The sequence below is a fragment of the Mirounga leonina genome, unplaced genomic scaffold (genome assembly GCF_011800145.1).
Source record: "Mirounga leonina isolate KUSES-001 unplaced genomic scaffold, KU_Mleo_1.0 Mir_197, whole genome shotgun sequence".
Taxonomy (NCBI): Eukaryota; Metazoa; Chordata; class Mammalia; order Carnivora; family Phocidae; genus Mirounga; species Mirounga leonina.
Window position 1 is genome coordinate 6,648,324 of NW_023270494.1, and position 67,737 is coordinate 6,716,060.

General features: G+C 58.3%; 4 protein-coding genes and 1 long non-coding RNA gene across 7 annotated transcripts in view; 1 reads left to right on the forward strand and 4 right to left on the reverse strand.

The window, feature by feature from the left end:
• Positions 1-2,086: 2,086 nt before the first annotated feature.
• Positions 2,087-5,855, reverse strand: LOC118024451. Its single transcript, XR_004683104.1, has 4 exons — positions 5,332-5,855; positions 2,866-3,015; positions 2,632-2,714; positions 2,087-2,125 (listed from the first exon to the last, which is right to left on the reverse strand). It is a non-coding gene; the product is annotated as an uncharacterized LOC118024451 (long non-coding RNA).
• A 14,148-nt stretch (positions 5,856-20,003) lies between these two features.
• GPR142 (G protein-coupled receptor 142) lies at positions 20,004-23,217 on the reverse strand. Its single transcript, XM_035026117.1, has 3 exons — positions 23,091-23,217; positions 21,846-22,004; positions 20,004-21,236 (listed from the first exon to the last, which is right to left on the reverse strand). The coding sequence occupies exons 1-3, from the start codon at positions 23,182-23,184 to the stop codon at positions 20,365-20,367; spliced, it is 1,125 nt and encodes a 374-aa protein (XP_034882008.1). The 5' UTR covers positions 23,185-23,217; the 3' UTR covers positions 20,004-20,364.
• Positions 23,218-27,749: 4,532 nt separating this feature from the next.
• On the forward strand, positions 27,750-32,460 carry BTBD17 (BTB domain containing 17). The gene is made up of 3 exons (XM_035026115.1): positions 27,750-27,834; positions 29,507-29,783; positions 31,333-32,460. The coding sequence occupies exons 1-3, from the start codon at positions 27,750-27,752 to the stop codon at positions 32,405-32,407; spliced, it is 1,437 nt and encodes a 478-aa protein (XP_034882006.1). The 3' UTR covers positions 32,408-32,460.
• A 735-nt stretch (positions 32,461-33,195) lies between these two features.
• On the reverse strand, positions 33,196-59,496 carry KIF19 (kinesin family member 19). Its single transcript, XM_035026114.1, has 20 exons — positions 59,360-59,496; positions 57,434-57,514; positions 46,562-46,672; positions 45,840-45,927; positions 45,374-45,510; positions 44,226-44,351; positions 43,705-43,899; positions 42,265-42,411; positions 40,633-40,755; positions 38,751-38,916; positions 37,935-38,109; positions 37,620-37,818; positions 36,752-37,022; positions 36,537-36,658; positions 36,040-36,173; positions 35,676-35,781; positions 35,387-35,483; positions 34,451-34,848; positions 34,096-34,255; positions 33,196-33,859 (listed from the first exon to the last, which is right to left on the reverse strand). The coding sequence occupies exons 1-20, from the start codon at positions 59,396-59,398 to the stop codon at positions 33,729-33,731; spliced, it is 3,006 nt and encodes a 1,001-aa protein (XP_034882005.1). The 5' UTR covers positions 59,399-59,496; the 3' UTR covers positions 33,196-33,728.
• Positions 59,497-62,703: 3,207 nt separating this feature from the next.
• Positions 62,704-67,737, reverse strand: part of DNAI2 (dynein axonemal intermediate chain 2) — a 36,224-nt gene continuing 31,190 nt past the window's right edge. For all 3 annotated transcript variants that reach the window (XM_035026119.1, XM_035026118.1, XM_035026120.1), the window contains 2 exons: positions 66,815-67,042; positions 62,704-65,721 (listed from right to left, as the gene is read on the reverse strand). In XM_035026119.1, the coding sequence (XP_034882010.1) occupies positions 65,635-65,721; positions 66,815-67,042 (315 nt within the window). In that variant the 3' untranslated portion in view covers positions 62,704-65,634. The remainder of the gene's footprint in view (positions 65,722-66,814; positions 67,043-67,737) is intronic.

Genomic DNA, 67,737 nt, shown 5'->3' on the forward strand with positions numbered 1-67,737 from the left:
ACCCCATTTAAAAAAAAAAAAAAAAAAAAAGAAATGTATTTGGTCTTTGTCCTCTGTTTCAGGCACAGAGCTCCTAAAACCCTGTCCTCTCCTAAGTAAGAGGAGGGGCTTTTGTTATTTTATTGATTGATTGATTGATTGATTTTTAAGATTTTACTTATTTGAGAGAGAGACCAAGAGAGTGAAAGAGCACATGAGTGGGGTGAGGGGCAGAGGGCGAAGCAGACTCCCTGCTGAGCAAGGAGCCGGATGTGGGGCTCGATCTCTGGACTCCGGGATCATGACCTGAGCCAAAGGCAGATGCCCAACCTACTGAGCCACCCAGGCGCCCAGCTTTTGGTTTTATGACAAGCCCTTTGGCTCACACCTGAGTTTATGCTGAAGAAGAGACTTAGTGTGGGCTCCCTACATAGCCTCTGGATGGGGCTGGAAATAAGGAAGAGCAAGTCATTAGAACCTAAGAGCTTTCGGCCCCTTCCACCAATCGGAGGCAGTGCTGGAGATTAAGCTATATAAAAGAACAACAAGATTTGACAAGCTTCTGGACTAGTGCCTCCAAGTGCTGGGAGGATGGTGCACCCCAGGTCCATGGGGACAAAAGACTTGAACAGACACTTCAGCAAAGAGGACACACAGATAGCAGATAAGCACGTGAAAAGATACTCCGCATCACTAGCCATCAGGCAAATGCAAATATAAAGCATAACGAGATACCTCTATATACCTATCATAATGGCTAAAATTTTATTTTATTTTTTTAAAGATTTTATTTATTTATTTGAGAGAGAGAGTGAGATAGAGAGAGAGGGCACAAGAAGGGGGAGCGGGAGAGGGAGAAACAGACTCCCTGCTGAGCAGGGACCCCGATGCGGGACTCGATCCCAGGACTCCAGGATCATGACCTGAGCCGAAGGCAGTCGCTTAACCAACTGAGCCACCCAGGTGCCCATAATGGCTAAAATTTTTAAATTTTCTTTTATTTTTTTTTAATTTTTAATTTTTTGGCTAAAATTTTAAACACTGATGATATCAAGCACTGGCAGAGAGATGTGACCCGCCTAGAGCTCTCCTATGTTGCTGGTGGGAATGCAAAATGGGAAAGTCACTCTGGAAAACGGTTCAGCAATTTCTTATGAAGTTAAATGTGAACACTCCCTGTGACCCAGCAATCTCAATGTCTGTACATTTGCCCCAGGGCAAGTTTTGTGGACCACAGCGCAAGTGACATTGGGAGCCAGATCATTCTGTATTATGAGACCTGGGCACTGCAGGATGTTTAGCAGCGTCCCTGACCTCTAACCACTAGATGCCGAGCACACGACAATCAAAAATGTCTCCAGACATTGCCAGATGTCCCCTCCGGGGCCAAATTGCCTCCAGTTGAGGCTCACTGCCCTGCAAAAAGGAGAACTTTTGTTCACACAAGAGCCTGTGCACAAATGTTTGTGGCATTCTATTCATAATCACTTAACGCTGGAAACAGCCCGAATGTCCTTCCACACATGAATGGATGAACGAAGTGTGGCACCCCGGACGATAGGATACGACTCAGCTATAAAGGGAGAGACCTATTGGCACGTGCAATGAGGGGGATCCCAAAGGCATTATTCCGAGTGAAAAAAAACCAAAAAAAGTCAAAAGGTTACGTGCCGTAGACTTCCATTTCTATGACCTATTCTCAAAAAGACAACCTCCAGGGACGGAGGGCACGTCAGGGGGTCCCCAGGCAGGGGCCAGGAGTGGGGAGAGGGTGCGGCTCCCCCAGGGGAAGCTTGAAGGGGGCGTCAGGGAGGTCGAAATGTCCCGCCCTGATCGTGGTGGGCGGTGACACAAATCTAAACACCAAAAGCAGATAAAAGTCATTTTTATTCTATGTTAATTTTAAAAATAAAGCAAGAGCAAAGAAGGGGAGACTGAATTAAGAGGGAAATGGGCTCTTCTTGTCAATATCTTCTTCCTTTAGAAATGCCTAGGTGGCTCAGTCGGTTAAGCGTCCGCCTTCGGCCCAGGTCATGATCCCAGGGTCCTGGGATCGAGCCCCACATTGGGCTCCCTGCTCAGCGGGAAGCCTGCTTCTCCCTCTCCCACTCCCGCTGCTATGTTCCTTCTCTCGCTGTGTCTCTATCTGTCAAAAAAATAAATAAAATCTTTTTTAAAATAAATAAATAAATAAAATCTTAAAAAAAATCTTCCTTTATTTAGTTTTTATTTTTATTATTTTTAATATTGCCGTCTTTTAAAGAATGATCCCACCCGCGAGGTGCCAGGCACAGGGCTTCACCAGCGCCCTGCTCCTGGACTTCCGGCCTCCAGAAGGACTGGAGTCCACACACTGTGGTGAATTCCTCAGTCCATGGTTCTGTCCGTCCAGAAGAAAGGACAGCTTTCTCTTTACACAAATTCCGTGTTCCCCTAACCCCTCTTCTGTGGGGCTGCCGCCTCTGCGTCTGCCTTTCTTGTGTGTGGAGCTACCTTCCCCTTGACCAATACTTGCGCTTGCCTGAAGGAGATTCTCTCTAACACCTGCAAACCCGCACTTCGGGCTGTGAAACCGTGAACTTGGCCCAGAGACCCCCCACCCCGGCTTTGAGGCGGCCTCCACCTGCAGGTGTGTATCATGTTGTTACTCACAGCAAGGTGGGAAGTGCCTGGTTCTCTGAGAGACTTTGTGGAGCAGAACAGCCCTGGCAGACAAGACTTCCCACCTCCAGACCCTGAGATGAGATAGAGAAACTTTTATTTTATTTTAGAAAACGGTGGTGGGGGGGGAGGGATATGTAGCTAAAGGCTTAGTGTTCCATCCTATTTAGTGGAGAAAGGGAGAGGAAAAACTTGCTTCTGTTTGCCTTCTTCCCTCCTGTTCACCTTTTTCTGGTTGATTATAATTTCCAAAGAAAACAGGTCTGGGGTATTTCCGTGGAGGTGAGGGGCAGGGGTGAGCCACAGGCGGCCTCCCTTCTCTGCTGAGGGCAGCCCTGGGTCTCTGCAGAATCTCGGGGCCATCCCTCCAGGTTGCTGAGAGCCAGGCAGGAGCAGGGAGGATGAGAGAGGGTGGGAATGAAAGGGAAGGAGAAAAGAACATCAGAAGGAAGGCCCACCGGCCCGCGGTGCAGAACCAACCCTGCAATGCATGCAAAACGCTTTTCTTTCTGGTTTGTGCAAGATTCCTAAGAAGTAGGCAGCTCACAGTGGGGCTGTCTCAGAGGGCAGCTCTGGACTCCGGACAGCCTGGCTCCATCTTACTTTGAGGCTGCTATGTCCTTGGCACTGAGCTCATGTCAAACTCAGGACAACCCTCTGAAGTGGGTGGTGGTCTGGTTCCTGCTTCACAGATGAAGTAACTGAGAGTCGGCCCAATAAGCAACTTCCCCAAAGTCACCCCAGTAGGATGACGCCGACCCAGAGTTCGAGGCCAGGCCCTGACATCACAGCTGGGGCCTGCACCCGTCTGCACTGCGGCCTGGCTCATGTTCTAGGTAGAAACGTTCTAGGCAGACATCACAGCAGCGACCTGAGTCCCCAGGACTCTCAAGTGAGGAGGAAAAGGAGAGAGGGAGCCAGCAAACCTGGACGCAAGTCTGGGCTCAACCACTTGCTGTGTGACTTCAGAGAAATCACTTACCCTCTGGGCTGCCATTTCTTCATCTGAAAGAAAGGGGCTGTCCTGAGGATTGAAGGCGCAGCGCAAATGAAGGAGTCTGTAAGATGTCACATGCCGTGGGAGTGTAAGACGGAATGATAGCCACATTCTGTCCTGGAACTTGCTGGTGGCCCCTGAGTTCTGGGATCATTCCATTCCATTCCATTCCACTCCAGAGGCAGGGGGCGCCCACGTAGTTGAAACTGTATTTTCTTTTTCAATAGGTCATGTAGCCATTTAAAGTTACAAATTTAACAAAAAAGGTATATCATGAAAATGCTTGCTCCCATGGAACCGATGGAACCCGTTTCTTGGGTATCCATCCAGAGTTGTTGCTCAGGACACACAACCAGATGAGCATATGCACTATTTTTCTTTTATGATTTTTACCCAAATGGGAGCATGCCAGTTCATTCGTTCGTTCATTCATTCATTCATTCATTCATTCATTCATTCATTCATTCACTGAGACTCGAAACCAGCCACACCTGCAGCCTGTTCTGCTCTTGCTTTGCTCTTCTTTAGTTTTCCCACTTTACAACATAACTGGGACCTGTCTCCAGATCCATGCATCAATGGCTCCAATTCCTTGTCCTGGTGCTGTGTTCCATCACCTGGGCATACCGTAAGTGTGGAATCCGTCACCTATGGAGGGCGCCTCCCATCCCTTGTCATTCTTATAAACAATGGCCCTAGGTCATTCCACAAATGTGCACCGCTGGGCGATACGTTTCGGGGAGCAGAATTGCTGGGTCACAGAATTTGTGCATTCAGTAGATTCTGCCAAATTGCCCTCCGTGGAGGATGTGTGCATCTACAGTCCTCCTGGCAAAGCCCAAGAGTGCCTTTCTCCACCCTTGCCAGCTCAGTGCATTGTCGAACCTTTGATCTTTGCCAATCTGCTCAGTAGAAAATGGGGCTTGGGCGTTGTTTTCGTTTGATTCTTTTATTCGAAGTGAGGTTGAGCATCTTCTTAGTGCCCAGCCCTGGACTGGTTCCTTTCCACACACAGCCAAAGGCTGTCGCCTTGCCCGCTATCCCCTCTGCAAGATCCAGGACTAGGTTTGTATTTCTCTCCCCCAGCTTCTTTTTTTTTTTTTTAATTTTATTTTATTATGTTATGTTAATCACCATACATTACATCATTAGTTTTTGATGTAGTGCTCCATGATTCATTGTTTGCGTATAACACCCAGTGCTCCATTCAATACGTGCCCTCTTTAATACCCATCACCAGGCTAACCCCTCCCCCTAAGCCCCTTGTCCCCCAGCTTCTTGCTGAGTCACTCAAGAAGGAAAGGGCAGCAGGCTTGGGTTATTTCTGCCCCGGGAGCCATCCGAGCTGCCAGTCCTGGGAAGACCTTGGTCTCTGGAATCCTCTGTGGGCATCCAGCGCCCGTGCACACCGGATAGTTGCGCCTGTCAAATCCGGGCTCCCTGGTCCCCCTGGGAGAGATGGGGTGTGCAGGTGGGGATCAGGGCAAGTGTGTTCACTAACTAGGCATGGAAAGGTCTCAGCTAGATCTGGAGAGGGGACATTTTGGGAGGAACAAAGTCCTAAGCTGTAAGTGACAGAGTGAGAGGAGCCAGGCCGGGTGCAGGGGAGGGAGGATTTAGTTGTTGGAAAAGGCTCCAGGCAGGGCGTGTGTTGAGCCAGTGAAGGGTCGGGAAAATTGGGAAGATATTCTCACCAGAAATCTCTAAAGGCATCTTGCATGAGATGCATCCAGCCCTGGCCGCTCAGTTCACCACCACGTCAGGGCTCGTGCTGATCCCTGCCCAGAGTCTGAAGTAGAGACACCCTCTTGGTGCTCATGGAGGATTCAGGCCACTCATGTGACCAGCAAGGGGCGTGGAGAGGCCCGGGACCCTCCCTGACCGTCTCTTCGAGGTGGCTCGGCATCCGTGGGGCAGGCCAGGTCAACTTGTTGTAGCTTAACCTCAGTGCCGCCCTATGCATCTGGTTGCGTCTTGCTCCTGGACATAAGATGCCAAGAGGAGCAAAGCAGGTTCCTGGGCCCTGGGGAGTCTGCCGCCGTTATTTCCAGACTCAAACAAAATGCAAATTTGCACTGGAAATTGCTGAGGCAGAGTCATTCTGGAGCCCCACAAAGCACGGGGCTGCTGTGAGAGTCTATGACCTCCAGGTCCTCCGAGCCCACAGGAGAGCTGGACTGTGGCATCTGTGAACTGCAGTAGAGCCCGGGGCCCGTCCTAAGCCACATCCCTGTCCGCAGCCCGGCCTGTCTGCTCTGCTGGGGCTGATGATCCAGAGCTGCTCTTCAGCACTGGACCAAGAAAGGGGGCCCCCTTGTATCTTGGACCCCACTCCTGGTCCATTCCCGGATCCCCCTGGAGCTGCTCTGTATACCCGCTGCTGGTGCGGGAGGGAGCATCCCTGGGCAGGGGGCGGGGAGGGGGGCCGGGTCTGGGGCGGCTGCCTTCCTGCAGTGAGCTTCTTCGAGTCTGAACCACTGCACAAGGCAGAACTTTCAAGAATTGTAGCTACAGGTGCTCTCCTCCTCATCCCCACCCCCTCCCCAGCCTCCCAGGGGGAAATGCACAAAAGTTGAGGTTGTCCCCAAGGGTGCCAAGAAATGCTTAATTGCTTTCTGAGAGAATTGTCACCTCCCCTCTCCAGTACCTCCCTCTCCCTCTTCCCCCACCACTAGAGGCTCTTGCTCAGAGCCTGAGGACTGAGGACGTGTGCTCCCTGGCGGTGTCCCAAAGTTACCAGCAGCCATGTGCTCAACAACAGTTTTGCTTCTCCAAATTTATTGCTGCACCTCCTTTGCTGAAAAATAAGAACCCTATGTTTGGGGGAATAAATGTGCATTTTTCTGTGAGCCAGGCCCTCACTGACAGCAGATGGATGGTGGCCCAGGCCAGCTGAGTCAGCCAGGCTCTGGAGCAAGCCGACTGTGAACCAAGGCAGGGGTGGGCGCCAGCCAAGGAAAGTGAAATACTGAGATATTTAGAGGCTTTCATCCAGGTTAGTCAGCACCTTGTGCTACTTGATTCGGGTCGAGGGCCAAGCAGAGGGATGTATGTGCTTTGTAAAGTGTAGGCTAAGAATCAGTAACCGACCCCAAAATATGTAACAATCATTCAAGTTATATATAATGGTTCAAATTATGTATAATGGTATAATGACTCAAATACCTTAAAAATGTATTTCTTATTCATATAACACACCAAGGCAGGTATTCTTTTTTTTTTTAAAGATTTTATTTATTTATCTGAGAGAGAGAGAGACGAGTAGGGGGGAGGGGCAGAGGGAGAGGGAGAAGCAGACTCCCCGCTGCACAGGGAGCCCGACGCAGGGCTTGATCCCAGGACTCCAAGATCACGACGTGAGCCGAAGGCAGACACTTAATCGACTGAGCCACCCAGGGGCCCCTCAAGGCAGGTGTTCCAGATAGGCCAGGGACTTTCCTCCATGTAGTGATCCAGGAACCCAGGCTCTTTCCATCTGGGTGCTCTGCATTCCCCAGGGGCTCACTGGTGTCTACAACCAGTGGACAGAGGAGGAAGGGAAGTATGGCGGAGGCACATCTGTTTCTGCTTCCTGTGGCCTTGGCTCAGAAGTGACACACAGCTCTTCTGCTCATATCCTATTGGTGGGAATGACTCACATGACCACACCTAGTTGCAAGAGCAGCTGGGAAATGTAGTTTCTGCCCTTTAATGACAACTACAAGGGGAGCAGGGATTTCAGTGGCCTCTAACCATCTCTGCCAGGGGACAAAATCAATGCAGTTAGATCATGTGACTGAGAGAGAGCAATTCATTCTGGAACTTATTTAAGGAACTATCTGGAAGGATAGTCTGGGTCTTAAATTAGGGAATCCTGCTTCAATAACTTGCTAGAAGAGATTTTGCTTTTGCCAAGGACTAGAAGATCCAACAGCATCAGAATGGGGTGGAAATACAGGAGAGAGTTAGCGGAGAAGCAAACTTCTAAGAAACCTGGATGATTAGGCCTAAGAAGTTGTGCTATTCCCCTGCAATTGGTCTATCTATAAATAGTTTGTGTCCAAACTTCCTCGTCCACCGATTGGAACTAGGGCCTCTGGCAGAGGCTACGTGGACAAAGATTTGGATGCTTGTGTGTGGAGGAGGGGCACAGCCAGAGTGCAGGATGAGGCTGAACCCCAGCATTGGGGGTGAAATCAGAATGCTGCCCTTGCTTTCTCGCCTGGGGTCAGCCTATACAACTTAGAGCCGTCACTGTGCTGGACCCTGTATTTGCTCTCTATTGCTCAGTAACAAATCACCACAAACTTAGAGGCTTAACAACACCCATTTATTAGCTCATAGTTTTGTAGGTCAGAAGTCTGGGGTGGGCTCGACTGGGTCTCCGCTTAGGGTCTCAAAGCCAAAATCAAGGTATTGGCCAAGTTGAGCTCTCACTGGAGGCTCTGGGGAATAATCTGCTCCCAGGGTCATTTAGGTTCTGAGCAGAACCAGTTTCCTGGGGTTGCAGGACTGAGGTCCCCGTTGTCTTGCTGGCTCTTGGCTGGGGGGGGGGGGCTGTCTTTCTCAGTTCCTAGAGGTGGTTCTGAAATCCCTTCCATGCAGAGCCCCCATCTTCAAAACCAGTGACGGTGCATCGAATCCTTCCCATGCTTGGAATCCTGACTTTTCTTTTGCCACTGGAGACTTTGCTTTTAAAGGGTTCATGTGATTAAGTCAGGCCCCTATTTGAAGGTCAACTGATTAGTAACCTTAATTCCACTGCAAATCCCTTTTTGCCGTATAATGTGATATAACCATGGGAGCAAAACCCAGGGAAGGAGGTCATGGGGACATCTTAGAATTCTGCCTTCCACAGGACCTGAGACTTTGCATCTAGGACCTAGAGTGGTATCCTTTGGAGCTAAAGAGACTTTGTCTTCTGGTCAAAAAGCTGCCCCACCTGGTTCCACCCAGCCACGGCAGGTTGGCCAACAGGCCTGGCCACCACCCTTAACCTATACAAGGGAGGTCTAAGAACAGAGGAATGCTGCCCACCCCCCCACCGCCCCTACCAGTTCATTTTCCTCAAAGCCTCATGGAGACTGGGCCCTCCTAAGGAGAAGCTCAATGCTACACAGAGCACTCTGCACTGAGAGAAATAAAGGCAGGCCCTGTTATCAGGGAGCTCGCAGCTAATGGCCTTGACTTGCCTCCCCCACACCCCTGCCCCCCGCACTCAGGTCTCATGCCCTGAAGAGAGCCCCGTAGTTCTCCAGCCTCCCCACCCTCTTGCCTCAACCCTCACTCATACCCCCTCAGGGAAGGGCAGGCCTGGGCACAGTGACTTCAGGACTTGGCAGCTCCCTGGCATTCCCTGGCCCACTTCCTGGCCACCCAGATGGTGTCTGGCCTGGAGAAGCAGCTCCCGGTTTGTCCCCCACCGATGGCCTGCCACCGGGGAGGGCAGGGGGGATTGGAATTGGGAGGTCCTGCCCCCTGGGCCTCTTGTTGCTGCCTCCCAGCCTGGCACCACCGCCTCCCCTCCTTGCCCTGCCTCTGGCCTGTCTGTTGGCTCCCAGCTTCCCTGAGGCTCTGCCCTTGTCATGCTCCCAGCACTTTCTGTGACACGTGTCTAGGTCCTTTTGATGCCTTTTCCTTGTAGCAAAGACAGGTGGGGAGCCGCCTCTCCCCCCACCTGGGGCCTGCTCCTTTCCAGCTATTCAGGAGTGTAGGGGTCTGCAGCAAAAACCACTAAAAATATTTTCTTAGCTGAAGGCCTGTCTCCTGGGGCCAGGAGCAGAAAGACCCTTTGTGTGGCCCCCTTTCCTTCCCACCTAGGAGCTGGTGTCTTGGCCCCACCTGACTGGACCCTGGTCTCCCCCCTTGTTGGCAAGTGCTGGGGCCTGGAGGACTTGACGAAAGCCCCTCTTTTTGGTAGTCCAGTCCAATGGCTTAACCCAGAGCTCCGTGTGAGGCCAGCTGCCGGGCCTTGCAGCCTTTCCTTTCTCCTGGAGCCCCATGGAAGGCAGCAGGAAGCATGGCGGCAGGGTTCTCTGCGGGCAACAAGGGGTGTGGGTGGTAGAGGGCCCTGGGAGCCCTCCCGATTCCATGGGGCTGGGATCGACTGCACAGCCCGCTGGACAGGATTAGCTCCCCAGGATGCTCACTGGTGTGGCCGGATGTGACGTCTGCCCTATGCGGAACTTCAAAGCTGAAAGTATCCGATTGGCCAGATGGTTATCATTCACGCACCCAGCGTGCATTCACAGAAGCATGGATCGTGGTGCCCATGTGTCCCATACTGGGTAACTGCTGGGAGTCCCACAGTCAACTGGAGCAGGCCAACTGCTTGGCTGGGGCCCCTGGGTGTGGGTGGGGGTGGGGAGAGGAAGGGGTGAGAGGCTAGGAGCCAAGACCGGAGGGCTGGCCGATGGAGGAGTCCGGAGGTCATCCTGGGGTCCTGGGAAGCCACTGGAGGGCTTTGTGCAGTGACAGGGTCAGGACTGTCCCCAGAAAGAAGGCTCTGGCTACAAGGGAGGAGGCTTGAACCTGAGCCTGGAAGAGGGAGGCCAGGGGACCCTCTGGAGAGGGGACAGGCGGGTGGACCAGGCCCTCCTCCCCATGAGCACCAACACTCCACAGTGGAGTCTGTCAGAATGATGTCCGGTCTGATCTGGCACCCAGCAGCTGTGGCAAAGGGACTTTTGTCTTCAAGCCCCGTCTCTCTTCACGTTTTCTCCTCTTGTCCCCTCCGGTCCCCTGTGGCTTCTGCATGGGATGCTTCTCCCTTTTCTCCCAGACTCCCTCCCCTTTGCATCCTCAAACCTCTGCTTGTTTTCTCTCTCTCCTCCTGCCCAAGCCACACGATGCCTGCCTCTTTCCTTAGCTTTTCAGGGACCAAGCCCCTCTGTTGGACACCCTTCAGAAAGAAAAAAAGGAGAGAGAAGGCAGAGGCCAGATGCAGAGCCCCTGAAACGTCTACAGGCTGTGTGGAGGGCCTCTGCCTGCTGCCCCCTCCCGCAGCTAGTGAGCCAGAGTCGGGGCGCCAGGGCCGTGGTGGGGGGCAGCGAGGGGTCAGTCCCCGCCCCTGGCCTGGGCTCAGCCTCCCGATGCACAGCCTGTGTGAAGTGAGCAGGTCTATTGAGGGACTGAGAAGTCTCTGTCAGGTTGTGACCACACTCCTCGTGTGTGTGTGCGTGTGTGTGTGTGTGTGCGCACACAGATCTCGAAAGGCAGAACCAAGCCCTTGGAAAAATTAACAACCACACCTGTTGCTCACCCCAAATCTCTTTCCTTCATAGGTGTGGCCCATCTACTCGAGGTGAGAGAGGACCTGAGGCTGGAGGGGAGGAGGGGGCCCACAGACACAGTGGCCACATTCAGAAGTGATTTCTTCTGCTTCTTTCCAAGGAACCAAGGAGCCACCTCGACCCACCCCACCAGCATAACCCAGGGGAGTCAGCCTTAATCCTGGCCTCTCTTGGGCTTAAAAGAATCCAGATCACAATAGGTAGGGTTAGATTACTTGGGCCAACAACTCACTTTGCAGATATAGAAACTGGGGCTTGCAGAGGCCCGGGGCTCTGGGACTAGTACAGGATACACACCAGTCTCCTGACCTCTCAGGATGTCTGACCCCCACCCTCCAGGTCACCTGACCTCTCAGACCGCTGCCCTTCCCCGGCCATGTGGTTTTCCCTGTGTGGAAAATCCCTTTCACTGTGCTACTTAAAATAATTGTGGGGCGTCCCAATGGGGTGGGGGCCAGTGGCATGGCTGGTGAAAGAATCCCCCCAAAGCAGAACAAAAGAGAATTTTATTGAATACACAGCAAGGGCACAGAGGGCAAGACAGCAAAGGAGAGACTGTCTGCCACGAGGTGGTGGTGAGGGGCTATAGTTACAGGGTGGAGTGAGGGAGTATGGGCTCAGATGGAATTTTCCCTTTTTTGGTAACTTAGGGACTGTGCCTGGTTGTAAGTAGCCCATGGGTCAGTTAGGACCTATGGCTTTAATGAGCCTGTTTGCATCAGCTCAGTGGTCACTGTGGGCCCTTTTGCCTTGTTCAACTTTCCAGGGCTCAAGCTTGTTGCCTAAAAGTGGCCTCTACAATAATCAAGGAGTAACTCTTGAGGACAGGGATGGAGATCATGGGGTCACTTTAGACTTCTGCCATCCACAGGGCCTGAGGCTCCGGTCCCCCTACCTGGCCTCACTCCCAGGCCAGCTTCTGGGAGGAAATAGCCTCCTCCGCCATTGGCTGCTCCTGTCAATCAGTGAGATGGACCAGAATCCCCAATACTTTGATTATTAACAGCGGAACGGGCGGTGGGGTGGACAGACCCGGAGGCAGACTGCTCTTGCATCCTAGAGGCTGGTTCCCTTCCGGCCCAACTGGCAGGAACCCACAGGTCTCAGACTGTGGTTTTAACTTTCAACTCCGGAGTGCACGATGCTCGCAGGATATCAGAGGGGAGAGAGCCTGGAACTCAGCAGTTCTAAGTGCAGGTGCCTCAACGGCCGGGACACCCCCAATCTCAGTTTTTGCATTTCTAGCTGATCTCCTCACTGACATCATAAAAATGAGTATTCACTCATTTAATAAATATTTATGGAGAGCGTGCGCAAAGTATTAGGGTTGGAGCTGGTGGCAGGAAGCTTGCCTGCAGAAGACGGGAAGGAAAAGGTTGTGCACAAAACCAGTGGGTTCTTGTCCAAGTTCTGAAACTTACTGGCTCTGCAACCGAGCTGTCAACTAACCTTTCCAATTTCTGGTGTGCGTGCCTGAAAAACTGGGCTGATACACACAGGTTGTTGGTGACAGACTGAATCTACAGATGGACAATGGCCAGACCATCTATAAAAATAGAACTGTGACCCACAATCCTGCAGCAACCAGCTCAGGAATCCAATCATGGTTTGTAGGAAGCGGCCCAGGAAGCCGGCCTGCTAGCTGTGATTCAGACATGCAGGGCATCAGACCGCTATCTCTAGCAACTGGTCCCCCAGTAGCCAAACAATAACCCCATAACAATTGGCCCCAAGTGGCCCGGATGCGATTAATGAGTGACAGCTTCCCTAATTCTTGTTCCTGCTTAGGACCAACCAGAGGAAACCAAATCTGCACCCAACCACTCAATCATGTAGGATGCCCCTTGCCTAGTTAGCCGCCCCCCTGCAGCTGGCTGGCCCTGGTCCCTAGCCTCCTGTCAGGGCACAACCGAGCTCTTCCATTTGTTCCACTATAAGCTTTCCTGCTCCCCGTCCCCCTCGAGTCCCTGTCAAACACGGGTGATGTGGCTGACTCCTCGGAGCAAGCTCCGAAGCACTAGCCTTTGCTGGTTCTCCTTTGGGTGGCTCTCATTTATTCCTATACTGGAGTCAAAGAAGTTAGGGGACATGGGAGTTGGTTAAGAGCCCAGGACTTCTAGAAATGTAAGGTGGAAAGATTGCAGGTAGGAAGGCTCCCGGGGAGGACCAGAGGTAGGTGTTCCAAGAAGGGAAGCAGCTCAAGCCTCTTGACCTCACCGTCTGAACTTGCTCCAGGCCGCTGCTCTGAGCTCTGATGGGGTGGTATTTGGGACAGCTTCCTCCAGGCCCGTTCTCCTCACATGCAGCCACGTAAGCACCATAAGGACAGTCCCCAGTGTCCTTGGCACTAGAAGTGCCGCGTTGGCAAAATGAGCAAGTAGGAGATGTGGGGAGTGAGGCCCGGCTACCAAGGACCCCCCGAGGCAGGTGGCTTTCTGGGCCCATCCCCAACTACCCCTTGCCTTCAGACTCCCTCTGGGTACATGTCCAACGTCTGGAGGAACATTTCTGAATGCCTGGACCTGGGCTAAGTTCTCACAGGCACAGCATGGTCAGTAGGTCAGTTCAGGTAGTGGTGGAAACTTCTCTCTCCCCAGCAGTGCTCCAGGGGCCATGGCAGGGAGAGCATTTCCTCCTTCTGTCCCCAGGTCTCCTCCAAACTCAGCAGACCCTGCAGGAGCATCTGGGCCCCTCCATCCTGGCCTCACCCTCTCTCGCCTGGACTAGCCACCGGTCTCAAGGGTCTCCAGTTTCCAGCTTTGATCCATTCTCCATAGTGCCGCCAGTAGGATCTTTCTAGAACACAATCCTAAGAACCTTCAGAAGCTCAGCCTGCCACACAGAGAGGCCTTTCACGCCGGGACGAGCCCATCTTTCCAACTTTACATCTACTTTACAAACTAGTCACTGTTTTCACCTGACTCCAAGAGTTAGAATAAAGGGGCATGTGCTCACGTGTACTTGGACATGAGACTTCCCTTTGCACACCCCTTCTGGATCTGGGCTCTCTGCCAACTCCAGCATCTCCCCAAGCCTTGCACAATGGTTAGATGTACAGAGCCCAGAGATAAATAGGCCTGGATCCGAGCCCTGCCTCTCCCCACCCAGTTGTGTGTTCTTTGGGCAAATGACTTAACCTCTTTGACTCTCAGTATGTCCATCTGTAAAATGGACATAGCAATTCCTGCCTGGTGGTGTTAGTGTAAGGATTCTATGAGATGGTGCATACAAAACACTCAGCCTGGTGCCTGGGATGTGGGAAAGGCTGAGAAGATGCTACCTTTTCTACAAGGTGCCACATCTGGGGCTGAGGAGCTTGCCCGTGGACGTGACCACAGGCCCCACCTAGTCCAACCTCCACACCCTGGGGTTGGAAATGACTTTCCCAAGGTCATGCAGTGCACTGGTGTCAGAGAAGCGTTAGCTATCTTCATTGTCTGTAGAGAGGGCACTCTGGGGAAGGGGTTTGGTTCGTTGCCTCCATGAGAGTTTGTGACACAGAAAATTCTAGACGGGTGCTACCCCCTGGTCAGGAGAACCAAGACAGACTAAAACCAGTAACAACTGGCATGTCTTGGTGGCAGGCAATCCCTGGATCTTTTCGAGCCTGCTGTTCACTCCGGCAAAGTGAGAGCCCATCCTCTGCTGGCAGGGGATGCCCCACTGGGAGGGAACCCTTAGAACCACTCTTCCGCCCCAGCCCCGCCATGTCTGCACGTCCCAGAGTGACAGTGCAGCACCCAGCAAGGCGCTCACCAGCTGTCTCGCCTCTGGCCGCCTCTGGCCACCTCCAGCCAGCCGGGGCGGGGTGGGGGTGGGGTGGGGGTGGGAGTGGGGAGGGGCACCCAAACCAGGATATACCCTGGGGCAGATACTCAGTTCCCACTTCCCCAGGCCTGGGCCATTTCAGCAGGTGGTCGAAGGAGCTCTCCCAGCAGCCCTGTCCCATCACCCCTCACCGGGAAGCCCTCTGATCCCAGACCTGTTCTCCAGCAACCCTCCCACGTCCCTGGGAGACTGGGTCACCTGGGTCCTTCTCCCACAGAAAAAGAGCAACACCCTCCCTTTCTCTCCACCTGGGCCTGGATGCCCCGTGAGACCACAGCTTTCCTTCCAAGCCCACTCGCACATCCCTGCCCCCGTCATCCAGTGGTCCCTCTCCCCTTCCACCATCCCACCCCCATGGCGCCCGCCCCCCTCCTCCCACCGCACTGCCCTCCCCCCAGCCTCCGAGGGGTATTGTGGCGAATCAGCGGCTGCCGTGCCAGGGCATTTTGGCATTCCTAGCTCTAGCTGGGCCTGCTAAATATACATCTAGGCGAGTCCGGGAAGGAAACACCACAGACCAGTTAACTCTTTCACCTCCAGCAGCCACCAGAGGGCAGCCGGGGCGAGGGGTGGTGTCCAAGGAGCCTCTGCCCAGGCTGAGCTGGAGGGCAGGTGGACCGGCCCCTCACAGCAGGCCAGAGGGATGGGGTCTTGGGGTCAGGACTCCGGGGCGTTGGAGGGGGGAACCTGTGGGTAAGAGGCCAGCTGTGCCCTCATGCCCCTGGCCCCCAGCAACACTCCTGCCCAGTAGGAGGGCAGGTGGGGCTCCCTTGCTCAAACCTCATGGTGGCCTGGGCCTAAGTCAAGCTCTAACCCACTCAGCTCTCCTTTTACAGAGAAGGTGAGGGACTGCCAGGCAAGCGGCCTACCTTCTTCCGGGCAGGGGCCAGCGGGGGGGGGGGGTCCCCTTTCCAGGCTACTTGGACAGAGGTGTGGAGGCCTGGGAGGAGCCTCCAACAGGAGGCGGTGGGAGTCTCATGGCTGGCTGGCCCTGGATCAGCCTCCACCTTCCCTTCTTCCCTAAATGATGGGCGAGCGCCCCAGCATGGCAGCCCCAGCCTAGGCCTGCTACCCATGCTCCCAGAGGCCCCCCAGGCCGTCCTAGCTAGGAATGGGGGGCTGCAGGCTGGTGAGGTCAGTAGGGCTGGCAGGGGTGGGGCGGGCAAAAGACACTCCCTCCTGCTTTGTGATCAGAAGGAGGAACTCAGTGGGCTCCAGGGAAGGTTCCAGGCAGGGATGGAACCTCCCTGGGTCCCACCTCTGCTCATGACTCACTGCGGGGTTTGGCAGTCTCCCTCCTTCCACACCTCCCCGGCCCCTTTCCCTCCATCCTTGTCATGTGGGGCCGCTGCCAAGGCTCAAACTCCCTTGGATGCCAAAGTGGCTGCCATGGCCAGGACCCTCTGGCCAGGGGGTGGGGCCAGGTGGAGCTGGACTAGGGTGGGGTGAGTGGGGACCCCAGAGGCACTGATCGCGGGGCAAGCTCCCCACCGTGGGGAAGGCAGTTCCCCTGACTGGGAGGCCAGTGGGAGGGGCTGGCTGGACCCTGCCATGGGTGGAGGGAGGAGGCCAATGAAAGGGCCCTTTACACAGTGACACGCACAGGAAACCATTCCAACCACCAGAATGATCTGGGAAAACTGCAGTGACCAGTGGGCCCTCTGGGCTCACCAACCCCAACGTGGCAGCTGGCTCGGCTTCAGGGTGGAGGAGAGTGACAGGGAGAATGGCTGATCCCTCCCACCCAGCCACTCCCCAGGCTGGCTGGGGGCCCCAGGGCAAGCACACTCTCTGCAGTATCTTGGATCTTTCTACAAATCTGGCTTAAAGCCCTGCCAGTCGGTTTCTGTGCTGCCAGTCCTGCAGCGCCCCCTGCTGTCTGAGCCCATAGCCACAGGCAAAAGGAGGGGGTGGGCCCCAAGACCCTCTGAAGAGCTCCAGCTTCACGTTGACAAAGGAGGTGGGCGTGGGGAAGGCCAAGAGCCCCAAGACTCCCATGTCAAAGACCGTCCCATTGTCCCTGCCACCACATCTATCATCTGGCTGACCAAAGGGCTCAATGTTTAATTCAGTAAGTCCTGCTCAGGGTGGGTGGGGGACGGACCCCTCCCCAGCGTGGTTGCTGAAAACAGCAGGTCCTCCTAGAAGCCTTTCCCCTTGTCCCCATCTTGCCCGCTCCCACTCCCCACCCCAGCAGGACGAGGACAGCCTTGGGCCCCTTTTACCCAACCCGTGTGTCCCTTTTTGTGGACAAAAAGAAAAAGGGGAAAGAGCAGTGGAGCCCCTCAAGGGGAAAGCTGGATGGAGCTGGAAGTAAACCAGCAGAGCCAGCACCAGGGCCGGGGCGGGGGGTGGGGGGCAGTGAGCACGCTCTGGAAGTCCCGAGTGCTGACCCCCACTTGGGAGAACGCAGGACGTGGCTGCAGGAAGCAGGGAAGCGTGGGCAACGCTGGAAAGCCGGGCAAGCCTCTGAGCCCCAACTGGAGACGCTCTGGGGACGGTGGACTGGACAGAGGGGACCCGGGAAGCCTGGCCAACAGCACATCTGCTTTCCTGCCCGAGCACAAGGGAAAAGGGGGGCCAGCATCCCAATCAGGAGTCGGAACATAAGGAAAACTCTTCTGAACTAAAAACTACGCTCAGTGTGGAACTGAGACCATCCCTAGTAGACTCTGCAGATGGGCTGGCCAAGGAGAGAAGGGTGAGCCACGCCACTGTGGTCTTGGCCTCCTTCCCGAAGCCCTTGAGAGTTAACAATAAAAATGCGCGAAGGCAGCTGCAGGAGCAGTTTTAATAATACTTTGCACGTCAGTGATCTGCTTATCAAAGCGATGAGCTCTTCATTTTGTTAAAGTACAGAGACTTTTTTTTTTTAAAGATTTTTATTTATTTATTTGACAGAGAGAGACACAGTGAGAGAGGGAACATAAATAAGCAGGGGGAGTGGGAGAGGGAGAGGGAGAAGCAGGCCTCCCACTGAGCAGGGAGCTCGATGCAGGGCTCGATGCGATGCGGGGCTCGATGCGATGCGGGGCTCGATGCGATGCGGGGCTCGATGCGATGCGGGGCTCGATGCGATGCGGGGCTCGATGCGATGCGGGGCTCGATCCCAGGACCCTGGGATCATGACCTGAGCCGAAGGCAGATGCTTAACGACTGAGCCACCCAGGCGCCCCAAGTTTACAAAGACTTTTAAATGAACTGTTGCTCCATGGAACACTACATCAAAAACTAATGATGTAATGTATGGTGATTAACATAACATAATAATAAAAAAAAATGAACTGTTGCTCAATCCATCTTACTGGGAAACTATGATCGTGGTTTCCGAATCTAGTAAGTCCAGGACCAAAAAGTTGTAAGTGACACAAAGCATCCCCGAAGCGGCCCTTCCCCCAATCTGCTGCCCCTGAGAGCCCCTGAGAGGCACTCAGAGGAGCAGGATCCGGAGCAGGAACCGGCAGACTCACTCCTCACCAGCGGAAGGCCATGTGCTCAGCATGTCACCTCTCTGGGCTCCCATGTCCCCGGTGTAAAATGGTGACTATACTCAGGACACAGGGTTGTTTGGAAAAACTGATGTCGCTCCAGCCTGTGGGTCTGCGTGAGGTCACATTCATATTAACACCCTGGTTCTGGCGGTTCCACGCCCCTACCTGTACAAAGCCCTATCTGCCTCCACAGAGCCTCCCCACCTGTTTCTGGAAGTTCTTGGTTTCGCCAGTGCTCAGGAACTGGTGAGTGAATGGGTCTTCTCGAGTACAGCCCACTGGCCAGGTACCGCCTTCCACGACAATGCTCTTTTCTGATACTGGAGGGCTCTCGGAGGTTTCTTAGAGTAGGAAGAAGGTCTCTCCTCCATGGTGTTCCATTTGGTTCTGCATCAGAAAGGCAACTTTCTTCCCAGTGCCTCCCTCTGTAGGGCAGACTTGGCCCCTCCAGTGGGCTGGGAAGCATTGCCCCAACCTATAGGGCCTGCTCTTCCCCGGGATACCTGTCCTTGCATGCCCTCCTCCTTAAGCAAGGTAGGGAAGCCCTGGCGCATCCACTCCTGCCCACGGGCGCATCCGTGTGCACATGGGGGGACGCTCCGTGCCCCCGGCACACTCAGGGTCAGCCTGGACCCCGCACCACCAGCAGTGGTGGTGCCTGGGGGTCCCCCTTCCTCTCTCTGAACTTGGGACCAGATGGGTCCCAGAATTCAGAACTTTTCAGAACAGAGAAGGGTCACGCGTGGCCTGTCCCACACGCTCGATCTTGGTTCCAGCAGCCACACCCGCAGAGAGTCGGCAGGGAACCACTGTGTCCACGCTCCCTCGTCCTGCCTCAGGTCAGGTCAGGTTTTGCCACTAAATGTGACCATGGCAAACCTGGGACAAATGTTTTGGTTTTCAGAGCTCTTTAGAATTACGGATAAAGGATGGAGGGCCTGCCTTTTCTCCTTTTGGGTATGGCTGAAAGTCCCCTCCTGGACACCCCCGTTCTGGGGAGAAGAGGAAAGCCAAGCATTTATTTTGCACTGACGGTGTGCCCCGTGCATTTTTGGCTCTTTCTGCTAGGCCATCCCACTAAAGGGTTGGGTGCTGGTGGGCCCCAGCCTGAACCTCCCAGTCAGGGGGAAAGGTCAGCTCAGCCTGACTGACTGGGAAGCAGAAAGCGGCAGCGACTAATGTGTTTACCCAAAGCCCAGAGCAGGTGGGAGGTCCATCTGCTAATCTCTCCCAGCTGCTCCTCTGGGCTGGCACCCTGGCGGAGAGAGGGGCCCAGGAGAGGCTGGGAGGGGCTGGGCAGAGCCCCGGGGACCTGATCTGCTGGGCCTTCCTTCCTGTGGTGCAGTAAGAGGCCCTCCCCCAAGTGGAGTGGGCTGAGTCCTCCCTTCCCATCCCCCCCTCCAGGGCTGAGAGGCATTTCCTATCTCCTCAGCTGCAACAATGAAAACCCTAGGGCTATTCTGGGTCCCTGAACCTGTTCTGGCCTCAGGGCAGGGAGTTAACTGGAATGGTAGCAGGATGCTTGAGACTCAAGGGGTGGTCTCCCCAGGGCTGGGACACCTAATCTGCTTTAAGATCACCCCTTTTCCCAAGAAGCCCCCCTCCCCTTACTCATGGCTTCCCCCAGCCTCGCTCGAATATACCTGAGATCCTACTGATGGCTTCCTTTCATCCTGGCCTTGCCACTGGAAGCCAGAGAAGTGATGACTCAGGGAGTGAGAGGTAGGCTCTGGGGGAGTGGGGGCGGGGTGGTGGCTGGAGATTATTCCTATCCCTCCGTCCACCCATCCATCTTGCCTTTCATTCATTCATCCAACCCACGTTAATCCAGCCTTCATAACGTGCCAGGTGAAATGTCCCCCACAGAGGAATGCCTGGAGCAGCTGACTTTATTAGCCTGTGCCTGGCAGAGCCCTCTCCTTGGGCCAGGAAGTCGGAACTGCTGGTGAAGCTAATGTGAGAGTTGGATAAATTGGACGCCCCCGCACCTGGGGAGCCGCCCCCACAGGAAGGAGCCTTCCCCGCCCCACCCTCAGATGGCGAAGTAGGGTGTTGATAAAGTCTTGCGGACACACCACAAAGGCAGCAGTAAATCCGGCCCCGAGCCGCCCCCAAGCACCCTGGCTGGGCCCTGCCTCTACCGTTCTGCCCCTCTGGGAAGTCCTGGAGGCTTTAGCGCAGGGTCCACCACCGTACCCTCTGGCCGTGACCCCAGCGTGCAGGGCAGGTGGGCATCGTGGACGACCTCTCGGATGGTGGCCCGGAAAGTCTTGCTGACAAAGCAGTAGAGGCCAAAGTTGACTGCCGTGTTGAGCATGGCGGCCATGTTGGCCACGTCCAAGGCCAGGTGGACCCTCCAGTCGCGGTGGACGGGGGCCACATACAGGTGGTAGAGCATGACAAAGATCCGGGGTGCCCAAAGGAGGACGAAGAGGGTGGTGACGCCCAGGAGGATGGCTGTACTCTTGCCCACCCGGGGCCGCAGCCCACTCTGGCTCTTCCTCCGCAGCCGGCAGACAATGGCCAAGTTGGTGACCAGGAAGACGCCACAAGGGATAAAATAGACCGTGAAGCAGTGAGCCCACTTGAGGACCTCGTCCAGCATGCTGGGGGGGTCCGCGTCCCTCCACACATCCAGCCACCAGTAGAAGGGGATGCCCGTCAACAGGGCGGCACCGAGGACAGTGGCGATGGCCCGGCGGGTCCGGCCTGGGGACGAGGCGGCCCGGTGACGCAGCGGGTGGCACAGGGCGCTGTAGCGGTCCACCGTGAGCAGGACAGCAATCCAGACTGAGGCATGGTTGGTGGCAAACTCCAGGATGTTAGCCGAGCGCACCACAGCCTGGGGCACCTGCCGGGCCAGCATGGCCCCCTGCAGGAGGAAACCCACGAACACGATGACCACCTGGGTGACGATATCCGAGGCCGTGAGAGCCAGAAGGTAATAGTAGGACGGCTTCCTGGTTCTGGTGGCCAGCCGGGTCAAGGCCACTGTGGTCAGGAGGTTGACTGATGGCGACAGAGGTCACAGAGGGCAGAGGCATTAGAAGGGCTGCTTCGACTATGTTTCCAAGGTGTTATCTTCATCCCTCTCCTCTCCCTGGCTTCTCTTTTCCTCTTTCCACACCCTTCTTAAAGCTCACTTTATCAGGGAGACTAACCAGGTCAGCCCTGCCCTGTCCATCCATCCACCACAGGCCATTGACTTCACCCGGGGGCAAGGCCCTACACACGGGCAGGGGTGGGTAATTCCCCAAGGCTGACACCATCTGTCCTTTCCTGCCTCCACTTCCCCACCTGTCCCCTAGCTCTGCTGCTCTCAGAAGCAGTGGACCGTAGCGGAAGATTTCAACCGAGCTGAAGGCAGTCCTACATGCCTAGCCAGGGGGGTGGAGGGGGCTGTCCCTTTTGGTGAAACCTTGGCTTTAGCCATGAGCACCCCAAATCCTGGCCCCTCACTTTTACTCCCCACGATGCTTTGTTCCCCAGTGACCCAGATCACCCTATAAAGTCAAAGAGTGTCCTGGAGTCTAAGATTCTGGGTCTCAGAGGCACCCATCGAAGGAGGATCCCCATTTCCGCCCATCCCCAACTCCCAGACCCCAGCTTCCCACTCACCAGGCAGCCCCAGGCCCAGCAGGATGCTGTAGTAGATGACAGGGATGACACCAGCCACACACGGGGACCGCTCTGGGATTTCTGGCCAATGGCCTCCCAACTCCTGGCTTGGCCCACTGCCGTTAGCTGTGGGCATCAGGGTCGCTCGTGGTGGGCCATCTAGGGAGGAAGCAAGGGTCGGGTTAGAGTTTTAGGTCTCTCTCCAGCCTGCCCCTGCCCCTGAGATCATTATTCCTCCCTATTCTCTGCACATCCCCTGGTCAGGCCCAGCAAATGGCAATCCCCATTGCCAGGTCCACCCCACCCCACCCCTGACTCCCCCATTAAAGGGAAGAAGTCCTCCGTGGCATTTCTTGCTGCCATGGACACTATTTCTCCATTGCATTGCTCGAGGTGCATCTTCTGCCTGGAAGGCAGGGCCCTGAAACAGACTGGACGGCATAGTCAGGGGGGCGGGGGGCGCCCATTTGAGCATGCAGATTCCTGGGCCTTGCCGCAGGCAGTCTGAGCCGGGGTCCCGAGTGGGGCTTGGGTAGCTGTGTTTTTAGCGAGCAGCCTGGGTGATTCTCACCCCCAGTGCTTCACAGAAGCCCCTCGGCTCTACTCAGCAGCCAACTCGTCTCTAAAGGGTGACACTACTAGGTTTCCTGCTCTTCTTCCCTAAAGAGCAGCCCTCTTTCTAAGGTTAGCACTACTGGAGCTGGGATGGCCCTGGTTTTCAGATGGGGAAACTGAGTCCAGAGAAGTAAGGTGACCACATACGCTGGTCCTTGCTCCTCTCAGCCCACACTTTATTTATTTATTTATTTATTTATTTTAAAGATTTTATTTATTTATTTGACAGAGAGAGAGACACAGCGAGAGAGGGAACACAAGCGGGGTCGGGGGCTGGGAGAGGGAGAAGTAGGCTCAGGGAGTCCGATGCAGGGCTCGATCCCAGGACCCTGAGACCATGACCTGAGCTAAAGGCAGACACTTAGCAACTGAGCCACCCAGGCACCCCTCAGCCCACACTTTAGATCTTTAGGTTTCAGGGTCCAGCTTTTGATTTCCTGCTCAAGTCCCACCCCCAGTCATCCCTGCCCTCCCCCTGCCCGCATGTCGCCCCCCTCCCCCACCCCAGCTAAGCCTAGTTTCCCCGCCCACCTCTCACTGGTGATCAGCTTCAAACTTCTAGATTCCTCGCCTGTCCCTCACCTGCCTGCCACTGTCCTCTCCCCTCCCACCTTGTTCTGGATATTTTACCTGCCTCCCGCCCCTCAAGCGTCATGCTCCTGGGTCCTGAGTCGTAGGTCACCTCGTGGCTTTTCTGGGAGTCCCTGCAGCTCCCTCCCAGCATCACCAGCTCTCCAAGGGGTGGTTTGCCCTACGATTCTTCCCGCAGCACTGAGACTGAGCCGGTCGAGACTGAGCCGGTCAGTGCAGAGAGGTGGGGTGGTGGGAGGAGGGAGGAGGAGGAAGGAAAGGGTGGGGCCGAGGCTCAGGGGAATGAATCTCCACAGTGGATGCTGCCTGGAGCAAACCAGGATCCCCCGAGGCTGCACAGGCAGGGGTCAGGCTGAGAGGGAGGCCTGGAGGAGGGGACTGGACTGGGGCTCTGGATAGGCTGCGTTGTGCTCCAGGGCACTCTGGGGACTGGCCTGGGCTCAGCCAGGGCATTTACATCCTGAGGGTGAGGACTTCTGGACAAGGCAGAAGGATCCCATCTGTGGCGTCAGACAGGAGGGCATAAGGGGAGTAGGGGGGAACCAGTGCAGGGCAGGGGTGAGGCCGCCATGGGCAGGGCTCACATCTAGAGGGAGGCCGCATGGGCCAGGTTTAAAGGCAGCGGCGGCAGGCAGTGGGACAAGGAGGCTCCCCGGGGGGCTGTGGGGGTGGAAGGCAGGCAGCCGCGCGCAGTGGTGGCAGTGACCACCCGGACAAGCCTGACCAGGCCACCAGCAGCTCTGGGAATCCAAGACCCAGGGGCCCCACGAGCTGTTGTTTTCCTAGCCTTGGTGAAATGGACCATCCCCCCGGGAATATTAGTCACTGGCAGATAAACACCTGCAGGTGCAGTGGGCACTCTGGAGAGACTGGAATCTGTGCCCACTGGCTCCCCCCACCCCCTTGGGGACGTGACCAGTGTGGCCCACAGTGGGCACCAGGGACAAACGTGTGGCCTGACTCCGGAGGAGAGCCGAGGTCCAGCCTGGAATCACTTCCCATGCCCATCTCTGGGCATGTAACAGAGCTGGCTTCTGGGCTCCCTAAGATAGATCCCACATCTGGGGCTGGGGCTACCTGGACCCTCAGCCCCACTCCCACCTTCACAACCACCTGGGCTATCACAGAGGACTTGCTGCCCCCTGATGGCCGTGTTCTGACCCTGCAGGCCTCCAGGGAGTCCACGGGCTTTGGCCAGGTCCTCTGGGTGGGTAGAGCAGGACCAGAACAGGCACGACCCACTCAGACCCCCAGGCCGTGTTCCAGGACCCCAGCCCCAGAGAATGCAAGAAGCACAGATAATTCTGCTTCTGAGGACACCACCTCCCTGCACCACGAGGCTATGGGGCAACGAGGAGCTGCTTACAGTCAGGTTGAAAAGACCAAGCATGTGTGAGGGGCTCCGGCAACATTTCCTGAGCTCTTACTCTTGTTCCTACACTTGTCACCCTCAAGGCAGCCCCATAAGCTAACTCTGGTGACTTCCATTTCACACAAGAGGGGACGGAAGCTCAGAGAAGTTCAGCAACCAGGCTAGGGCCACAGAGCCACCCTGTGGCATGGGGATTTGAACCCCAGAGCTGTTCACTTGTCACCCCCTCACACAACCTTCCCCCAAAGAACAGGTGCACAGGCAGGAAGAGGCCACTGTGAGCTCAGGCTTTAGGGAGGAAGGGGATGTGGGTCAGACAGAACACTCAGATAGGGAGGGGCATTGCTGTGGGGGGTGGATATCACGGTAGCGGGTGCCAGGGCAGGAGAGTGGATCTGCCACTGTGACGGTGCAGCCTGGCTCTCCGGAAGCTTCCAGTAGCCTGTGACTTCCTTCAGGGAAAGATTCCTTCTTGTTTATTATTAGTGTGCCCCCACCCCCGAGTACACTGGCCTGGAACCTAAACTCAGGATCCCCTATTCCCCAATCTAAGTGTCTGAAGGCACCCTAGCTCAGGAAGGGAGATGTTACAGATCTAAGGGAGTCCACACTCTAGGTAGGGCTGGGTCTGGGGACCCACCGCTCTGGGGTGGGTATTACCCCCATCCAGCGTCTCATCACCCATTCTGCAGATACAGAAAACCATCCTGCCCCAAGCCCGCAAGAATTTTCAGTGGCTTTTACAGCACTAGAGATTCCTTGCCCAATGGGGATCATATCTGTCTGAAATAGATTCCCATGTAGGGACCCAGTGTAGGGTCATGGGAAGAAAGTCAAGCAGAAAAGTGGCATTTGAATCCTGGCTGCCGTGAGAGCTCAGACAAATCACTTAGGTTATAAACACTCTTTGTCTCAGGCAGGAAGTAGCACTCCTCTCTGGGAATTGTTCTAGCTTGTGAGCTCATCAGACTTGCTCTCAAGGAATGATGGAGCTTCCAGATCCACAGGGCAAAATAAAATGGAGTGTCTCAGATCCTCTATCTCAACGGCCGTGCAGGGCAAATGCCCTCCTTTCTCTCTCCTGCTCCAAGACTCTCGCACACGACACTCATGCACGTATGTGCATGCACACACACACACACACCACACACACACACACGCACACACTCCAACAACTCTCAGACTAAGAAACCGAGAAAAGAGAATGCCTATTTCTGGAAAGTCAGCTTCTAAATCGTTAGAGGAGGTTCAGGGACAACGAAGTTAGCAATTGTAGGAGGAGGGGCCTCTCAGAGGCGACCCTTCCGAGTCTTCTTGGTCATCTGGGGCCTCCCGATCCCTGCACACTCGGAATGGCATCCATCTTACTCCGGGGGGTAAATCTTAGCTTGTGTGTACATGACAATCACCCAGCGTGCTTAGAAAATACTGGTGTCCTGGCTTCTAAGTAGAGCACGGGAGATTCCAACACAGATGGACTCTACCTTCTAGAAAAGCAGATACAGCCCCAAGGAGGCTGGAGTTAAGAAAAGAGTTTACGGAAAGCCGGGTTTCTGAGTAAGTGGGTTCTCTTACCAACGTCTCTTTATCATCAGATAACGCTCCTCCTGAAAAGCATTGCACATGGAAACAGGGGTGCTCTCGGAGGCCAGGAACCCCATCACACTGAGGCTCTGTCTTGCTGGTCCAGGCCGGGGAGGTGGTACAGTCCATGGGAAGGGCAGGCAGGCAGCCAAGGGATGGTGGATCTGGACGAGGGGAGCCAGGCGTGAAGGTCAGGGCACCCGGGAGGGGTTTCCGCTGCACTGGATTGCTCCATCTCTGCCAACCCGGACGAGGCAGGTGCCAGACCCAATTCTTGCTCTCTCTGCAGCTCTGGAGAGGGGGTGGAGCTGTGGTGTGTCTGTGCCAGCCCAGAGCAGCAGAAATCAATGCATGGAGCTCGTGCCTGGGACCCAGAGAGCAAGGGAGGGCAGGCTCCATCCCGAGTCAAGGACCCAGCCTCGGGGGAGACGGAGCTGGATCTCTCAGTCCATCGGTTCATCGAGCTTAAAGCAGAGTCCGTCCCAGGAAGAGCTGGGCCAGGCCCCACTTGCTCCCCAAGAGGGTGAGGCCTCAACAGAACACACGGACCCACCCACTCCCCTTGGGCTCTAGACCCCACCCTCCTCTCTCTATTCATTTGGATTTAGAAGAGCACTCCTCTGCACTGACCCAGCTGAGACTGTGACCTAGCTCTCTGCCTCGATTTCTCCTGCAGTTGAGGCGGGATGCCGGGTCTGCTGTGTGTCTCCTTGGAACTCTGGGAAGGGAAACATTACATCTGGAAGTTAGAAGCTGGTAAAAGAAGCCTTCCAAGAGGTAAGCCTAGAGACCTGAGGCACTCAGGAAGGCGAGTTAAAGGAAGCGACAGGGCAGACAGGTGCCCACCTCAGCATCTCCAGTGTCCGAGCCCAGATTTGTGCCGGTTGGGCAGGGGGGGCGGGCTGTCTGCTGAGGGCCAGCCTCTTGCAAGGGGGCCAGCCCTGCTCTGGGCAGAGGGCATCTCACGCAGGGGGACACGGTGCAGTGTGTAACTGCTCCGGGCCCAGCCCTGCCATCTTGGTTGACCTTGATCCTGGGGGAGGATGGTCACGGTCCCCAGGGGACCTCCCTAAAGGCCCATCACCCTCCCCAGAGCAGGCCAGGAACATGCTCGACAGGGAAGAGGAAATGATACCAGTTGTCCCATGGGCCCCTATTCGAGACCCTTGCCCTGCTCTCTGAAGAGCTAGCCCACCCCAAAATGGAAGAAGGGGAGGGATGGGGGCCTGAGCTGCTCCTCCTCTCCCCTCTTCCAGACCCTTCCTTTGTAGCCTGCTCACCATCGCACTTTAGCCAAGACGCTGCCAAGAGCGCTCTGTGCCAGGACGGACACTGGGCCAGGGGGCTGGGGCTGGGGACTGGGGACCCTCTGGGCCAGCAGCTGCCAGAGGTCCTGGAGCCCCTGGCCTGCCCTGTGGAGAGCCTAAATCCTCCCAGGAGAGAAACGACTAGTTCTGCTGGGTGGTGGAAGACGTGGGGGAGGGTGCCGGATCTGTCCCCCTCGGGGGCCTGCGGACAGCACAATAGCCCCAGGCTGCCACTCTCTGGCTTAAGTGGTTGCCTGGGCAACAGCTGGGGCCAGTTTCCACCAATCCTCAGCAGAGGCAGGGTGGGGGGAGGGAAGCTGGCCGGGAAGGGGGGTGCCATCCCCTTGTGCTGAATCCTATATAAGGAGGAGGGATGTGAGCACAGTGGTCTGGGCTTCACTGTCCCTCCAGGGAGCTCAGGGGTGGGGCACAAAGATGCTTCGCTTGGGCTCTGCCAAGCCTGGGTCCTGGGCCAGCTTCTGGGCCATCCTGACCTTGGTGGGGCTGGCCACTCGAGCAGGTGAGTGGGCAGTGGGTGGGGTGGGGGTGGAGGGCAGGGAAGAGAGGCAGGACCTTTCGGCCCTAGCTGCACGAGGCCGGGAGGGGGCGGTGTCCAGCTCCACGGAGGAGGGCCGCCTGCCTGGGGGGAGGGCTGGGGAGGCAGGCGGGGATCTTACAGACCAGACCTTTCTACCGTCCATTGTCCATTGTCCCAGACAGGTGGGCCCAGGCACCCAGGCCGTGGCAGCCGGGTGGAATGCCGTCAAGTGGCAGCTTCGGGAGGGGAGGGCTGGGAAATTAACTGCCCACCCACCTCTCACCCTCCCCTGCTCCCTCAGTCTCCCTGTCTCTTATACACAGATGCTCTGCTCTCGTGTGAGCCTCCTTTCTGGTAGTCCACATGGCCTGCGCGTGCGTGCGTGTGTGTGTGCGTGTACGTGTCGGGGCAGGTGCTCGTGGCTTGCTGTCAGACACCCACCTTGTCTCCCTCCGAGGCTCCTCACACTGTTCTCTGTTTGGGGAAGCTGTTGGCAGCCTTTTCGGTCCCTGAGTTTTCTGTAACAGAGTGCATGTCCCCATCTGACCCTCACGGCATTCCCTGGAAACACGAGAGAAGGGCCCAGGGTGGCCAGCCTGGCAGGCTCGACACACAGGTGCCCTGAGAGTCCCCTTCCAGCACCAGCTCACCCTCTGTGTTTTCTCTGGTCCCCCACCAGCCACCTGCTGCCAGTGGACTTCAGTCTCAGAGGTCAGGACCCAGGAGGGCAGCTGGGCCAGGAAACAGCTTCTCCTCCTGCCCGCAGCCCTCTTCTCACGCTCGGCCTCGCCCCTCCCATTCAGTGCTCTGGCCCCCTTGACCCTCTCGCTGCTCCCAGCACCGCCAGTCCATCCTTTTCAAGGGCCTGTGCAGGGCTGGCGCCTGTCCTCTGGCTGGCTCCTTCTCATCACTTCCTCAGGGAGCCATCCCTGATTTATTTATTTATTTATTTTTAAGATTTTATTTATTTGCAAGAGAGACAATGAGAGACAGAGAGCATGAGAGGGAGGAGGGTCAGAGGGAGAAGCAGACTCCCTGCTGAGCAGGGAGCCTGATGTGGGACTCGATTCCAGGACTCCAGGACCATGACCTGAGCCGAAGGCAGTCGCTTAACCAACTGAGCCACCCAGGCGCCCCCATCCCTGATTTCTGCCCCTCAAGTAGCCCTATCCTGACTCTCACTTCCCTTATTCATCACAGTCCCAAACTAGAGTGCTTATTTGTGCACTTAATGCCCGTCAAAGGAGCTGGTTGGTGCTTGTCTCAGGAGGTGAGAGGGGTGGGGTGCCTCAACCCTTGCCTGGCTCTCTGGCGTCATGGACACCGGTTCTGGGGAATTCTGTCCCACACTGGCTCATGATCTCTCCTCGCCAGGAATCTAGCCCCCTTGCAAGAGCATCCTCTCGGGGGGCTGCTCAGGGTCAGGCTGACAAGCTTCCCCACCCGGGAACTGCTTGTGCATGCACGCGCGCGCACACACACACACATACACGCATGCATCTGCGTGCTCCACGGGCGCACACAGGAATGCACGCGGCCTCCGCCCGCACCCAAGCGCACGCGTCTCCAGCTGGTCCCTCCGCACCCCTGGCTGGCACCCCCGCCCCGGGCCCAGGGGGCCTTCTCAGCCGTGCCGCGTTCCCTCCTGCTGCAGCTCAGAGACCCGATGTGGGCGGCGAGGCCACGGGCACCCCCATCAACCACTCCCAGACGCTGCTCCAGCGCTTGCAGGAGCTGCTAAGGCAGGGCAACGCCAGCGACGTGGTTCTGCGGGTGCAGGCGGCGGGTACCGACGAGGTCCGCGTCTTCCACACGCACCGCCTGCTGCTCGGCCTGCACAGCGAGCTGTTTCGGGAGCTGCTGAGGAACCAGAGCGAGGTGGCGCTTCAGGAGCCCCGGGATTGTGCTGCCGTCTTCGACAAGTTCATCAGGTGGGCAAGGATTAGGGGGCGCCTCCCTCCCTTTCCCAGGCCCTGGCTCCTCGGCTCCCAGGCTCCCAGAAGCGCTGGCGCCTCAGAGGACACTGTGTCCCTCCCTCCACCCACCCAGGTCATCAGGATGAAGGTGCCACCGCCTTACATTCATCCCTTCTCCCACTGCCCTCTCGTGTGACTCCCTGCCCTCGCCCGCAAGCTCTGTTTCCAGACCTGGTCTTGAGGGCTTTGCAAAACCGCAGATTCCTGAACCCCGCTCTGGATCGTCCGCTTCGGGTCTGGGGTTGGGCCCAGCAGTGATTTTTTATTTTAAAGCCTCCACGTGGCTTTAGTGTCTGGCCAGGTTTCTGAGCCGCTGGGCCTGGGGGGAGTAAGGCAGCTCTCTCTCCCATCCCCTGCTCCCAGCCCACCGCCTGGGGCACCATTCACACTATCGTTGGAGAGAGGAACCCGGTTTTCACAGTTTATTTGTTTATTAAAGATTTTTATATGTTTATTTGAGAGAGAGCAGAGCCGGAGGGAGGGGCAGAAAGAGAAGCAGGCTCCCCACTGAGCAGGGAGCAGGACATGGGCTCCATCCCCGGACCCTGGGATCGTGACCTGAGCCGAAGGCAGACGCTTAGCTGACTGAGCCACCCAGGCGCCCCTGTTTTAATGGCGTAGACAAGATGGCTGCAGAATACCAGGCAGTAGGAAGAGTGTTAACACAGAAGGGCACAGGGTCTTCTCCCCAGGAGTCAGATCTATCAAAGCAGCCTTCCCCCAACCCCATCCGGTGCCTCTGTTGTCATCTGATTGGCTAGAATTTAGTCACATGGCCATGCCCACTCTAAGGGAGGCCGAGAACCATCTTTATTCCCAGAAGCAAATAGTGGGGCTAAAATGCAGGGGAAAGGGGAGACCTGGGTGTTGGTGCAGCTATGGGCAGCTCCTGCCACACTCCCATGGAGCGGGTGCCCGTGGGGGCCTGGCAGGAAGGGTGAGCCGAGGGATGGGAGCAGATGGGGACAGGAGTGAGTGAGCAAGACCCACAATAGAAAAGATCCAGTGAGAAAGATGAGCTGGCGAGAAGGCGAGGAGGGTGGAAGGAATTAACCTGTTTCGATGGCTTGCTTCCTAGCAAGTCCAGTTCACTCTCCCCCAGCTGTCACCGTGACCCTGGTACCCCCTTTCCCCGATGATTGGCATAAGGTTCAGTGCAGTTAAATGACTTGCCCACTTGCAAGTACGGTATGGATCTGAGGCCGGGGTTATAAAGCCCACAATGGCAGGAGCCCCGTTTGTCTTGTAGCCACCCAGCTCCCAGGTAGCCTAAACTTCGGCGCCTAGTAGATGCTCAGTAACTGCGCGCTGTTTCCACGTCCGCACAAGAGACGGTCCTTGAGACGAAGACAGGAAGCCTCGCGGCCCGCTGCGCCCCTTGCACCCCTGGCCACGATGCTCTCCACCCAAGGCCGGGTGCCCCTTGGGGTGTGTGAGTGTGTGGGGTGGGGGCAGAGCGGGCCCCGCCCTGACCCTGCCCCATCTCTGCGCGCCCCTCCCGCAGGTACCTCTACTGCGGGGAGCTGACCGTGCTGCTGGCCCAGGCCATCCCCCTGCACAGGCTGGCCACCAAGTACGGCGTGGCCTCCCTGCAGCGCGGCGTGGCCGACTACATGCGCGCGCACCTGGCGGGCGGCGCGGGCCCGGCGGTGGGCTGGTACCACTACGCGGTGAGCACCGGGGACGAGGCCCTGCGCCAGAGCTGCTTGCAGTTCCTGGCCTGGAACCTGTCGGCCGTGGCGGCGAGCGCCGAGTGGGGCGCCGTGAGCCCCGAGCTGCTGGCGCAGCTCCTGCCGCGCTCGGACCTGGTGCTGCAGGACGAGCTGGAGCTGTTCCACGCGCTCGAGGCGTGGCTGGGCCGCACCCGGCCGCCCCCCGCCGTGGCCGAGCGCGCGCTGCGGGCCATCCGCTACCCCATGATCCCGCCGGCGCAGCTGTTCCAGCTGCAGGCGCGCTCGGCGGCCCTGGCGCGCCACGGCGAGGCGGTGGCCGACCTGCTGCTGCAGGCCTACCAGTTCCACGCCGCCTCGCCGCTGCACTTCGCCAAGTTCTTCGACGTCAACGGCAGCGCCTTCCTGCCCCGCAACTACCTCGCGCCCGCCTGGGGCGCCCCGTGGGTCATCAACAACCCGGCCCGCGACGACCGCAGCACCAGCTTCCAGACGCAGCTGGGCCCGAGCGGCCACGACGCGGGCCGCCGGGTCACGTGGAACGTGCTCTTCTCGCCGCGCTGGCTGCCCGTCAGCCTGCGGCCCGTCTACGCGGACACCGCGGGCCCCGCGCTGCCCGCCGCGCGCCCGGAGGACGGCCGGCCGCGCCTGGTGGTCACGCCGGCCAGCAGCGGCGGCGACGCGGCGGGCGTGAGCTTCCAGAAGACCGTGCTGGTCGGGGCGCGCCAGCATGGCCGCCTGCTGGTCCGCCACGCCTACAGCTTCCACCAGAGCAGCGAGGAGGCGGGCGACTTCCTGGCGCACGCCGACCTGCAGCGGCGCAACTCCGAGTACCTGGTGGAGAACGCCCTGCACCTGCACCTCATCGTCAAGCCCGTCTACCACACCCTCATCCGGACCCCCAAGTAGCCCAGCGGGGCCGGGGCGGGGACGCCTCCGGAGTGGGAAACAGACGCCTGGCATGGGTGGCCCCCCGGGGTCGGGGGGGGGGGGCTGGCGAATGGAGGTGCCTACACTGGCCCCCTGGGTGGCCAGGTGCCAGCGGCCTTGGAGCTGGGGTGGAGGCCAGGTGAGGGGTGGTAGAGCAGGTGCCTGGTTTCAGGAGCTGATTTCGCCGCTGCCTTGAAGGCCGCGCTCTTGGTTGAATAAACCGATGCTCAGAGAGCTGAGGGGATGATTGAACCACCCAGCTCCCAGGTAGAAACAGCCCCAGGAGGGTCCCAAAGGTGTGGGGGTCCTTTATCTTTCATTAGCTTTTCCCGAGGGTCCCCCACCCCCACATGGAACAGGGCAGGTGAGAGCAACCTAATGGACCAGCCTGGGACAACTGGGGGGACTCCCAGGACCCCTTGCTGGAGTTTTCCCACCTTGAGGCCAAGAGGCTTACTTAGCTGGGCAATTTCTGAGCCCTGACTTCCAGAGGGTATCACCCTCCCACCCCCATCCGGGTAATTAGGCTTTTTATGGTCTGAGCCTCCCCAAGTCTCTGACCTCCCATGGGAGGGAGCCCAGGCAGGTGTGAAGGCGGGTGGGATGGGGCATGAACAGACCTTGCCGGGCCCACCCTTCCTGGGGACGGTCTAGAGAAAAACCCCTTTCCCCCAGGTATTTGTAGGTTGCTTCAGCGTAACCAGAGGGAGATGGGGGGGTGTCGGGGAGGGAAGAGGAAGGCGTCGGCTTGCTTCTTAATCAGTCTTGGCCACCCCACAGTCCAGACAAGGTCTAGTTTCTAACATAACCATCAAGACCCAAATGGGATTTTATTGTTACACTGCCAAGTAACAAAACCAGATTCCCTCCTCTGCCCCAACCATAGGATGTGAAGTGACTGTTGGCTCCTTTCCCAACCATCCGGGATGCCTTTGCCCCAGATGTAGGCCCAGGGGCCCCGTCCTACGAACAGCTCCCTTCCCCCTCCCATCTCCAAGGCCGAGTCCGGCCACAGGTCTCTATAGGGTTTTGGCAACAGGGTTCTATCCAGGGCTGGGAGGCCAGGAAGTCCTGTCATCCTGGCCATGCCTCCTGAGTTCACCTACCTTCCCCAGTGGCACTGAAAGCATGGAGGTGCTGGGCAGGCACCCTCATAATTTCTGGATCTCAGGGACCCCAGCCTTCTGAGATCCTGAACTCCTGCTCGCAGGTGACCCCCCTCTGCCCAGCCTCCGTCTCCCATTTTCTGCTACACCGCATCCAGTCTTGGGGGCAGGAGGGCTGTTCCAGGCAGGGCCCCTCAGGTGTGCCCGAAGCGTATGTCTCTGCCATGGGTGCTTGTGCTGTGAGCCAGGCGGGGCCCACGGGCAGCCCGTCGGGAAATACCAGCTGGGTTGGACGGAACAGCGAGGGGTGGGGAGTCCCCAGGGCCTGCAACAGGGGAAGGGCCAGGAGCAGGGCTTTAGGAATTCCTCCCACTCCCTCTCTGTTCACCCAGTGGCCTTGAACTCCCTAGGGGCACAGCCCCAAGATGCCAGTCCCACGAATATTCTGTGAGAACCCGGTTTCCAGCAGTGGGTAGCCCTAGGTGAAGGGAGCTCAACATGCCTCCTCCCTGGGCTGGCCAAGGGCCCCCCCTTCCCATTCCCTCCCTTGCTGGTACTGACCTGTGCTCTGGCTTGGAGGGAGTTTGACCTTGGCCAAAGGCAGCATGACCTTCCCCAGATGCCGGATACCAGGTGCTGGGTGTCCACACAGTGGCACCCTATGGTCCGAGATGCTCTCCATAGGACGGGGCCCCAGGAGGTGTGTCTTGGGGCGGGAGAGCTGTGTTGGTTGGAGAACAGTGAGATGAGTCAGAGCTGTATGGGATCTGCTACAGGGATCTGTCTTATATGCCAGTCCTGTGTGCCCCCTATGCCAGCCTGGGGGACAGAGGCATGGAGGGTGGTGCAGGAGCCCCCCAGGCCCCCATCCATAATGAAGGAGCGCAGACACCCCATCCCCTGTCTTCTGCCTCACCCCTTGCCCCGTGACCTCAAAGGAACGGGACCGCCGCTTCCTCTTCTTGGCCTCCAGTGACTCTTCTCGTTTCTTGCCTGGGCTTTTCTTCTGGCCACGCATCCAGGGCCCGGTGCCATCGCCCCCGTGCCCGACTGCCTGGGATGGGGCCTCGCCTGTGCTGCTAGACAGGTTATCCTCACTGGCAGCATGCTGCAGCGTGGGGCTGGGCGGCCGCTTGCAGGCCAGAGGGCCCAGTGGCTGCGAATTGTCAGCCTTGGTCGGCAAGTGCAGAGACAGGCTGCTGCGCTCCCCGGGAGGTGCCAGCAGGTGGCGCCCCTCGGTGCCCAGAGCCCGCGAGCGCCACCGAGCAGCCTTCACCGAGATGCACTTGGTGCCGGTCAGGATCTCCTTCTTCTCTGTAGAGCACCCAATGTAGGGGTCAAGACCATATATTCCTCCCCCTCCCTTACCTCCCACACCCACTCTCCTGCCAAGGCAGGGAAATGAGCAGAGCCAGAAGGCCTGGGTCCCAATTCCAGCCCTCCCGCTTGCCTGCTATTTAAGAAACTTGGGGCAAGTTTTTGAGCCTTACCTTCCTCTGTAAATTGGGAATGGTGAAACTAACCCCATAGGGTTATTGTGAGGATTAATTGAGAAAATGGGCTTAGGGGGTAGGGATGCCGTCTGTATTTGCTCTTAGAATTATTACTGGGTGGGAAGGGGGAACAGGATCCTAAGTGTCGTGTGGTCCCCATTCTGACTTCTGATTGTGCCCTCAGCTCTCTGTGTGTCCTTGAGCAGGTGGTTAATCCTCTCTGGGCACTGGAGTCTCTTTATAGAATGGGTAGCACCAAAGGTGTGGGGCACTCAGCAGTGCAGGAGGGCATGGACTGGGTGACCCGGAACAGTTTGGATGATGCCGGGCTCACGCTGACAGGGCTGGCAGGGGCACACCTTTGTAGGACAAGGGGATCTCTGACAGATTCTCGCTGCTGTCAGGGGAAGAGTTGATCCGACTGCTCAGGCTGACCAGGCTGTCCTGAGCGGGGGCCTGCGGGGGGAAGTGGTTGAGAAGACAAAGGCATTAGACCCAGCATTAGACCCCATGTCTTACTCAGCAGAGACAGCGGGGCCTCAGGGGTGAGGGCCATTTGGGGAAGGCTCCATCCCAACCCCTGGGTGTCTACCCTGTGCTCTCGCCCCCCAGCAATGGAACCCAGGGCAAGCGGTGCTCAGTGCTCACCTCCTGGGTCACCAGGCCGCCGACCTGGATGGCGGGTGGGGTGGGCACAGAGGAGCTCTTCACCTGCCAGGCTCGGGGACTGGCTTTAAACACGCGGTTGGCTTCACTGAGGTTGGCAGAGGAGGATGGATGGCTACTGACCTGGCTGGTCCCACTGAGGTCCCAGCCCCACCCCAGGGGAGAGCTATTTGTGTGAAGGGAGAAGCCAGGCATCCTGGCTCCAGACTCGTGCCGTCTCCTCCCTTTCTCATTCCTTCCCCATCTTCCCCAATCAACCCTCATCTGGGTTGGCATCCCTGGGACATGGTGAAGCAGGTGGCGGCTCAGGCTGGCAGGACTGGCTGGAGGTGGTCTCTGGCCTCACCTCTCCGGGCTGAGGGGAGGGAGGACACTGCTCTGCAGACGCTGCACTTCGGAGCTCAGCATCTTCACACTCTCCGGCTCAGACTCCGGTGTCAGCGTGGTTCCTGCTGGGGTAATTTTGGGCAAGGAGCTGTCCTGGGGAGGGAAGGGTGCGGGGGGATGGGGGGAGGGCAGTCAGAAGACTTGTCCTAGACCAGGGGACAGCACAGGGTGACAGGCACACAAGGCGGCCAGGGCTGTAACCTGGCTTAGGAGTTTGGGGAGAGCAGTGGCTTTGTGTTCTGGCTCACACGGGATACACAAGTGCCAGAGAAGAATGCTCTGGGACGGGAGGGAGCCTTCCTCGGGTGGGTAAGAAGGACGGGAAGCTGACTCCCTGGGGCGCCGGCCAGCCTGGTCCCATCCCCCCCAGCTCCCCGCAGGCACTGCCTAGGGCATCAGCCCCTCCCATCAGTACAGGTGCCTCAGGCCCAGGCCCAGGCTTGCCCACGCTCCCACCTGCAGGGCCCTAGAGGCCACCCGGTCCATGATGGTGGCCTGCTCCAGGCTGCCCTCCTCCAGCTCCCGCAGGTACACTTCATACAGCTCCTCCAGGTGCTGCGGGACGGCCAGGTTGTAGTCTGCGGGGGGGAAGGGCCAGGGCTCAGCGCGTGCCCTGGGACCCTCCGCGGGTCGAGGAGGGCCCCTGGGTGGCTCGGCCGCGGGGGGCCTACCGTCGATGATCTGCCGCTGGCCTTGGATGATCTGGTCGCAGAGGCTGCGGTGCTGCTCCAGGCGGCGCACGGCCTCGCGGCGGTGGCGGAGCGCGCCGTCCCGCAGCAGCGCGTGCGACTGCATCTCGGTGTTCTCCACCTCGAGCTCGTGCACGCGGCACAGCAGGCTGAGCACCTCGCGCTGCTCCTCGGAGCCGATGCGCCGCGGCAGCGTCTCCTCCAGGCGCCGGCCCCGCGCGCGCAGCTCTCGGCAGCGCTGCTCCAGCGCTAGCTGGAGGCGGCTGGGGGTCAGCGCCAGGCTGCGGGCGCGCGAGGGGGGCTGCTCCCCCCGCCACCCCCAAGCCCTCCGCCGAGCCCGCCCGCGCCTCTCCAGCCCCCGAACTCCCCATTCTGAGGCTAACCCTCGAAGCTGTGTCTTGGGCCTTGCAACCAGGGGCTGCTCCGAAATGGCCCCTCTGTGCCCACCTTCTTGCCACCCGGACCACAGCCTGCCCCTGGAATCCGCCCCACCCCAGCCCATCTGATGCCCTCAGAGCTCATCATGGCGCCCCGAAGCCCCTGGTTTGGGTATGCTCCAGAAGAAGGAAAAGATCCTGTTATCTGGAAAGCCCTAATTAAAATACTGACTACCATTTTTTGAGTCCTTGGTATGCAAGAGGCATTGATTTAATCTCCCCTACAACCCCACTAGGGCCGCACCACGACTACTCCCATTTTATAGATGAGTAAGAGAGGCACAAGAAGGAATTTAGCAAGGTCACAGAGGATCTGAGGCCTGAGCTCCCAGGTCTGAGTCCCCTGTACCCCACCCCCAGCCCCTTCTGGCTTGGGCCTCCAAAACCTTTCCCCTGCCCCCAGCCCCAGGCACCTTCTGCTTCCGCAGCTTCTTCTGCTCCCCCACTAGGCTGGCAATGCTCTCCCGGGCTGAGGCCACCTCTGGGGGCTCCAGGGTGTCTGGCTGGTCATCGCCCGTGTCCGAGTCCTTCTCGCTGTCATCCTTGGTGTAGGATTCCTTCCGCTGCTCCTCCCGCCATTTGAGCGCCCTGCGGGACTTCTCGTGCTCCCAGCTGCCACCGTCCCACCCCAGGGAGACAGGGGAGTCAGACCACAGTGGGCATAGTGTGCGGCTACTGTCCCAGGCCCGGGGTGGGACCTGAACAGCTCCGGAGCAGGGGCTGCTTACCCGGCAATGGTGAGCAGGTGGCGGGAGGTGTCGATCTGGACCTCCATGGCATGATTCTCCAGCTCCAGCAGGCGTCTCCGCACATCCATCTGCTCCTGGAAAGCGCTGATAAGCTGCTCCCGCAGCTGCCCCATCTCGGCCTGCTCACCCTGCCCACTGTGCAGTTGGACCTCGGCTGCCCAGCGGGTGGGGGGTAGAGGAAGTCAGTGGAGGAAGGAGGGTCAGGCCAGGAAAATCTGGGCCTACGTGGGGCCCTCCCTCATCCCTTTCTTCCCAAACCACTTCCTGTCCAACCACCTCCTCCCAAAAGACCTCCTAGATTACTACCTCCTCCCACACCCACTTCCACACTGAGTCTTCCGGCTGTGGTCCAAAGGTGATTTCCAGCTCCTCTGTATGAACTGGGCTTCCACTAGCCCATAGGTTCCCCTTAGACACTTTACTGCCATCTGTTGGGAAACCATCCATAGCAAATACACAAATCTATAAGAGAATGGTACCCATTCCAGTGATGCTGGGCACAGCCTCACAGCCTGGAGCAGGGCCCCCCGGCAGCTAAACGCTCACATGTCTCTCACTTGTGTGATCTCACATAATCTTAATTAATGTTAAGTCTCTGAAACAGAGATCACCGTTCTATTTGACACTTGAAAAGAAGCCTCAGAGCAGTTGAATGATTAGCCCAAGGCTACCTGCCCAGAAAAAGCCTGAGTCTGGATTTGAACCCAGCACCATCTGGCCCCTGAGCAATTTGATACAGGCTGGGAGGGCTGCCTGAGATGGGCTCCCATGAACACAGGGCTCCCACGCACACACCTTGGATGTGGCGGATGTCACCCCGCTCCAACCGGCCCTGGGCCTGGCCCCGCCCGCCCTGCTCATCGATCTTGCACTTGAGCCTCTGGATCTCGCCCCGCAGGTCCGCGATGATGCTGGTGTACTGGGCGATGTGGTAGGAGACGTTGAGCAGGTTCTGCTTCACCTGTGGGGAGCACAGCACGGGGGCAGGGCAGGTACAGTCATCCCAGGTGCTGGGGCCAGCCTGCTGAGTCTTCTTTCTCTTTCTGCCCCCTGGTCTTTCTGGATACAGTCATGGCCCCCCTGGCTTCCGACCCCCAAACCTATCACACTCCATGCCTCTGCCGGACCCATACTCCTAAAATGCTGCTTCCTCTGCTCATCAACCTTCAGTGGCTCCCTACTGCTCAGGAGAAATGCTCTAATTCCTTTACCTGGGCCCACCACTATCTCAATTTTCATTTTTTATTTTTAAAATTTTTTTTTAATTTTTAATTTTTTTAAGATTTTATTTATTTGCGAGAGAGAGAATGAGAGACAGAGAGCATGAGAGGGAGGAGGGTCAGAGGGAGAAGTAGACTCCCCGCTGAGCAGGGAGCCCGATGCGGACTCGATCCCAGGACTCCAGAATCATGACCTCAGCCGAAGGCAGTCGCTTAACCAACTGAGCCACCCAGGCGCCCTCAATTTTCATTTTTTAAAAAAAGATTTTATTTTATTTATTTTAGAGATAGAGAGTGCATGAGTGAGGGGAGGAGCAGAAGGAGAGGGAGAGAGAATCTCAAGCGACTCCATGCTGAGCGTGGAGCCCAATGCAGGGCTTGATCCCACAACCCTGAGATCATGACCTGAGCTGAAATCAAGAGTTAGATGCTTAACCGAATGAGCCACCCAGGTGTCCCTCTCAATTTTCATTTGATCACTGCTCCACCGGGAACATTCTGCTCTGGTTGAGGAACTGTCCTGTTGTCCCCATCCTTATCACAGATACCATCTCCTTCCTGCCCTTGAAACCTCTACATTTACTGCTACTGCCCCCCCTTTCTAGAGTGTCCTCCCCATCCTTCAGAGTCCCACTGACAGTCCCCAAAGAGCTCTACCAGATCCTGCCAGCCCACCCCCACTTCCTGTTTCCTCGCTGCCTCAGCACCTACCGTTGGCATCACTTGCCAGCTATTAATAATATTCTGAACTATCAATATTCAAGGACATGTCTCCTCCTCCCATTAAGTTCCTGGAGGGTTGGAATAGCACACAAAGCCCCCTGGGACAGTGGCTGGCAAAGTGCAGTGTTGCGGGAGTGTTTGTAAGTCCTATCTGGTGAATGTCCATTCCCACCCTTCCATGCACACGGGTCCAGAGAGGCTTCCTATAGCAGGCCACGGGGATTCTAACGCCTTTGCCCAAGGGTGACAACGTGGGCTTGGAAGCTAGGCAGGGCCACTTCTAGTCTCAGGGCCATCCATCACTGGCCAGCTGGGAAGTCACTTAACTTCCTTCAGCCTCACTTCTCTAAACCGCAAGATGGGAGCATAGGAAGTCTGGCCTCGCTGGAGGAGTGAAGGAGGGGATGCATGAAAGTGCTCAGAATCGGCTGCCGCTGGCCTGACAGATTGGGGGCTTTGAAAATGTCAACATCTGAATGGGCATCTGATAATGAAAAGTGGGGCTGGGAGGGCATGAGGCACGGGGCGCATGACCTTGAACAAGGGGGAGGGGGCCCTCCGGAGCAGTGGGCTTCCTGGCAGGTGCACAGGTGTTGAAGGTGCGGGGAAGGGCACAGGGTGACATGGGTCTGGGGATGGAGGCCAGTGCCACAGTGGCTAGCTCCAGAGAGAGTGGAGTGGGGTGGCAGGGATCCCTCCAGGGGCTTCAGTCTTGGCCCAGGAAGGGTCCTCACCCTGGTCTTGATGTTCTTGGCCCGGCCGGCGTAGGTCAGGGTGTTCCGGGACTCCTCAAAGGCGCTGCTGGCGGGACTGATGTGGGCGATCATCACGGTGCGGCTGTTCCCGCCCAGGGAATCCTGGATGGCGGGGAGGGTGGGCTGCGCTCAGCAGGGGACCACCTCCCTGGGACCCTGCTCCTACCAGGCTGTGCGCTCTCGCTCGCTCTGTCACACACACACACTCACAGACATACTCACAGGTGCTGGGGTTGAGCATCACATGGACCCCCCTGGGTCCAGATATCCCCCCCTCCTTCTGTTCTTCCTTCGCACTTGTGGTTTCTTTTCCAAATTTCCATTTGAAAATTACAAGTATCTGATCCAGGTCAGGGCCTCCTGGCTTCCCCTTTCCCTCCCCCCATATGAGAGAACAAGGAAAGGCGGCAGCCATGGTGGCTGGGAACCAGAGTGGGAAGGTGCCCTTTGGGCTCCCCCTCCGTCCCATCCCCTCCGGGCTCTCAAGTGACCCCCAGATCCCCCATTTCTGACTGCTGATGGCACTGCTATTTCGGCTGGAGTGAGAGATGGGGGGATGGGGACCACTGTATGAAGGATGAATGTGGCCTATGGCCAGCCCCTCCTTGTTCCATGTGAACAGGCCTGGGTGCGGGGTCGGGGGGTAGCAGGGAGAAAGCCCCAGGTCCCACAATTAGCAGCAGGGTGATCTCAGGCATGCTCTTCGTCTCCCTAATCCTTGGCTTCCTTGCTCTTAAAAAACGGCAGCAATCATGCCACCGTCCCCCCTCCCAGCTTGGGGGCACACTGATGGTGGCAGGCTGGGGGTGGGCTCGGGTGACACCGCACTTATACTGGACCATAGACTCTGTCTTCCAGCACTTACTACCGTGGGCCCTCGGAAAGGCTACTTGGCTTCTTTGTGCATAGTTTTCTCATCTGCAAATGGAAATAGTATTCCCCCGATGCCTAGGGTTGCTTCAGGAAGAAAGGAGCTAGTCGGGTGAGGCCCAGCCAGGGGTGGGCCCCCAAACAGCAGACACTGTGAGCCATGAGGCTGATGTCCACCAGAACCCCCAATCCAGGCAGCTCTTAGTTCCCTCAGACCTGCAGCCCGGCGGGGGGGGGGGGGGGGGTGTCAGGTGCAGTGCCTTTCCCTCCCTGCTGCCCACTCTTTGGTTAGGGTCACCAGGTAAAATACAGGACACTCAGTTAAATCTGAATGTCAGATAAACAAGGAATGGTTTTTTTTTTTAGTATAAGTATGTCCCAAATGTTGTATGGGACACACTTATACTAGAACAAATTTTGTTGTTTATCTGAAATTCAAATGTAGCTGGGTGGCCTATATTTGTTTTTAAAGACTTTATTTATTTGAGAGAGAGAGAGAGGGAGAGAGAGAGCACGAGTGGGGAGGGAGGGGCAGAGGGAGAGGGAGACGCAGACTCCCCGTGGAGCAGGGAGCCCGATGCGGGGCTCGATCCCAGGACCCCGAGAGATCATGAGCTGAGCCGAAGGCAGCCGCTGAACCGACTGAGCCACCCAGGCGCCCTTGGGTGGCCTTATTTTTATCTGCTAAGTCTGGCAGCCCTCCTGTGGGTGCCTAGCGCCCGGGCCCGGCTGCCGCGGTACCTTCAGGAGCCGGGTGAGCTTGCTGTCGCGATAGTTGATGTACTTGTTGCTGCTTTTGTCGCTCAGCGCGTTGATGCAGTTGCCCAGAGCCAGCAGGGAGCGGTTGATGTGGGCGCCCTCCTTCATGCGCTGCCCACGGTTCTGCGTCTGGGGGGGGAGCAGTGGGCAGAACCGCGGCCTCGTGGGGCGGGGGACGGGCTCCACCACCGCCCTGGGCCGTCCTGGGCCGCAAGCCCCTCCCGCTCCCTCAGGGCTCTGCAATGTGCAGGCGACCGAGGGCCTGGTCTCGCCCTCTTCCCAAGGGTCATGGAGGGCATTCGAGAAGGTGAGAGAACCGGAAGGCCTCTGAAGACAGTGACGGACTGAGGGCTTCTGAGGAGGGCTGAGAGTCTGGCTCTTTGTCTCCCCAAGGGGCTGGGCCCACGGCGCCAAGAATGACACGGAAGAAGGTCGAGGCTTCCCTGGTGGCTCAGCTAAGAGCTGGCATAACCATGGGCACATGGCTCCAGAGGGTGCCCCGGGCTTCAGGGGAAGGCGGGAAGTCTGTGTGTGTGTGTGTGTGAGAGGGAGAATGTGAGGGACGTGTGTGTATGTGTGAGAGAGACTATAAGGGAGAGAGTGTGTGTGCGTGTGTGGAAGAAAGAACGTGTGTATGTGTGAGAGTGTGTAGGGAAAAGAGTGTATGTGTGTGATGTGCTGGGTTCCTCTCCGTTCCTTGGGCCTGCAGGGACACTGTCAAGGCCAAGGAGGCTCTGCTCAAAGCTGCCTGGCCCTCCAAAGCTGGGGCCTCGGGGCACACCCCCTCGCCCTGGCTGCTCAGGCCTTCCTGGGAGAGAGGGGTGTACTTCTTGAATCCCCCCTGTTTAAACCCAGTCCCACATGTTCTAACATGAAACCCTGTTAATTCTCCCTGGCTGCTGTCCTGTCCCTTGCATTTGCTAGCAGTGACATCACCTGGCCTCATCCCTTGGGGGATCATGAAACCTCCCAGTTTGCCTGAAGGAGGGGGGACCTGGGCCTACCCAGTCGGGCAGAGGCTGCAGAGCCAGGTGAGCAGGGCTTAGTGTCGGGGACAAATGCTCTGAGATGGTGATGGGTCTTCCTCTGTCCTCGATGTGGTAGACAGGGCCTCCTGAGTCAGGGGGGCGTTTGTCTCCCCTCTCCCAGCTCATCTGGGCCTACTCACTCTCATTCCCATTGACCCTCCTCGAGGGCGGCCAGTCTCCTTCCTGGAGAAACCCAAGCCCTTTCCCACAGATAGCCTTCCCGTCATGCTCCTCTGTGACATTCCTCAGTCCCTTACCCAGGTGGCCCCCTCATCCCCACCCTGCCTAGGATGGCCTCCTCCCGATCTCCTGGGGAAGCTGGGAAGTCAGCATCCCTGCCCTCTTCCCAGCCCCCCAAAACCATTCTCCCCAGTGCTGGGGGCGCTGACCTCACCTGGGAGGCACGCTCAGAGCCAGCCAGGTCAATCATGAAGAGGCGGCCCTGCCGCACCTCCTGCAGGATGTTCTTGACCCGGCTGCGCTGGCGCACGGCCACCTGGAGCACGGCGTGGGAGCGGGACGACGTCTGGTTGGCAGCCGTAGGCTCCTGGGTCCTCTGCCGGTTGCCCTTCATCAGCAGCTGCATGATCTAGATGGGTGGGTGGGAAGGACACCTCTCTGGGGGATCCGTCGGGTTGCCCCCACGTCCTGCATCTTGGAGGTTGGGAAGGGGCCCAGGTTGGGGGGGGCCATCTGGAGGCTGGTGGCCTCGTTCGTCCCCCAGGGTTAGTGCAGCCAGGGGGCATGGAGGCAGGTGAGAGCCCCCTGCTTGGATACAGGACTCTCTGTGTCTGCCCCAGCCCCAGCCCCAGCTGAGTGGGCAGCGCCGCCTTAGGTGCAGTCCTGTGTCCCCTCCTGCCCCCCAGGAGGGGTGAATGGCCCTCTCCACCACCCCGCTGGCTGCACAAGACTTGCCTCTTTGGCATTGATGGTGGAGACCTCGGTGATTCCAGCCACCTGGATCACCCCTTTGGAGTCCTCCCTCAGCTCTAGGTACCCCAGGGCGGGGTTCAGCAGGTCCCGGATCATCTCATTGTAGATCTGATGGGGCCAGTGGGGGAGGGGCAGGGGACAGGTGTTAACGGGAGACTAAGGGCAGGAGGTCCAGACAAGGACCAGATGCCCCATCTTTCCCGAGCACAAAGGGGACAGGAGCTCCCACATTCTGAGCCCCAGCCTGGGCGCTCCAGTCTCCTCTCTGGGAAACTCTGGTTAAGGAGAAAGACCCCTTCCTTTCTATGGGGTGGAGGTACAGGGGGCTTAAACATCCACAGGGAAACACTGGGCTGCCAGGACCTGGGACGCAGAAAGCTTCAGAACCAAGTGGGATCCCCTTGGCAGGCGGGCTGGGCGCTGGGCAGAAGATGGGGACCTGACCGATGGCCAGCCCTGCTTGTTGCTAGGCAACCCTTATGCTACTTCTCCCTGCACCACCCCCCACAAGTGCATCTTGCTGGCTGAGTGAACGCCATGGTGGCTGGAGGAGTGTGGCTGGCAGCAACGCCTCACTGCCCTTCCTGAGCTGTCACCCCGGAGATTATCAGCTCCCTGGGGGAGCCGGGGCAGCTGGGAGCCAGGTGGAGTGCAGCCCACTCTCTTCTGGCCTCTGCACGCTCCCACCGCTGATGTCTCCTCGCTGCCCGGCGCGAGGGTGGGCGCTGGGGGCTGAGGCCGGGTATCGAAGGCTGTCAGGTTCAAGCCTGTGCATGCACGCGGGTCCCACCAGTCCCCAGGCACATGGAGTGCCTGGAGGCGGCGTGGCAGGGCAGACATGGCTTTTCAGGAAGGAGCCCTTGATGATAGCTAGGTGCTGAGCCGTCTGGGAGGGTGGCTGAGGTCTCTGCTCAGGGCCAAGGCTACTTGGAAGTGTGGCAAAATAGGCAAGGCTTGGCTTTCAAGGTCTAGGATCTTGAGTTTGAATCCCTGCCCCCTCACTTACTGTTTGATGTTGACCTACTTGTGTAACCTCTCTGAACCTCAGATTTTTGCAGAGTGGGACCAACAACATGCGTGTGGCTGTCCTAGGGGCTGCTCACCTAAGCTGCGGTCAGGGGAGGGCTCACCTCCAGGTAGGACATGGACACCTCATATTCCATGTCATTGCTGGTCTCCTCAATGGCACGGAAGAGGTCATTGAGGGTCCGAACATAGATGCCAGGCTCATGGTCTGTGCCCAGCATGGTGTAGGTTTTCCCACAGCCTGGGGCAGAAGAAGGTGGTGGGTGAGCAGGGTGGGGGCCAGAAGCACGGCTTTGCTGGACAGGGGCTCCTGGCACACCTGGGTCTGTCCTCAAGGCTGGGCACCCCCTAAGTGGCCAAGGATGTAGGGGGCAGGGAGGATGGCGCTCTTGGCTGGGGATGGGGCCTCTGGGGCCAGAGGGCCCTGTGGGCGTTTGGATCAGCTACATCCTTGATTCCAGCCTCAGCTGGGGCCAGAGTAATTCTCTGATGGAGGATGAGGGGGCTTATTCCTCCAGGGGGACGAATGGGGCATACTGTCCTGTCCCACGGTCTCGGCCCCTCCCTCACCTGTGGGGCCATAAGCGAAGACAGTGGCATTGTAGCCTGAGATGACACCATCGATGAGGCTCTTGGTAGTGGCCTGATACACCATCTCCTGCCGGGAAGAGCAGACCCGTCAGGGGCCTCGGGTACACGCAGGGCAGAGCACACATGCCCACTGGCCGTCCAGGCCCGCAGCATGAGCAGTTTCCGTTTCTGGGGCTCTCAGCCCAAGGAGTAGGAGCGGGGAGTCGGGGGTTGGGGGGGTCTCTGCTTTCACCCCATGGGGGACACCAGCTTGAAAAAGAGCTCAGGACACCTGAGACGCCTGCCCCCACGACTGGCTCCCCGCCCCGAGGACGCATTACATCTGCTCCTGGGAGCATCCCCCAGATGGGCAAGACAGGGGTCCCCGGGAGGGTGTCAGCTTCCCTGAGACTCCTCCCTGCACCAGATGGGCTTCACACGCCCTCCTCCAGCTCCCATGGCGAGCGGCCTGGGGGTGTGCTTTGTGGGTGCAGCGTCTGCACACTGACTTGGGGGTGTCTGTGCAGGAGGCTGGGCACAAGCCATGAAGGTGTGCGCACATTTGCACGCATGAGGACGCGGTAGAGGGGAAAGCCAGAGAGCTAACGGTGGAGGGAGGGCTGAGGGTCAGTGGCAGGGTCCCCTGAGGGCTCCCTCCTGGGGGGGCGGGCAAAGGCTGGAGAGGGGCTCCTGCATGTCCCTAGGCCCAGGCCTTCCCTCACCTGGGTGGCAGTGAAGTCAAAGGCCACGTCAAACAGGTAGGACTTCTCCCGGGAACGGTGTGCCCGCAGGACGTCGTCAGGGTCCTCCATCGGGTCCATGAGAACCACCATCTGCAAGAGTCCCCGAGGGGGGTCTGGCAGTCACCAGGGAGCCACAGGCCCACACTGATGTCAAGGCCGGCCTCAGCTCTCCTCACCCAGGACACGGGGCAAGCAGTGGGGTGGGTCTTGCTGGAGGCTCTGGAGCTGAGCAGCCCCGGGCCCCCAAGCCCCAGGCCCAGCCCTGCCCCATCAGCTCTGGGGTGTCTGATCTGGGTGCTTGGCTCTGGATACCCAAGGGGAAGCCTCTCTAACCACTGACAATGCCCCAAAGGAGCTGAAAGTGCCACGGTGCCCCAGGCCACGTGGGCCCCAGACCCGGGGGGGCCTTCCTCTAAGGACAACACCACGCCCCATGCGCCTCTACCAAAGAGGAGGAACAGTAACAATGGCTTGCATTTATGACGCGTTTATGGTGTGTCAGGACCTGCTTTAAGCTCTTTAGACAAACGGACTCACTTAACCCCCCGCTCCAAGGCCAGGTGTTGAGGCCCATAATTATTCCCACTCGACAGATGAGGAAATTGAGGCCCAAAGAAGTCACTTGTCTAAGCTCATATACTAGCAAATGGGGGAACCGGAACTCAAAACCTGGGATCTGGGTTCAAAGTCTGCAGCCCCTGCTCTCCTCACCCCCTGTCCCCTGGTCTCAGCCAGGGGGTAGACCCAGGGGTAGAGCACTGACTGTGGGGTGACAGGGGTGAGGAAAGTGGGCTGGGCTTGGGGACTGTCCATCGGTGTCAGAGAGGGGGGCTTGGGGTGACTTATCAAGGCCCCTGCAGCCTTGAGCCTGAGCTGGGGGTGGAAGGAGGGGCCCAGGGTTGGAAGGTAGGATGATGGTAGAGGTTGGCCATCCTGGCCTCCCCTCCCTGCAGGGTAGGGGTCTCTGTGCTCCGTATGCATGCGTGTGGGGCTGGGAGGATACACACGGGACCTCACCAGGCTCTTCCTCTGCTCCAAAGGTGATCAAGGGACCCATTTTCCAGAACAAACTCCAAGCCTGCTCCACATCCAGCTCCACTCTGCCCCTTGAACCAGGTGTCCTGGGTGTGTTAAGCCTGGTCCTGGACTGAGGGAAGGTGCAGAGGAAGGAGGCTGGCTCTTGGCCAGAGGTTCTTGGCCTAGGGAAGTTGTGGGGAGAGACAGTGCCCAGACTGATGAAAATGCAGAAGACATTCAAAGGTGCATGGGAGGGCTGGAGTCAGGGGGGATTTAGGACAAGGCAGGAGAGGTAAGTCAGGGCAAGGTCCGCATGCCCATCCTACTCTTAGCAGAGCGGACTTGTGTCAGCACTTTAACCTGCCTGGGCCTGGGTCTCCTTGGCCGGATGGGACAGGAGTATTATCTGCCTGCCAGACTATGAAGGTCCCCTGAGCTAATGTGTACGGCGTGTGGGGGCAGAGCACCAGGCATATTCTAAGTGCTCAAGGGTCTTCATTCCAGGGGAAGTGAGGAGGGACAGCGGGGGTGATGCAGGTGATGGGCCACCCCACCCTCACCGAGGGGGGGGCCACCGGGATGCCACGGGCTCTGCGCCTGCCTGAGTCCCCTCGGGAGCTGAGCCTCCAGGTCGGGTCCCTGTCCTCCGCCCCGGCCGCCCCATCAGGGTGCCCCGTGAGAGTGGGAGCACCTGTTGCTCATGCTGGACAGCGAGGGCACAACAAGTCTCGGCTATGCTCCAGGGCTGGACGGCGGTCGCAGCCAGCGTGGCAGCCTCATGGCGCCCTCCACTCCCAGTCGGAGCACAGGTGGTAAAGACGAGGGAGCGGGCGCCCTCACACCCAGCCCCTCCTCCCGGTACGTAGCTCATCTTCACTGAGCCCTTTCCCACGAACTCATTACCCTCAGATGGGAACCTCGAGGCCCCAAGTCGCATAGCTGAGGAACGGTGGGGCCAGGACTGGAGCCCTGGCGGTCTGGCTCCTGGGCCCCCTGTCCACCATTGTGAACCTGCTCCCACGCATGCCCTCTGCTGGGGTGGGATGTGGCGGTGGGAGGGTGTCCCCCAGCCAAGTGAGGCCCCAGCACCCACTGTGCGCACTGGCCCTACCTAATCTGACTCTGTGATGAGATGCTGACCAAGGAGGTAAACTGAGTCCTGACAAAGGCCCAGGCACTGAGGAGGACGGGCTGTCCTAGTGCCGTCCCAGGGTGCACAGATAGTGACTGAGCTCCCTTCCTGGGCCAGCAGGGAAGCTGGGGCCAGTGACAGCCCCGAAAAGGCATGAGTGGCAGTCACCCCGAGGGACAGAGGGGGCTGACAGCGAGGCAGCAGGAAGCCAGCCTGGAGCCCAGCCCAGCTCTGCGGGATTGGGAGATCCACAGTGGGTCCCCCTGGGTGTGCCCCCTTCGAGCACCAGGATTTAAGAGGTGCACTCCTGGGGGGGCCACTGTGTGGGACTCCCACCAGACTCCTCTCAGCACTTAGGTGTGTGCTGAAGTCAAGCCCTGCTCCTTCACTCCCTGGACACGTGCAGTAGGTACACAACTGTGCTCACTGCATGTAGACTGGTCTAAGACCCCCGGGGTCCCAGCAGGGCCCTCTCCGGGGATTCTCATGGAGCAGGCAGGACGGGGGCGGGGGGGGGGTAAGGCAACCCTCCCCCCTGGAGGCCTGGCCCCAGGAGTTTCACCTGGAAGTCTCATCCAACCAGGTAATTTCAGGTAAGCCAGTTAGGGGGGACAGCTCCAGACAGGCTGGGTAGGGGCTTTGTGCAGGGAAAGAATGAGGCCACTGACTTGGTCCCCTCACAGCTTGCCAGAGGCTGGGTGGCCACGGTGAGCTGAGTGCTGGGCATCTGGGCCTGCAACTGTTACCTGGGGTGCCCACCTGTCCCCAGCCACCTCCCCAGGGCTTCAGCGCCAATGCCCTATCAGCCTCCTCCAGGATCCAGTTCCCGTCTCAGGCCCTAAAGCCAGCAGCATAAGCCCTGATCAAGTTTCAGACCCAAATGAAGATAACGCTGCCTATGAGTCCCCTGGCACGGGGCCCAGTGGGAGGCAACAGGAACCCGGCCAGCCGATCCCACTCTCACCCCTCGGGCACCAGCCCTCCTGCTGACGCGGGCAGGGCCGGCAGCCGGAGGGGCACCCTCTGGGGGCCTTCGGTGCAGGGGAGGGTGAGCAGCACGCACTGATGCTCATCACCCACTGATCACCTTCAAACAGTGGCTCTGGGCACTGCCAAGTTCATGGCACCCTGGACATTTGGTTCCTTTGATATCCGGGCTCCTGAATCAGTACATTGTCAGCACAGCTGCCATGACCCCTCTTAAAGAGGTCTTTGTCTGGGTCCCCATCTGCCTGGGTCCCCAGCCCACGCCCCACCTCCCGAGCATCACCCCCATCCCTGTCCACCCTGGCATACAAGGAAGGCCTTGTGCCCCTCAGCCAGGTGAACTGGGGCTGAGCCGGGGAGGGGTGGGGGGGGGGCTCTGGGTTGCTGCCCCAGACGGTGGCACAGGGCATGCAGGGCAGGGAAAGCTTCTATGTCCCAGGCAGTAGGCGAGGCCCAGGGAGAGAGAAAGTGAGGTGTGGTTTCCCCAGGTCTGACTCTGCAGGAGGCAGTCAGAGTGTAGGGAGGGGCACTGATCCACATTACCACTCCAGGAAGGCTTCCTGGAGGAGGTGGTGCCAGCACTGAGTCTTAAAGGATCAGCAGGAGTTGGCAGAGAGATGTGAGGTGAGGGGAGCATTCTAGAGAAAAGCGTGAGCAAGGCCATGGGGTGAGAGGCAGGCTGTGGGCAGAGGTTCTCGGCTCAGAATCCCCGGCGGGAGGGCGGTTCCTGTGAGAAATGCAGGGTTGGGAGCAGAGCTCTGGGAATTTCCCACCTGTCCTCGCTTCCCAGATCTCCAGGGCTCGGGCCCAAGATGGCCATAGAGGTGAGCCGTCTGGGCCGCCTCTGTGAGCACATGCTGTCCCCGGCCCCTGCGCAGCCTCCAATCACCCCCTAAACGTCATCCTGGCCGGCGCCCAGCGTACGTCCGAGCAATGTTTGCTGAATAAAGCTGCCTTTGGGGGAAGCTCTGTGCATACCAGGCGTGGTGCTAAGTGCTTTGCACACATTTTCCCAGACACTCCTAGGATCCCTCCGTCGTAATGAGGACTCATATTGGTAATGTCCCAAAGCTGCATAGCCAAGGACAGAGCTGGCTGGCCTGGGAGCTGTCTGGTCCCAGAACCCAAGCTCCTGACCACCCCTGCCTCCCGAGTGAATGAGCGGACCAAAAGCAGCCTGGCTGGGCCAGTGCCCACCTGGTATGGGCTGGACTGTGTCTTCCCCAAATTCAAATGTTGAAGTCCTAACCCCCCAGAACCTCAGAACGTGACTTTGTTTGGGAGCAGGGTCATTGCAGAGGTACCTAGTTAAAATGAGGTCACACCAGAGTAGGGTGGGCCTTAAATCCGGTATGACCGGTAACCTTCTGGAAAGGTGAAGTTTGGACATAGACACACATCGAAGGAAGAGGACCTCAAGAGCCACAGGGACCAGAGAGCCATCTGCAAGCCGAGGAGAGAGGCCTGGACGGACCCTTCCCTTGGGACCCTCAGAAGGAGCCGACCCTCCAGACTTCTGGCCTCCAGGATGGTGGAAGAATCGATGTCTGTGGTTAAAGTCGCCTAGTCTGTGGTACTTCATTACTTCAGCCTTGCAAACCCTACACCACCCAAGGCAGTCTCACCTGCTGCGGGGAGGGGCGGGGGAGGGGGCTTGTAAAGGGGGGTAGCCTCAGCCCCTCCCTCAGCCCCCGAGGTGGTGGGCTCAGCATGGGGGCCCTCTCTTTCACAATCCCCAGGTCATAAATGTTCCCACCCATGGCACACTGGCCACCTGCCCCTAGGAGGCTTCAGTGGGGATGTGGATCGCACCGTATACACAGGGGCCTCCCCACTCCGGCGAGAGGGCAGGAGGCAGGGCCAGGAGCAGGGAAGGTGGGCTCTGCCCCCGCAGGGCCAGGCTTCCTGACTCAGCAGAGGCCCCCACTGCCTCCCTCTCAGACCTGCTCTTCATTCAGTGCAGATTTTGACCGTTCCATAGTTCTAGACTTTGAGCCCGGACACCCGGGATCCATAGGGAAGTAGGAGCCTCAGGCTAGGGGGACAGTGTCTGTAAACTCTGTGCCCGTGAAGAACCGGGCTCCTCCCCAGCATCTCCTAGGTGAGAAATACCCCGAATAAAGTGTAGCAGTTCTTTCTGCTACACACCACCGAAGCTGCTGGAGCTCTGATCCACTTTGCAGTTTTAACTGGCTCCTTCCTGGCTTCCAAAGGGCGGGACGTAGGCCAGGATTGCTCAGTCCTGGCACTACTGGGCCTCTGGGCTGGGTCACTGTTAGGGGATCTGTCCTGCGCCCCGCAAGTAACACATGCCAGTAACACAACACCCTCCCAGCTGTGGCATTCCCAGATGTCCCCTGGAGGACAAAATCGCCCCCAGTTGAAAACCTCTGACCTAGATCCTTCCTCTTCGAGCCTCCAAGGCTGGCAGTGAAGATCTTCAAGGGAAGGGGTGCCCTAAATTGGGTTTAGGGTCAACACTGCTGTGTGACCTTGAGGAAACGGCATCGCCTCTCTGGGCCCAAGTTCTTCCCGGTTGGAAGTCAGGGAGGGCCAAAGGGGCCGCAGCCTTTAAAGAAGAAATCATACCAACACACCCAGCCTACTCAGGATTGCCAGCAGAGAATCGGAATCTGGGAAGGCCCCAGTCTCAGAGACTCCATCTCCTGTCCAGGGAACCTGCATGCAGCCCCTTTATTCTCAGGGTGTAAACAAGGCAGAGCCAAACGAAAGCCTGACTCCAGGTGGGTATCACCCGGGTGAGGCTGCTTCTGGATTTTTGTTTGCTTTTTCTTTAAGAAGGAGAATTTGTTGCTGGTCATATTTCTAGTTGTAAATGTACGGTCCTGTTCGTGCTCAAGAATGGAGTCTTTGATCCCAAGAAGGGTGTCTCCTTCAGGCTAGCCGGAAAGGACCAGAGAGGAGCCCGCTGAGCTCATAAACCCACCGAGGCCCAGCGGGCCGCTTAGCACAGAGCCACACCTGGCCAGGCCACCCCCCCTTGCCTACAGGACTCTGAGGGCCCTGAGGCTCAGGAGGAGGGGAGGCATGACCTCGAGGATGCAGAGAGGGCTGCATCCCTCTCGGCTCTGCAAACACCTTCATCAGAGACCCCAGGGAGAGTGTAGGAGGCACCACCCAGATTCGTTGAATCAGCATCTCTGGGGGAAGTGAGGCCGCATATATCTGCCTTTTGAACTAGAACCTGCCTCGCACCCACCCAGTCACGAGGTGTGAGGATCCTTACATCCTGGCAGCCTTATTCACAACAGCCAAGAAGTGGGGACCACCCTTGAAAGCATGATGCTCAGTGACAGAAGCCAGACGCAAAGGACCACAGAGTGCAAGATTCCATTTATATGAAGTATCCAGAATAGGTGGATCCACAGAGATGGAAAGCAGATGAGTGGTTGGCCGGGGCGGGGAGGGGCTGGGGAGAGGGCTGTGGGGGGCAGCGCACGGGGGAGAACTCGCGGATCCCTTCCCAGTCACTCCCCACAGGGCTCAGCTCTTTGGGGCAATGGGCGGGCTGAGAAGCATCCGGAGGGTGGGTGTGTAGGGAAGCGGGCTGGAGGCGGGCTGCCCCCCGCAGCACTCATGTCTGACCCTCGGCCCCTGTCACCCTAGTGGGAGCTGTGTGTGTGGCTGGGGCTCTCCCTCACACCAGCTCCTGTAAGCCTCTCAACAGCCCTTTGGCGGGGGTGGGGGAGGGCGGAGGAGCAGGTTCTTAATACCCTGTCTTCTGATGAGGACAAAGAGGCTGGAGGCCGGCCAGGGCCCCAAGGGCCTGGGTGTGGCTCCTCTGACAGGACCCCAGGAGCCCAGGGGTGACAGTGGGACTTGGAGCTGATAAAGGCCAATTATGGGATTACACATATTGTCAGGTGACTTAAATCCTGTAGGTAAATAGCCTGGATAGCTGGGAGGGGGCTCAGCAGGCTGGGGTCTTGGTTAGGGGCAGGGAATAGAGGGGAGGAGGTAGAGCTGCTTCCATCCGGGAACTTCGGGGCCCAGCAGCCTCTCGGCCTGCACCTGCCTTCCCTTTGTGGTCATCGATGGCATCCTGGAGAGCTCTGCTGTCAGGGTCCAGCCCCCCCTCAGGTGCTAGCAGCAGTCCTCCCGGGACACATCAGTGGGGAGGTCACCATTCGGGGACCACTGGGCTGAGAGCGGACACAGGAGGCGGGAAGGCGGGAGGTGGGCCGAGTGTCACTCACCTCTAGGCTCGAAACCATCCTGTATTTCAGTCCTTACGTAAACTAACATCTATTAAACCCCTACAGGATGCCAGGCACTTGGAAGCACTGTGCATACATTAGCCTCCAAAAACCTCCAAAGATCTTACGATTTTGGTCCTGGATTGAAAGGGGGCCTTCAGACCACAAGGCTGCCAAGGCACCCAGACCATCCCCTTTACAAATCTACACCCTCACTCCAGCTTCCCCAGAATCCAGGCGCACCGGCCTCCTATCCCCGGAGTGCACTTTGCCTGTGGGAATGTCCACCTCTGCAGATCTTGTCGCCACAAACTCGCGCGTCTCCAGGACAATGCCTAGCTTTAGGGGAGGCTGTCCTAGGACCCTTCCAGTGGCCCATGCCAGTGGGTGACCGAGTCCTCGGTCTACCTCTCCCAGCTCAGAACCCACTGATGGTGGGCTGTGGCAGCATCCGCCTCCCCGCTGCCCACCAGGAGGCTGGGCTCTCAACAGTGACCTCTGGGCTTGCAGAGGCTTGACCATGCAGCGGCTTCTCTCACCCCCAGGCCCGCAACGGCACCAGCAGGGGGAAAGTAACCCACCCAGCACAGAGGAGAGGCAGAGCCCAGAGCCCCAGGCCAGAAGAAGCTGGGTTGGGGAGCCCCTCTGTGGCACCGGGCCACACGGGCCATGACGGTCACAGGCAAGGGAGCGAAGGACAGAGGTGGGTACAGGGCAACTCTTCATTCCAAGCACATGTCTGCTTCAGAGGATGCAGGGCACTGTGAGGCTGCTTGGACCCTCCTGCATCTCCGCCAGGAAGAGACTCCATGGCCATGGCGTTCTGGGGATGCTCCCAAAGTCACCCCACAGGCCCTCCAGGCTCCAGACCTCAGGGGAAGGAGCAAGGCTCTAACCCACCAGCTGGCCCATCAATGAAGCTGGCTGAGCCTGCATCCCCGAACCTCCCTCAGGTCGCTGGGGAAGGACAGAGCTCTGGGGGTGGGAGACAGGTCAGAGTGGGAGGCAAGGGAAGTGGGCTGTCCATCTGTTTCTTGGACTCCTGTGTCTCACCTCCTACTTGCGAGGGCCTTCTCTGTCAGCTGAGGGATGGCAGGGTTTTAGGAGGTTCCCAGCCTGCCAATTGCTGCAGCTATTCCAAAAATGCAGGCCAGGCAAGCCATCTTTGGACGCAGTGGGGACAAAAGGTGCCCGAGGGCACAAGCCCAGAGCTTTCCCTGCAGGCCCCGGAGTCTGTGCTGACAGCCCTGAGCCCACGCTGCTCAGGGGACCCTCCCTGCATCGCTCAGCTGACAAAGGAGCAGCCCTGTTCGGACTGCGCAGCCCAGAACCTTCTCAGAGACACAGCTCGGCCAGATCAGGCCGGACCCTCCCTCTCCACTTGCAGGGACAGAAAGGAGCCAGTGTTTGACGCGTGTGGGCACACCGTGGGCTCTACCCTAGACCAGAGCGTTTCCATCAACATCAGTTAATATCTCTCAGCCCCCACACCGGCCAGGAGCCAGGAGCCGCCGAGAAAGAGAGCCATCATTGTCCCAGCCCTGAGGACCTGATATTCTTGGGGACAAGCTGGATAAACAGGGAGTGGTCCTTGCCGGGAAGGAGGTTTCTGGCTCATCAGGCTGGCCCCTCTCGTCGGCAAACCCAGCAGCTCTGGGGAGCTTTCAGTCGCTAGTTAATGATGTCCACTCACAACTATTAAACTCCTACTGTGTGCCGGGCACTGGGGAAGCACTGAGCATACATTAACCCGCAGAGACCCTCTCGAGAGAGCATTATGGTGGCCGTCCCCACTTACAGATGAGGCGGCTGAGGCTCCGAGAAGCAACCTGTCCAAGGCCACAGTTGGCAACAGCAGAACCCACCCTGCGTGACTGTCAGGTGTATTCACCCTACTCCCGCCTGGCCTACCCAGACACATAGGGTCCACCCAGTCATCCCCTGCTATCTCCGAGGTCTCTGAGGAAGGCTACCCTTTCCCAAGAGTGAACAGAGGAGGGGCGCCTGGGCGGCTCAGTCGGTTAAGCATCCGACTCTTGGTTCGGCTCAGGTCATGATCTCAGGGTCCTGAGATTGAGCCCGGCATCGGGCGTGGAGTCTGCTTGTCCCTCTCCTTCTGCTCCTCCTCTCTCTCTCTCAAATAAAAAAATCTTAAAAAAAAAAGAGAGAGAGAGAGAAATCAGGAGGCTGGTGCCACCGGGCTCTGCTGTGCCCACCAGAGCTGAGGAAGAGGCGGGAGGGGGCACCTGTCCCTAGGGGAGCCCAGAGGCAGGTGGGCACTGCGGGCTGGACGGTCTGCCTCCAATTCACTTCTCATGGCCCTTGGGCTTCCTGAGTCCAGCCCGCCGGCCCCAGGCCCGGGCCAAGCGGGTGCCCACGTGTGCCCTTCTCTGAATGGGGCAATGCCACCGGACTTCTCAGACTCGCCAGTGTATACTGCCACCTTGATGAGCCCTGACACTCAGGAGAAGCCAGCAGCGGCAGCCACCGAGCCGTCCTCACCACTGTGCCCACCCCCACCCCAGCACCTGCGTCCTCACCTGCCCACCCAGACATCCTGGCCATGGTCTAAGAGTGTGCGGTCGGGCCCCTGCCACGTCCCCGCCTCACCTCATGCCTCTCCGCCCTCTCGCTCCTACTGGAGCCACCCAGGCCTTTTCTGTTACCCTTTGCCTTTGCACCTGCTCGTCCCTCTGGTTGAAGCGTCTCCCTTCACGCACGTCCAAAGTACCCTCCTCCTCTCTTGTTTTAGCTCAAGCACCATCTCCCAAGGGAGCCCTCCCTGACCTCTGCGCTGGCTCAAGCCCCCCTCCCAGCGCCACGCATTTCTCTGCAGCCCTTGTTGGGGTTAATTCTCTGATTAGCGCTTTGTCTCCCTGTGCGGGACCGGAAGGTACCGGAGAGAGGGCAGGGTCTTTTCTGCTCACTGTGGTTTCCAGCTCTGAGCGCTGCCCCAGTGTGTTGTGGCTATTTGGTAAATATTTGCCTCCCGTGCAGATGGGGGTGGGACTCACCCTGCCCACCTCATCACAGTGACATGAGGACCAAGAGAGCAACCAGATACCCCAAGACTTTACAAAACACGAACAGCCTTTGCAAAACATGAACCGGAGGTAGGCTCTAGCTCTAGACCATGTAGATACGTGCTCCGTGAGCAGCAGACATGCTCCACGTGTAGCGGACCTGCTGAGCGGGGGAAGTCATGTCACAGGCACACGGAAGGTATGTGACAATTTTAAGGCTGCACTGGGGAGCTCAGGGCCCAGCCCCACGAGGGAAGCTTTCAGCTCTCCTTGGATCAATCTGGGAAGGCTTCTTGGAAGAAGAACCCTGGCTTCCTTGACAATGTCATCAATGACATAACCAAGAGTTTGGTGGATGGAGGAAGGGTGATGCTACAAGCCACAGGGAGCCTTCCTGCCCCACCCAGTGAGCAGGTGCCTGCCCTGCCACGTGTGAGCACCTCTGCCCTGCGGCTCCTGGCCACAGCCCCAGTACCTGCTCGTCCACCTTATGGGCGATGAGCGTGGCTCCTTCCTCCAGCTCTGCCACGCTGATGGGCCGGACCCGGAGTGCCACCTACGAGGAAAGGCCAGACCCCTGAGATTAGAAGGAGAGGACCGGGCTGGACAGACAGAAGGATGAGAGGACCCCAGGATTCCCCTGGGCAAGCCCCCTGGGTTCTCCCCCGTGTGGCCATCCCAGGCCTCCTTGGTCTTAAGGAAAACTCAGTGGTTCAAGGCCACCGCCCGGGTGGAGGGGAGCAGGTCCACGGCATGCAGGCTACCTCGGAGTCTGTGAATTTCCCTGGGGAGCCCGGGGCTCAGGGAGAGCCCCAGGGGAAAGAGCGGTCTGCTCCTCCAGCCTGCATCAGTCACACGCCCAAATGAAGCACCTGCAGCTCCCCAGGGCTTTGAACTTGGAGCCTTGGCACTGGAGTAGCCTGTGGGTGCATCTGTGAATGAGGCTGAAGGTGCAGGCCTGGCTGACGGCAGGATGGGGCCGGACCCCCGGAGCTTCACCTTGACGTCCTAACAACCCCTGACCACATCCCTACCCAGCACAGCACCATGGGGTGCTCCCTTCTCTCTCGATTCTCCAGCCAGTAGGAGCTGATGGGTCTTCATCCTGTGCATGGGGCTCCCCAGACAACAAGGGGGTGCATTTCTTCTGCTGACCAAGGGGAAATGCCTGCTGAATGTGTGGGTATCGCTGACGGACCCTCATGCTGAGTGAGAACATCACTCTCCGAGGGACCTCTGCTGTCTGTCAGATCATCTTTACCGGCCTCCTCGGCCCAACCCCACGGGTGGGAGAGGGAGGACCCTCCATCCCTGTCCTGGGGGCACACCACTCAGGCCAAAGTAGCCATTTTCAAGAGACACATTATAAACTGCCAGAGAGAATATTCCAGAGCCTGAGGTTTTCCTGGAGCTGCGGTCAAGCTCCTCTTTAGAGCCATGGGCTCAGCCTGTAGAGGTAGGGTTCCTGGGGCGGCATTATCCTCTCATTCCATTATGACCCACCTGCTGGTGACAAAGCCCTCCCTTCCCAGGCCTCAGAAGTCAGGGGATGGGGAGAGGGGTGGAAGGGGCAGTGGCTTTGGGGCCACTGAGCCTCCCCCTTAGTGCTTTGACATGGCATTACTGATAATCAAGGGCCTTTTTTTTTAAAGTAGGCTCCACACCCGGCATGGAGCCCAGCGTGGGGCTTGAGCTCCTGACCCTGAGATCAAGACCTAGGCTGAGATCAAGAGTCAGACGCTTACACTGAGTGAGCCACCCAGACGCCCCCAGGGGTCTGTCTTCAGTCTCTACTTGCCCTGGAGACCCCCACTCACACCACTTCATCTGTCCCAGCCCCCAGGGCTCAGGGAGGGGGTACATCTTTGTTGCTTCCAACACTTGTCTGAAATATTGGACAGCATCTGTGTTGTAACCCAGTAACCAGCCACTCTCAACCCCATGCCAGCAACTCTGGCTCCCGGGGCTCCTGTCTGCCCACCTGTGATTCCCAATCCCTTTAAACTCCTGACCCCACAGCGCCAGGGTAGCTCCGGCTCACGGGGAGACTCCCACTTTCCTTCTCTGTGCAGGTAAGTCAAGCCCGTCCTGCCCCCGGCTTTTCTAGATCAGAGAGCAGTCCCGCCCCAGAGACCCATCTGCACAAGCTTTGGGGATGGGGGTGGGGGGTAGGCTCCCCCGGTGGGAAGGTGTAAGGGGGAGTGAGGTTGAAGCTAGGCTGACTTCAGGCCTCAGCAGCATGGCCACGAGACCTTCCTTCTTGATATCCAGGACTTGTGGAAAGTTTCCCTGACAGTCCCATCCCTGACCCTCAGTGTCCTTAGTGGGGTGAGGGGACAGGACAGCTGTGACCGCGGCCAAGTCAGAGGCTGGGTTTCCGGGGCTATGAATGGGGTCTCACCATGAGCTGCTGGTCCTTGGAGTCCCCGCTGTCCTTCATGCTTGCGGCGGGTGGAGGGGCTCAGGCCGCGCCAGCGGGCATGGCCGAGCCGCACCCCCACCGCCGCCGGGTCCCTCGCAGCCTCCCTGCGCCGCCGCCGCTGCCTGACAACCCGAAACCAACAACGCGCCCGCGGCCAAGGGCGCTGACCGGGAGGCGGGGCGAGGGGAGGGCCCCGACGGCGCCTCCCGCCTCTGCGCCCCCGCCCCTCCCGCGCTGCAGGCGAGAGTTGGCCGCCTCCGCCAGGAAGGCGCCCGAGCCTGCGCCGCTTTCCGGGCGACTGCCCGCCTGTGCGTCCCTCCGGCCCTCTGCGCGGCCCTGCGTCCGCCCGGCGCAGCCGCTTCCGTTTGGGAGTTTCTGGGCGCCTCCCCGCGCCCCCCCGGCTCGCGCCCAGGGCCCCTCTCCTACTGCCCTCCAGGGGGCGCCCGGCCGGCTGCGTGGCCCGCGGGCAGCCGCGCTCCCAGTGCCTCCGGCCGCGCGCACCTGCGGCCTGTCTGCGTGCCTGCCCGTGTCTGTCCGGGCGTCTGCGGGCGGCGGCGGGCTGCCTGGTGTTCCCCAGGGCACAGCGCGCATCGTGGCTGTGGCCGGGGTCACTGGCGCCGTGTCTCCAGCCACTGTCCGATGGCAGAAGGGTTCAGAGTTGTCTCTGCCCAGGCTGTCCCCTGGAGTGGTGCAGGGGAGCACTTCTGTAGGACTTGGGGTGTTTCACATTAGAGCCTGCCTCAGTGTACCCCACTAGCAAACAAGGCCTTATAGGTAAACCAGAATCTAGGTCAAGACGGTTGGGTCTGTGTGGTTGAAAGAGCCACAGCCCCGAGCCGGAAAGTGCAGGTTGAACGCCGCGGTCTATACTGCTGGGGAGCCTGACAGCAATGACACACTGGAGGAGCACGGTGGATGGGTTCCTGGCCTCAGGAGGCCCTAGGAAAACAGGGCTCAGGGCTCGAATGTGCATCCAACTTGCGGAACCACCGAGAGCCAGTGTTTCCGGTCCCTGCTCTGGGCCTTGGTTTCCCCATGGTGGTGGTGGAGCTCCTCCTGGTCCTGATGGTCCGTCTTCCTTGTGTTGTCCTGCACCCGCCAGGGGGGAAGCTGAGCCAGGCAGGCCCCCTGCAAGGACTTCGCGAGGGAAGCACACGGGGGATCTCTTCCCATGGAAGGAGCTGGGTAAAGAAGAGCCAGCCGTTCATTCCCCCAGGGCTGTCTCAGACAGCCTGGCACACATCCAGGGGCAGAGCATGATGCCAGCCTGGGACCGGCTTCCCCGGCTGCCCCTGAGGAGCTAGTGTTAGGTGTAGTTATTAATAAACAGTGGCAGGAAGCCACCCATGGCCTTGGATTGGATACATACATAAACCAAGTGAAGCTTGGTGGAAACCAAACACTCCTGCATTGGGGCGGGGGCGGGGGCGGGGGGGGGAACGGTCCCCTAAGGTTTTGTCCTGTTCTCTGGCCCAGGCTGCCCCCAAGGCTGCACACCAAGGCTGGCTGGCTTGCAAATGGGCGTGCTGCAGTGAAAATCAGGTTAAGTCTGAAGATGCTTTCTGTGGATAGAAACCACCCTCCTGGTTTGCGTACCAGACCCTGAATCTAATCTATTCGGATCAGCCACTGGAGACCCCCGGTCATTTGGCCTATAGCTCTTTTTTCTTTCTTTTCTGTTCCTTCACTTGCCTGAATCCCACCCAGGATGGCTCATGGAGGTATAAAAATAGGAGAAGCTTCTGAGCAGGAGGCCACAGCCCATCTTACTTAGAGACTCGTCACAACGTTGTCTCCGTTCTCAAACTGAGTCCTCCACTTGCCTTCTCTGTTTCTGCTAAGCCACCATTCACGCCCCCTTTCCCCTCATCCTCTCTATTCAGATCCTGGGGACTCCGCTTCTGCAGGTGTTTCTCCTCTCCATCCACACCCCCGGCTCCTGCTTTTACCTCTCCTCACCTGAGCAGAACACGGCCCCTTGCTGTGCCCCCTGCCCACGGTCTTCCCTGCTCTCTAATGCATAAGCAAATACAACTACCTCTCTCTCTACAGCTCCTCCCTCCGGCTCCCAGCCTCATCACCCTGATCCGCTCCACACACGCAGGTTCCCACCCGCGCTGACTGCTTGTTTGTTCCCAAACCCACGCTGGTGCTGCGTCCTCCTTCGCGCACAGGGGTCCCTCTGCCCAGTGCACCCTTTCCGACTCCGTCAAATTTCTGTTTGCCCTCCATATCCGACCCCTCTTCTCCTCCACAAAGCTCCGACTTAAGCCCTTAAAGACCCATCAGAGGAAGCTCCACAAGGACAGGGGCCAGGCCCTTGGTGAGAGCTCAGTACGTACCCTCCACACACTAGGTATTGCCCTGATCTGATCACTCATCCACTCCCGTTGCTTCTGTCCCTCCTCTGCATCCCCTCTGCCACTGCCCACAGGCTGGCACCTCCCAGTGTCCCCTCTGGAGGGCCATAGCAGCCTGCATGGTCTCTCTGCCTTCCAATCCACCATCATTGTTCTAAAAGATAGATTGGCGTCATTACCTCACTTGAGATCCCACCATGGCTCCCCAAGGCCTTCCACACGGAGCATGCCCCTTCGCCTGGAGTCCTGGCCTTCCCTGGCTCATCTTTGGCCCGTCCCCTCGTCCCACCCCTGTTCTGGCCATGCTCAATCTTGGACAGCCTTCTGGATGGGCTGCTCCCTTCAATCGTCCCTTGTTCTCGTCTGTCTGTCCTGGAGGTCTGTCTTTCACTTGCTTGTCTGGCTGGCAGCACAGACAAATGGCTTCTTCAAAACTCCTATGTCCTTTCCCCCTTTTCTGGCTTTTCTGAGCTTTTGAGATCTTCATTCATATACCTGAAGCTTCCAGTGGGCAAAAGCTCCCCTCTGAGGGGGCCACTGCTGCTCTCTTGAATGGTGATGTCATCCATGGCCATTATTTCCACGAAGCAACCGTATTTTCAATCAGAGATCTGTGACATTCTCCTCCTCCCTCCAAACCCTCCTGCAGCTGGAATCCACTGGTTTCGATGAGCCCTGAGCACTTTCTAAAGCCCTGTGACCCTCTGGGGCCCAAGGGACCGAAGTCTGCCTCTGCTTGTGAGGGGCCGTGGCTAATTCTAGCTCGGGAGGGGAAATGAAAGGGCCCCTGGGAAACAAGACATCCACCGAGGGTTTTCTTCTTCTTCTTTTTTTTTTTTTTAAAGATTTTTATTTATTTATTTGACAGAGAGATAATGAGAGCAGGAACACAAGCAGGGGGAGTGGGAGAGGGAGAAGCAGGCTTCCTGCCGAGCAGGGAGCCCGATGTGGGGCTCGATCCCAGGACCCTGGGATCATGACCTGAGCCGAAGGCAGACGCTTAACGATTGAGCCACCCAGGCGCCCGAGGGTTTTCCTCTTAAGAAGTCCTTCCCGCTCTCATCCCCATCAGAGCACCCTGTACTTCCTGGAAGATGTCACTCTGTGCAACCATGTTTCTATATTTCCCTGTGTACCTGTCCGCTCTTGTCTCTCCCGTGGACATACGGGCTCCCGGAGAGCAGAGTCAGCGTTGGCTTGCTCGCCGCTCTGTGGTTGGTACCCAGCACGGTGCTGGGTGCAGACCTCGGAGCCCAGCCCTTTCTGCCTGCCGGTGAGCTCCATAGAGCCCTGCCTCTGTCCACCGTGTTGTTTCCATCCTGTAGGCCCTTAGCACATGGAGGTGCCAGCTGCTGGGTCTCTGGTTCTGAGAGCCAGGGAAGAGCCAAAGGGGGTGCTGGTCTGACCCTGGGGGTGACCACTAGTCACCTTTGCCTCGCCTGACAGTCAGTGTCACCCCAGGGGCCTCTAATGAAGGGTGAGGGGGCCCATCATACCCCATAGTAGTCAGAAGTGAATGTGGGACAGTGCCGTCCCCTGTAGCCTGCTGGGCTGTCACAGCTGCGGGCCGGAGCATTATCAGCTAAGCGGTGTATCTATCAATCACATCAGCTGAGCAGAACAGGACCCAGAGAAGGAGCACAGGTGTGTACCGACTGACGGGAGGGACTTCACTGTGCCATGGACCCTGGGGTCTGGCCGCCCTTCCCCACTTCCTGCATCCGGGCCCGTCAACGACGTTTTGCATTCTATGCCCATGGAGATGGGTTTTTCCAGCAGCCTCTGGTTGTCCAGTGATGCTTTGTGGTTTCGTGTTGCTCCCCTTGCAAGAGACTAAGCAATGGGTTCTGGGTGAGGCTGGTTTACGAGGAGGTAAAGTTCATGGCCGTGAGGACAGGCAGGGCTGGGCATCGCCTCCACAAAGTTCCCACTGCCCTCTGCCCAGTGGTGTTGGTGGCTGTCCTGTCCTCGGCCATGCCCACTCCCCAAATACCATCGCTGCCTCAGGGTGCTCTCTGTACCCACAGCTAAGGTGTTTTTAGGCCCCAGGAGGTGGTCCACCTTTGCAAGCACAGGCCAAAGGCCCAAATCCTATTACATAAAAGAATGTTCTCCCTTGGAGCTCCTTGTCCCAGCCACTCATCAAGGGGTTGGCAGTGTGCCTGGGCTGATGTGACAGGGAGTTGTGACTTTCTCCCTGGACATTTCATTTGGATAAATTTTTTCCCTCTAAGTCAGGGTTTCTCAAACTCAGCACTATTGACATTTGGGCCGGATCATTCTCTGCAGTGAGGCCTGTCCTGTGCACAGCAAGATGTTGGAAAACATGCCTGGCCTCTGTCTACCCACCGGAAGCCAGGTGCACCCCTCCACCAGTTACGTCAGTCCGAAATGTGCCCAGGCATTGCCAAATGTCCTGTTGGGGGCAAAATCACCCCCAGTTGGAACCACTGCTCTCCAGGCTTCCCGTGTCCTCACACAGTGAGGCCCCTGTCACAGGAGATGGTACAGAGCGAGACACGAGGTGTGTGGGCGCCCTCTGCTCGGATGGCAATGCCGGGCAGGGGGCAGGAACTCGGCCGGCCCACTCTTCTTCCTGGGATTCGGGCATTGCTCCCTCTCTCTGTGCCTCACCTGGCGCCTCGGTGACTTGGGGATTGAAGATGGGGACGGCGCTCCTTCTGGGGCTGTTGCGAAGATCAGGCATTCGATAAATATGTCCCACGAGGATTATTCTATCAGGGTCTGGCCACAGTGGCAACTTAATGTTTGTTTTTCCTTTGGTCACAAAGGGTGGCTGGCCCTGCGTCCCTCCCCAGTAAGATTCTTAACAAGGGCAGTTTTTTATGGGGCACTTTGGGTCCCTGTTAGCACCATCCGACACCCACAGAATGAGTGGTGGTTGGGGAACTTCAGGTGCAAAGCTGGTTCTGAGGTGCCCTCCTGGCTACGGATGTCTCTGGTAATGGTCGCGGAGTGCTCTGCTGCACCACAGTTCCTGGTGTCCCCAGGGGCCCTGCAGGTGCCCGCTGTGCCGGGCGGAGACGGAGCTGTCTGGACTCCTGTCCCCGCTCTGCCCTGCGCTAGCTCTGTGACCCGGGCCAGTCCCCACATTTCTCCCGGAATCCGACTGTTCCTCTGGAGAGTAAGGACAATCAGAGAACAAACCTTCCAGAGATTCTGCACAAAGAATTAGATAACACGGAAAGCTCTCGGCACAGGATGTACAATAAGCACTCAGTGTTAGCACCATTATTATTAATTGAATTTTGTAAGAATTAAGAGAGCAGAAAGCTTGCAGGCGTACAAGAATAATCAACCTCGTTCGTGCATCTCCTCTCAGAGGTAAAAGTGCCTGGGGGTCGGGGTGGGGGTTTGCCCAGAGACATTTTAGAAGCGGACGGACTGTGTCTCTGAGTTGTAATGTGGAGGGGAGGGTCAGGATGGGAGGAGGAGAAGCCCCTCTCCCCGCGCACCGGTCTTTCTGAGGCCCCGCCAAGGCTGAGGCAAGTCCAGTTGGAGGCTCTGCGGGCTTTGCAGGAAAATGATTGCCCGAAAAGCCCTGGGGAAGCTGAACCCAAGGAAACACGCAGGGCCAGGATGAATGGCGGGGTGTGCTCGGCTGGCTGAGAGGAGGGGTCCCCAGCTGGGGCATGAGCCCTGCCCCTTCCCTCCCTCCAACGGGTCCCTTGGGACTGGGCTCAGTGAGTCAGGGGAGGCCAGCCCTTTGTGGGGCATCGGGTCGGGTCAGGGACCCTCTGCTCGCCCAGCCCTACCTCTGCTGACACTTTAAGGGGGGTGCTCAGCGCCCACTTGCGAAGCCAGCACCGTACCAGGAGGTGGGAAACAGAGGTGCAGAGCAAGTGGGTCCGTGGCAAGGCCGACTTGACCCTTCTAGGTCGGAGTCTCGGCATGGTCACCTTCTTCCTCCCCTTGGTCTTCTCCTTCCACCTCCTCATCTGTCTCCAGATCCTGATGTTTCTGCAGAAACAGTGCAGAATCATTGATGGGGGGCAGGCCTCCCCTGCACTCTGGGAAGTTAATCCCCTGAGGCCAAAGCAGCCCGCTGGTGGAGGCCTGGATTGCCAGGTACTCGGGAGACCGCTACCAGCTCCTGGCCTCGAGGATCTAGTCGGTGCTCAGAGCCAGCGGGTGCGGATGGCGGGCACGGCCTAGGGCATCTGACAGACTCGGGTACAAGTCCTACTTCTGTCGCTTTGCTTCCCGGGTGACCTCGGGCTAGCTCCTCCTGAGTCTCTTTGGTCCCCTCACAGGGGGCCTGATTCCTCGCAGGGCTGTGACCCGGATTACAAATAATGGGCATAAGGACCCCGCACTGCTTTCTCAGCCCTGAACCCAGAATTTCTGGCCAGCTGCAGAAAACTTAAGAGAAAGGCAGGCAGAAGCGAGGTTGTTCTGTGCACTGCACTGCCTTCTGAGGCCCAGCTTCTCCAAGTGCAGTGTTCGAGCAGCGGGAGGGGCACCTTTGGGGGGACCCCCAGCACCAAGCCTGCTGTCTGCCAGGTGCACTGCGCCACAGAAAGTGGCCGTTGTCAGCACTGCCTTCTGGAGGCGGGGAGGGTCTGAAAGCTGGGACTCCAGTCTCGCCTCGGCCATAAGCGGAGGAGGGTCTGTGCCCCCACCTTGCCACACAGACAGTGTGAGAATAAAGCCTCTCATATCCACGCGCTTCCAAATGCAAAAGAAGCAGCAGACATCACAGCCGGGCCCCAGGCCCAGTGGAGGGAGATGGAGCGGGGAGAGCTCATGAGATGGGACAAGTTTATCCCCTCCATGGGCCGGCCTGTCTTCCACCAGCCCGTCCGCTCCGTCGGCACCCAGGAGCCCACCACCCACTTCTCGAAAGCGGGGCAGTCCCCTTGGACACTTAAGATTCCTCAGGAAGAAGGGAGTCACTCCTCCCACTTGCTGGATGGACAAGTTAAGGTCCACCTGCTGAGGCCACTTGCCCGAGGTCACCCAGGAGGTCAGAGAGCAGGAAGAACCCAGGCCTGGAGCTTCCCTGCCCCCTGACTCCCCCTCCCCACCCGGTGCCCCCTGCTTGGGACCCTACAGGCTTCGGCTTCTTCTTCATGGCTTCTGCCTCCTTCTTCTTCAGCTCCGCAAAGATGATGTCGAAGAACTCCTCCTCGGCCTTGGTGACCAGCTCCTCAAGGTTGAGGGTGGTCTCCTCCTCCCTCTGGTCATCGTCCTTGCCCTCCGCCTTGCCCTTCTCCTTCAGCCGCATCTCCCGGTGCCTGGCCTCCAGAATCTTCTCCCGCCGGGTCTCCCGCTCAAATATCTGGGGCACACGGGGACAGGGAGGCTGTGGGAGGAGGGCGGCGGCCAGCAGCTGGCTCCCAGCGTGGGGCCGGGCTGACGTCTCTTTGCTCAGTGCAGCCCCAAAGGGGTCTGTTCTCAGCGCTAACGGCAAGAAAGGAGGGCTGGACATTGAGGTCGGGAGGCAGGAGCGGAGCTGCCCAGTCACCCAGTTCCGAGGGGTTCCCAGAACAGAGACAACAGCCTGAAGAACGCACGTACAGCTGAGCACTGTGGGGCCCTGGGCCCAGGGACGCACCTGCTCGGGGGCCGGCCCACAATCCCAGCAGAGCCAGGGGGCTGGCCCAGGGCCTCAGCACCAGGCCTTTGGTTCCCTGGTGTGCTCATGGTGCTGGGGAGAGGCAGCAGGGGTCCGCCGGGGCAGGGGGGGCGGGCTGGGGGGGTGTAGGGACGGATCTCAGCCTCCCAGCCCCCTTCCCCAGGATCCCCGCCTTCCCTCTGTCTTCTCTAATGGCATCTCTGAGCCTTTGTTTGACAGAGTCTGCTTCAAAGAGATGTCATCTGTGAAGCCAGACAAACTGACCTATCAAACCACTTTGACCGTGACAAGCCCGGGGGGGTGAGGTGACTTGCCCAAGGCAGCTGCACCACCACGTGGGTAAGCCAGGGTGGGTTCAGACACTCCTGACCCCACTTACCTGCTCATTTTGGGGACAC

Coding starts and splice junctions, on each gene's coding strand:
- GPR142 (XM_035026117.1), bottom strand. CDS start 23,184: ATGCTGGGAGGGAGCTGCAGGGACTCCCAGAAAAGCCACGAGGTGACC. Junction 22,005..23,090: donor GCTTGAGGGGCGGGAGGCAG/GTAAAATATCCA, acceptor CTTCCTCCCTAG/ATGGCCCACCACGAGCGACC. Junction 21,237..21,845: donor GCTGGGCCTGGGGCTGCCTG/GTGAGTGGGAAG, acceptor TGTCGCCATCAG/TCAACCTCCTGACCACAGTG.
- KIF19 (XM_035026114.1), bottom strand. CDS start 59,398: ATGAAGGACAGCGGGGACTCCAAGGACCAGCAGCTCATG. Junction 37,023..37,619: donor AGAAGCTGCGGAAGCAGAAG/GTGCCTGGGGCT, acceptor AGCCGCCTCCAG/CTAGCGCTGGAGCAGCGCTG. Junction 33,860..34,095: donor CCCTCCAAGCCAGAGCACAG/GTCAGTACCAGC, acceptor CCCCTGTTGCAG/GCCCTGGGGACTCCCCACCC.
- BTBD17 (XM_035026115.1), top strand. CDS start 27,750: ATGCTTCGCTTGGGCTCTGCCAAGCCTGGGTCCTGGGCCAGCTTCTGG. Junction 27,835..29,506: donor GGGGCTGGCCACTCGAGCAG/GTGAGTGGGCAG, acceptor CTCCTGCTGCAG/CTCAGAGACCCGATGTGGGC. Junction 29,784..31,332: donor GTCTTCGACAAGTTCATCAG/GTGGGCAAGGAT, acceptor CCCCTCCCGCAG/GTACCTCTACTGCGGGGAGC.